The sequence below is a fragment of the Phyllobates terribilis genome, unplaced genomic scaffold, assembly GCF_046119375.1.
Source record: "Phyllobates terribilis strain yellow unplaced genomic scaffold, ASM4611937v1 Scaffold_2__4_contigs__length_985480577, whole genome shotgun sequence".
Taxonomy (NCBI): domain Eukaryota; kingdom Metazoa; phylum Chordata; class Amphibia; order Anura; family Dendrobatidae; genus Phyllobates; species Phyllobates terribilis.
In genome coordinates, this window is record NW_027362762.1 from 749369825 (window position 1) to 749441913 (window position 72089).

At 43.0% G+C, this 72089-nt stretch overlaps 1 protein-coding gene across 2 annotated transcripts; it reads right to left on the bottom strand.

Moving 5' to 3' along the window:
* Positions 1 to 18157: 18157 nt before the first annotated feature.
* DDX3X (DEAD-box helicase 3 X-linked) lies at positions 18158 to 36037 on the bottom strand. 2 transcript variants are annotated; one of them, XM_073667268.1, is made up of 19 exons: positions 35728 to 36037; positions 32761 to 32818; positions 32628 to 32678; positions 32284 to 32355; positions 29609 to 29722; positions 27875 to 28001; positions 26825 to 26983; positions 26655 to 26754; positions 26028 to 26163; positions 25060 to 25145; positions 24881 to 24979; positions 24642 to 24802; positions 23686 to 23830; positions 21790 to 21934; positions 21517 to 21698; positions 21319 to 21436; positions 21047 to 21200; positions 19981 to 20102; positions 18158 to 19686 (listed from the first exon to the last, which is right to left on the bottom strand). In XM_073667268.1, the coding sequence occupies exons 1-19, from the start codon at positions 35770 to 35772 to the stop codon at positions 19604 to 19606; spliced, it is 2157 nt and encodes a 718-aa protein (XP_073523369.1). In that variant the 5' UTR covers positions 35773 to 36037; the 3' UTR covers positions 18158 to 19603. The 2 variants fall into 2 exon arrangements, with proteins under 2 accessions (XP_073523369.1, XP_073523370.1); XM_073667269.1 differs by lacking the exon at positions 32284 to 32355 and having other exon boundaries at positions 35728 to 36036.
* Between the last annotated feature and the right edge of the window lie 36052 nt (positions 36038 to 72089).

Below are 72089 nucleotides of genomic sequence, written 5' to 3' on the forward strand. Positions count from 1 at the left end.
GTAGATAACTTTATACAGGTGTGAGGTAAACAGGTCAGCCTATTCCTTACAGATGAACACTTGCAGACAGGCAGTTTCTCAGTGTGATATTGGCTGCTTTCAGGTTCTCTCTATGGAGACCCTCACTCAGTTACACCTCAGTGTAAGAGGCCTGTAGAGGCCTGTCTCCTGTCACAGTCTCACATACCAGTCCTTGCTGCCATCACCATCCTTTTCTGACTGACTCAAATCTTACCACCTCATAACAGTTAGCTCCTCCCCATAACATGTGACTTTCCGAGAAGCCGTCATTGGCTGACTACTCCTTCTCATTAAACTCACTAAAAACTTTACTGATGTCCCTGTAAGAAAATTCACAATTAAGTACGACAAGAAAAGAAATGGGAATAGCATAGAAAAACCACATTAAAAATGTAGAAATAACGTAACAGAATCCTGCTGCCATTTTTCATGGACTTTTGGATAAGAGAAAGTTGAGAAATGTTCAGAAATTTTTTCATCCAATAAAAACTGATGAAACTCATACTAAGTTTATTCAATGCTCACGTTACCTGGTCTTTCACAAGTAATAGTGAGTAGTGCATGACATTTATTTCTTCATTTACAATACATTCAAAGCACAAGAAAGGATCTGACCAAACCAATTCTGCCAGGATGGTAAAGCAAAAGAAAGCAGCACTCCAAGGATTTTTTTTTAAATTAGAAAAGAAGAGATTTATTCACCAATATGTCGTGTACAAGTGACACTTCAGCTCTTCTATAGAGCCATTATCAAGCTGCTGTCTTCTCCTAGTTTGGCAATAAGGCTTGGCATCAATCTCTTGGAGGCATTGCATCCATCTATGGATAATTATTTTCTACGGTGCTGTGCTCTCTTCTGCGATTTTTTTTTCCTGCCAGGACAGTGGTGCCTAGGTTACCAATTGGGAAAATTATTGACATTTTAATATGGCTCTACAGGTTTATTTTGGAAAGATGCATTCCTGTCCTGAGTACTTTGTTTTATCTGAATTCTGAAAAATATATTTTAAGCAATGTCATATTTTACAAGATTATGCAGCTCAGATATTATAGACCATCTGTTACCTAAATAAAACAGTGCCACACTGTGGTGAAATTATCAAGTTATAAAATGAACTCGGAATTACTTTAAAGGGGATTTTGTCCATCACCAACCTGTGGATGTCCTTTTAATTTAAGATAGACTTGTAATTACTGATGTCTGAGTGCGGTGCGTCACCCTTTACATAACATTATTAAAGAATATGTGGGAGTGTTGAAATGTATACGGATTGTCACAAAGAACCATACTTGAATAACATTGGAATATCTATATGCTGCATTTTACAATAAAATACTTTGGTCACTTTGCAATCAACAAGCAGTGTTCAGTGATTCTCGTTTTATTTAAGAAAACAGTGGGTGACCACTTGATAATATTTCTAAATAGCACTTATTTTCAACTAAGCTGATAAGTGTCACTAATGCCACCCGAAAGGACTCTAATTTAAAAAAAAAAAAAGTCCCAAACCTCTGGGTTTCGGGAACCTCAGAATGCCCATCAGGAACCCACCAACCTCCGCGTTCACCCCTCACTGTAAAAGTGTAAATTCTCACTCTGTAAAATAAATCATCCCTTACTAAAGCAGTTACTGATTGGTAACCCATAAGTACAGACCAGAATTTTGATAGAATCTCAGGTCCTTTACTGCTGGTATTAGGGACACAGCATTTTTATATAAGTGCCATCTAGAAAAATCCTCAGCCTGTCTGCCATCTGATTTCTTAGGAGAAGCTATCAGCAGTCAGTAGTTGCCCTTTTTATTCAAAGCACCACTCCCGCATTTTGTTTTTTTCAGAGCTGGAGTGGTGCTTTAAGTGTAAGCCCCCAGTGAAATTCTCACCCTCCAGCATTTCCAGCATGACTCTGGTCCTGCGGCGCCATCTTCTAAGCACAGCTTCTGACAGCCAGAAGCCAAACTCCGCTCACAAGCTCTCAATACAAATCTATGAGAACCAGAACCAAGCGCTGATAGACTTGTATTGAAAAGTGACCTCCGACGTGCTCCAGCACACATAGGAGCGCACCGGCAGGTCACTTTCACAGGAGATGGACCAGAGCGGAGGGGAAACCAATGAATGTGGCGGAAGGTGAGTATCAGACAGGGGACTTCTATTTATTTAAAAAAAAAAAAAAAAAGAACAAAAAAAAACAAAACGCTGTAGTGGTGCTTTAAAAAAGAGTAATCATTGTTTTAACTTATTATTTTCATGTCTACTATTGATTTATGAACAGAAGCAACTTTGTAACATTTTATTAGTGAAATCTGATTCTCAGTTGACAGGTAAAATCTGTTTTAAGTGAACACAGATTTATCCATTGCTGACAAATAACAGTTGATGCTCAAAGTTCTATGGAGAACTGTAACTCATTTTAGGAGGACTTGCAGTAAAATGTCCGTGTCTGCTCTAACTCCACCCTCCTCCGTAGAATGTTAAAAACACCAACTGTCATCTCCTATCTCAATAATGTGAACATTTATCTTCACTGGATACAAATTTGACCCAAGAATTGAGAATATTGAAAATCCAAGATTAGTCCAAGAGCTGAAAGAAGCAGATTTCTCTAATAAGATATTACATTATATAACTTTCACCAGCTAAAAAAAACAAAATCTTGTGAGAATGTAAATGGATTGTCATATCTTGGCCACTTGAGACACACCAACAGGATATCCCATTAATCCCTTCCCAACAATGCACTGGGTCGCTGCTGTTTAACCATTTAGGATGCGACTGCCCATCAGCCCAGTTTCCATGTGACGGGTTCGCATGATGCCATTGGGCTACCATGGCAGTCAGGGGCCTACTAAAGGCCCCTTTTCACTGCCATGTTTGTACTTCCATGAAAATCTGGCTTAAAAAAAAAAAAAAAAAAAAAATTAAAAATCAAATTGAATTGCCACCTTGACAGATATATACATACACCTCAACTATGAAATTGCAAAAAATAAAAGGGAGAATTAGTCGTGGAATGATGGATTATGCAAATGCTGAAAAAGAAAATTAAAAATGTTCAAAACATCTATTTATTCAGTATCTAGTATGAGCGCCATGTGCAGAAATACATGCACACCTTGCAGCCGTCAATGAGGTTATTACTGATTGTCCTGCCACGCTGAGTGCACTTGGGCACGCAAGGCCACGTTCACACGTTCAGTATTTATCACCCAGGAGTGGGTGATAAATACAGAAGTGGTGACATGTTTCTATTATAGGTTTCCTCCAATTGTTCGGCCATTGGTTTTGGCTTTCAAATACTAATGGAAAATACTGACCAAATACTGAACGCAGGGCCGGCTCCAGGTTTTTCTGGGCCCCGGGCGAAAGAGTCTCAGTGGGCCCCTTTAACACATACCACGATTCATGATGCACAGATACGACAGAGAAATATATATATAGTACAATGCAAAGATTTCACTTCTTACATTACATGAGTGATATCTATTGTAAATTCCACAATAGCTCAGAAACCGGTGAATCGCTCCACACAGAATAGTGGCCCCCATATAAGGCTCCATACGGAATACTGGCCCCCATATAACGCTTCATACGGAATACTGGCCCCCATATTACACTCCATACGGAATACTGGCCCCCATATAAGGCCCCATAAGGAATACTGGCCCCCATATAAGGCCCCATAAGGAATACTGGCCCCCATATAAGGCCCCATACAAGGCTCCATATGGAATACTGGCCCCCATATAAGGCTCCATATGGAATACTGGCCCCCATATAAGGCTCCATACGGAATACTGGCCCCCATATAAGGCTCCATACGGAATACTGGCCCCCATATAAGGCTCCATACGGAATACTGGCCCCCATATAAGGCTCCATACGGAATACTGGCCCCCATACGGAATACTGGCCCCCATATAAGGCTCCATACGGAATACTGGCCCCCATATAAGGCTCCATACGGAATACTGGCCCCCATATAAGGCTCCATACGGAATACTGGCCCCCATATAAGGCTCCATACGGAATACTGGCCCCCATATAAGGCTCCATACGGAATACTGGCCCCCATACGGAATACTGGCCCCCATATAAGGCTCCATACGGAATACTGGCCCCCATATAAGGTTCCATACAGAATACTGGCCCCCATATAACGCTCCATACTGAATACTGGTCCCCTTATAAAGCTCCATACAGGATACTGGCCCCCATATAACGCTCCATACAGGATACTGGTCCCCTTATAAAACTCCATACAGGATACTGGCCCCCATATAACGCTCCATACAGGATACCGGTCCCCTTATAACGCTCCATACAGGATACCGGTCCCCTTATAACGCTCCATACAGGATACTGGCCCCCCATATAATGCTGCATGCAGGCTGTGCCCCCTTATAATGCTCCATGCAGGCTGTTACCCCCCACATAATGCCCCATACAGGCTGTCCCCCCACGTAATGCCCCATACAGGCCCCCCCTTTTAATGCTCCATGCAGGCTGTTACCCCCCACATAATGCTCCATACAGGATGTCACCCCCCCCTCTTTATAATGCCCCATGCAGGATGTACCCCCCCTTCTCTTTATACTGCCCCATGCCTCCATACATTAAAAAAAAAAAAAATCAAATACTCACCTCCCTTCTCCTCACCTGCTACCTGCTACCTGCTGCCTGCTGCCTGCTGCCTGCTGCCCGGGTCCGAACTCCAGCGTTGTCGGCGTCTTCCCGCTCAGCGCTCCCTGTGACGGCTCAGGGGAGGGTGCGGTGTTAAGGCGTCACCGCGCCCTCTGACCTGAGACGTCACAGGGAGCGCAGAGCAGGAAGACAGCTGATCTGTGGAGGCACGGGGAGAGGTAAGTATCCAGCTGCCGGGGCCCTGAGCAAGCGGCGGAGAAGGGCGGGCGCTGACACCGCTCTCCTCTGCCCATAGCCCAGCGGGGTGCGCGACCGCCAGTGGGCCCCTCTGCCTGCTCAGGGCCCCGGCATTTGCCCGGGTGCGCCGGGTGCTGACGCCGGCCCTGACTGAACGTGTGAACGTGGCCTAAATCAGCAAGATCCCCTGCTGGCAACTTACTTTGCAGTTGCGACCAATTACGTCACAGATGTGCTCGATGGGAGAAAAGTCCGGTGACTCTGCAGGCCACGACAGCATGTTTAAACCATGCAGGACGCTGACAAGAGCAACATGCGGCCCTGAGTGGTCGGTCTGAAAAACTACTCCCGAGACATTTTGAAAAAATGACTACCACATCAATGTGACATCGAGCTGTTCATGTAGCTGGAATGAAGAGGGGTCCGGCTGTACAATATGCCATCCAACGCCATAATCCCTGGAGTAAGACAGGTGAGACGTTCTCTCATGAAGACCTCTTCATGTTGTTGCCCACGTGACCTCCAGACCAATCTCTGACTATATATATATATATATATACATATATATATATACATATATATATACACATATATACATATATATACATATATATATACACATATATATATATACATATAAATGTTCCAAAAATACATTCCTAGTTTCTAGTAAACCGGGCTAGTGCCCTGCATTGAAGCTATACAACTCATATGAATATGCGAAAAAGGAGGAGAACACTGAGTTAAAGCTAAAACATATAATTTTATTAATTCATTTCATTAAAAAGATTGCATAAATATATAGGTTGCTGACATCAGCTGCATGATAGTAAAAGGAGTTTCAAATAACAATACCACACACAATACACTTAGAAATTAGTGATTACACAGGTGCTTCATGCAGCACGTACTCTGCTAGTGTCAAGAGGTAACAAACAGCTACAGATGGAGAGCCCACATAATAATCGCAAAGGTGATATGTATCACCAGGGTATAAGTATAAATGGGGACTCCATCCACAGTTAATATAAATCAAATTGATAACACAAGAGTCAAGAAGTCAAACATACCCATGTCTGCAATAGTCAGTGCCGGGTCCCCAGCCTGGCCCCAGCCCCAAACGTACGCTTTCACCGTCTGGCTTCCTCAGGGGGCATGGTTAAACACATGTCTAACTTGTGTTATATAGCTGCAAGGACCTACCGTCCACGTGTTGCAATGCAGCCAATGGCAGTGGGATAAGCGGCGCATGCGCCCTCAGTCGCCGTGTCCGCGGAATCACCCGAGCGATCACGTGGTTTGGCCGGCGCCAGGCACGAACCACGGCGCGCAGGAGAGACCTGAGACAGGGAGCAGGGCGCCACAAAACAGGGCACAGAGGGCGCATGGGCACCACGGCACGCCATCCAGCAGTCCCCAACGCAGAAAGGCAACAACCCCATATGTGTACCCATGTTACAGTGAGTTTAAAGGAGGAGGTTACCCAACTTAAAATTGCCCATAAGGAAAGTGCAGTTGTGCCTAGAAATGACTGCCACTCAAGGTGTGTGTATCCAATCCAAGTCTAAGGCGTGAGTGTACAGTACACTTCAGTGATAGGAATAAAATTCAGGTACATAATTGGTATGGATACTTCATACCTGATGTGCAGTTTAAAAGCAATAAATATAATATACATTATTCATAATCACTTTATGCTGTGTTTCAAGTTTCATTGATGCTACATTGAACAGTGTATATACTATAATAGACATTAAATGTAACTTCATATCCACTTTGTGCTTCGTTTAAAATTTCATTGATGATGAGTTGAGAGTCCTCATATGATGAAGTTCAGATATAGTCAGTCCCAGAAAAAAGGGATCCTCAAAACACGTAGCCAGAAAGTGCAACAGGACAAGAAGGAGGGAGAGGGGAGGAGGGACATGAAAGACGCTAGTCCTTGCAGACTGTAAACATTATCTTGAGAAAAAATGAAATAAATATCAGAGTTGGCAAAATGCAATAAATAATGTTAAAACCGAATAAAAACAACACAAGATACAGTGCTGGCCAAAAGTATTGGCACCCCTGCAATTCTGTCAGATAATACTCAGTTTCTTCCTGAAAATGATTGCAATCACAAATTCTTTGGTATTATTATCTTCATTTAATGTGTCTTCAACGAAAAAAACACAGAAAGAATTGTCCTAAAGCCAAATTGGATATAATTCCACAAATTGGGTGGACAAAAGTATTGGCACCCTTTGAAAAATCATGTGATGCTTCTCTAATTCGTGTAATTAACAGCACCTGTAACTTACCTGTGGCACCCAACAGGTGTTGGCAATAACTAAATCACACTTGCAGCCAGTTAACATGGATTAAAGTTGACTCAACCTCTGTCCTGTGTCCTTGTGTGTACCACATTGAGCATGGAGAAAGGAAAGAAGACCAAAGAACTGTCTGAGGACTTGAGAAACCAAATTGTGAGGAAGCATGAGCAATCTCAAGGCTACAAGTCCATCTCCAAAGACATGAATGTTTCTGTGTCTTCCGTGCGCAGTGTCATCAAGAAGTTTAAAGCCCATGGCACTGTGGCTAACCTCCCTAGATGTGGACGGAAAAGAAAAATTGACGAGAGATTTCAACGCAAGATTGTGCGGATGGTGGATAAAGAACCTCGACTAACATCCAAACAAGTTCAAGCTGCCCTGCAGTCCGAGGGTACAACAGTGTTAACCCGTACTATCCGTCGACGTCTGAATGAGAAGGGACTGTATGGTAGGATACCCAGGAAGACCCCACTTCTTACCCCGAGACATAAAAAAGCCAGGCTGGAGTTTGCCAAAACTTACCTGAGAAAGCCTAAAATGTTTTGGAAGAATGTTCTCTGGTCAGATGAGACAAAAGTAGAGCTTTTTGGGAAAAAGCATCAACATAGAGTGTACAGTGAAAAAAAAGAGCCATTCAAAGAAAAGAACACGGTCCCTACAGTCAAACATGGCGGAGGTTCCCTGATGTTTTGGAGTTGCTTTGCTGCCTCTGGCACTGGACTGCTTGACCGTGTGCATGGCATTATGAAGTCTGAAGACTACCAACAAATTTTGCAGCATAATGTAGGGCCCAGTGTGAGAAAGCTGGGTCTCCCTCAGAGGTCATGGGTCTTCCAGCAGGACAATGACCCAAAACACACTTCCAAAAGCACTATAAAATGGTTTTAGAGAAAGCACTGGAGACTTCTAAGGTGGCCAGCAATGAGTCCAGACCTGAATCCCATAGAACACCTGTGGAGAGATCTCAAAATGGCAGTTTGGAGAAGACACCCTTCAAATATCAGGGACCTGGAGCAGTTTGCCAAAGAAGAATAGTCTACAATTCCAGCAGAGCGTTGTAAGAAACTCATTGATGGCTACCGGAAGCGGTTGTTCGCAGTTATTTTGGCTAAAGGTTGTGCAACCAAGTATTAGGCTGAGGGTGCCAATACTTTTGTCCGGCCCTTTTTTGGAGTTTTGTGTGAAATGATCAATGATTTGATTTTTGCTTCATTTTCTTTTGTGTTTTTTCCTTGCAAGCAAATTATTTTATGTTACCCCCTCTAATGCCACACTGTATATGTTCAATACCGCGCACCATAAAGCATTTGGGGTTACAATTGTGGGGTTTTCTATAGTGCCGGGGTATTGTTTTTAATTGAGAAGGGTCTATAGCTGTTGCAGCTGCACAAATATCCCGCACATGTTCACGCGTGCGTATCCTCAGTTGTCTGGAGGTTAGCCCGACATAGATTTTAGGGCAGCTGCACACAGCATAATAGGTTACCTGTGAGGTGGAGCATGTAATATGCTGCTTGATCATATAGGTCTTCTTCCCACTAGCCGTAGTAAAGCTCATCGATCTCAATATATTTTTGCATGCAATGCAATCACCACATGGGAAGAATGCAACAGGGGTCCACGGGTTCCAAACAGGTTTAATTTCATGGGAACATAATGGCTTTGTGTCAATAAATCTTTCAAATTAGGGGATCTTCTAGGTGTCATAAGTGGACAATCTGGAACGAATTGAGACAAAACGGGCTCAGTTTTTAAAATATTCCAATGCCTCCCCCAAACACTCCCTCATAGTAACCCACTCCCCATTATAGGTTGAGATAAAAAGGACTGCCTCTTGTGATTCTTGATCTTTCGGGGGGGATATAATAATGTATCTCTCCCCCTCCTTTTAGCTTTAGTATAGCCGTTTTTAATGCATCTATTGCTATACCCGCGGGCTCTGAATCTTTCTCGCATGTCATCAGACTGTGTTTCAAAACGCACGTCTGAGGAGCAGATCCGTCTGATTCTCATGAATTGTCCCACCGGGATGCCCTTGAAAGTGGAGTATGGGTGTCCAGAACTGGAGTGCAATAACGAATTAACCGAGGTGGACTTTCGATGAATATCAGTCTGAAGTCGGAACGATGAATCCACACATATCTTAATGTCCAGAAAGCCCACCAGTGTCCTGCTACTGGAATGTGTTAATTTGATGTTAAATCTATTTACGTTCAATTGCAACATGAATTCCTGGAATTGGGCCTCAGTACCTTGCCAAACGATAAGCACGTCATCAATGTAGCGCATCCAGCACTGCGCATGGTCGGCAGCCCGCACACCCCCCCCACCCCGCCAAAAACCTCTCGTTCCCAGTAGCCCAGAAAGAGGAGGGCACAGGCCGCCCCCATCGCAGTGCCGCACCCCTGCAGGTAAAATACATCTTTGAATACAAAGAAGTTGTGCGTCAAGATATAGGCCAACAATTCCAGGATCAGGTCACAAATCCGGACATCCCAATTACTATTGTAAAGAAAAAACTTGCATGCCTCAAGGCCATCTTGATGTCTTATACAGGTGTAAAGTGCCTCTATGTCTGTAGCTGTTTGTTACCTCTTGACACTAGCAGAGTACGTGCTGCATGAAGCACCTGTGTAATCACTAATTTCTAAGTGTATTGTGTGTGGTATTGTTATTTGAAACTCCTTTTACTATCATGCAGCTGATGTCAGCAACCTACGTTTGCGTACTGTGACTGGGTGACTCCAGCCTTGCACTGGGCCATCACCTCTACATCTTGATTCTTTGAATGATCTTAAATATTTATGCAATCTTTTTAATGAAATGAATTAATAAAATTATATGTTTTAGCTTTAACTCAGTGTTCTCCTTTTTCGCTATCTCCGACTATAGTTGCATCCAAATGGGAAAAAAAAAAAAGAAAAGCCAAAAACATAAAACAAGGTACTCTCAATGAAAAGAATAGACTTCCATTTCAGTCTTGCTCTGCACCATAACCTAGTCCTTGCAGCTCCATCATTACATCTTAGAAAATGGTGATATATTTTATACTCAAAACAATCATAAGAATGGTATCACAGTAATCATAATGACCTGCTGTCGGGTAACATTTATTCCGCAATGAACACCATGAAGACAAAACTCAAAATACAATACCAGAATGCATTTTTCCATTTCAACCCACTTGATTATTTCCCCCTGCTTTTCACTACATTACATGATACAATGTAATGCAAAACGTATCCCTTAAAAAAACAAAGCACGGATAGCACAAGTACCCATTGTAACCTAGAGCTATGCACATGTCCCGTGTTTTTAGACAGAAATGTCCATTTTTTTTCCTAGCACCACAGATGACAAGTGCCAATATTAGTCTATGGGTCCGAGGAAAACCATGTACAGCACACGGATGGAATCTATGTTTAACAGTGCAAAGTATAGATTTGTAATGTCTTCATTTATCCATCCCAGGAAAACATAACACACAGATTGTAAAAATGGGACACACCGATCCAAAACACAAAACACTGACGACACCGGTGCCGGTTTTAAACAGATGTGCGAAGGAGGCCTTATAGAGAATTACCGCAGTATTACTGCATGGTTTTACAGGTGTAGAGCAGATATGCGTAGTGTTTATACCTGTAAAAGAGGGATTTTTGGTACTCACCGTAAAATCTTTCTTGGAGCCTTCATTGGGGGGACACAGGACCATGGGTGTATGTTGTTGTCGCTAGGAGGTTGACACTAGGCAAAAAAAAGAAAATAGCTCCTCCTCCGCAGTATACACCCGCCTACAGGCACCAAGCTCACCAGTTAGTGGCTAAAGCAGTAGGAGGAACATAAAATAATTAACTATGCAATGCCCAACGGGTCACAACCGTGAAAACTAAATTAGATGACCAACAGGGCCAACTGGACATATGCCCAATATCAGGGTGGGTGCTGTGTCCCCCAATGAAGGCTCCAAGAAAGATTTTACGGTGAGTACCAAAAATCCCTCTTTCTTTATCACTTCATTGGGGGACACAGGACCATGGGACATCCAAAAGCAGTCCCTAGGGTGGGAGAACAAAAGATAGCCACAGATTATGTCTGACTGCGGCCAACTGCCGCCTGCAGAGCCTTCCGTCCAAGACTGGCATCAGCCGAGGAATAAGTGTGGACCCTGAAAAACCTTAAAAAGGTGTGGAGTGAAGACCAGGTTGCGGCCTTACAGATCTGAGAAGCTGAAGCCTGATGGCGAACAGCCCAAGAGACCCCCACCGCCCGGGTGGAGTGAGCCCTTACCCCAGGAGGGGGAGGTTTGTCCGAGACGCGATATGCCTCCAAAGTGGTCGAACGTATCCAACGGGCGATAGTTGACTTGGAAGCAGGAAGGCCCTTGCGAAGCCCTTCAGGGATGACAAACAGGGCATCCGAACACCGAAGGGAAGCCGTTCCAGAAAGGTACACACGTAAAGCTGACCAGATCCAGTTTGTGCAGGGATTTCTCCCGTGGGTGCACTGGGGCCGGGCAGAAGGAAAGCAAAACAATGTCCTCATTGATGTGGAAAGAGGAGACTACTTTCGGCAAAAAGGAAGGCACCGGCCTGAGCACTACCTTGTCTTGATGGAAGACCAGAAAGGGTGACAGACATGAGAGGGCTGTGAGCTCTGCAACCCTCCTAATAGAGGTAACAGCCACCAGAAAAGCCACCTTCCAGGAGAGAAGAGAGGTTGAGATGTCCTGAATGGGTTCAAACGGGGGCTGTTGGAGGACGCTTAGGATCATATTAAAGCTCCCATGGATCCACCGGGGGGCGATAAGGCGGCGCCAGGTGAGCCACCCCTTGTAGAAACATCTTGACCTGAGGACGGAAAGCCAAATTACGTTGGAATAGGATGGACAAGGCCGAAACTTGGCCTTTCAGAGTACTTAGAGAGTCCCGCTTCCAGACCAGACTGAAGAAAGGCCAAAATGACCAGTAAAGAAAAGGACATGGGAGCTAGCAGATCTTTCTCGCAGTGACGAAAAAAGGCTCTCCAGGTTCTGTGGTATATGCGCGAGGTTGCGGGTTTTCTGGTACTAATTAGGGTCTGGATGATGTTGTCCGCAAAACCCGCTTTCCTCAATACTGCCCCTCAACAGCCATGCCATTAAATTCAGAGAAAGAGAACTCTGATGAAGAATAGGCCCCTGAGAGAGGAGGTCCGGACAGTCTGGTAGTCTCCAGGGGGAGTCGATGAGCAGGTTTACTAGATCTGCGTACCAGACGCGTCTGGGCCAATCCAGGGCTACTAGAATTACCGGTACTCCTTCGGTCTTGATCTTTTGACGACTCGAGGGATCAATGGTAGAGAGGGAAAAAGATAGGGCAGCTGGAACTGAGACCATGATATGACTAGCGCGTCTTGAGCGATCGCAGGACCGGGCTACAAAGGATGGAACCTTGTGGTTTAACCGAGATGCCATGAGGTCGACGTCCGGCGTGGCCCATCGTAAGCAAATCTGATGGAACACCTCGGGATGGAGAGACCATTCTCCTGAGGCAAGGCCCTGTCGACTGAGGAAGTCGGCCGCCCAATTTTCGACCCCCGGAATGTGGACTGCGGAGATTGCCGGAACTGTGTTCTCGGCCCAAACTAGCACTCTTGCCACCTCTTTCAAGACGGACTTGCTGCGCATTCCTCTTTGACGGTTTATGTACGCCACAGCCGTGGCATTGTCCGATTGTACGCGGACTGGGAACCCGGCAAGGATATCCTGCCAGTGATGCAACGCCAGGTAAATTGCCCTTATTTCCAAGATATTGATCGGTAGGGAGACTTTGTGGGGACTCCACCGGCCCTGCACCGTGTGGTGAAGGAAGACTGCCCCCCAGCCAATGAGGCTGGCATCGGTCGTGACCACCTGCCAGCGAAGCGGTAGGAATGACCTCCCGGGTCTGATGGAAGAGGGGCGAGTCCACCATGTTAATGACCTTCTCACATGAAGAGGTAACCTGATGCGTCGATCTAGGGACAGGTTCTTGTCCCATGCCGACAGAAGGGCCAGTTGAAGAGGCTGGGTATAGAACTGGGCAAACGGCACTACTTCCATAGCTGCCGTCACTTTTCCCCAAGACACTCATGCATAGGCGAAGAGAACGTGGACTTGGGTCGGAAAGAAAGTGGATCCCCTGACAGAGACAGTTTCTTTTCCCTCGGGAGAAGGACCCGGGCCTGGGTCGTGTTGAACAGCATCCCTAGAAAGGTTACGCATTGATGGGACCAGGGAGGATTTGTTCAGCCAGCCTAACCGAGAGAGCGTGCTCAAGGTGATCTGGAAACTGTGGAGACAGTCCCTGAACATGGGACCCTTGATCAATAGGTCGTCGAGGTAGGGGATAATTACAATCCCCCTGGCTCGTAGAATGGCCATGACCGTTGCCATTACCTTCGTGAAAACCCTCGAGGAGGAGGCAAGCCCGAAGGGGAGAGAAGTGAACTAGTAATGTGCATTCTGGAAAGCAAATCGAAGGAACTTCGGATGCGGTGCGCAGATTGGGATGTGAAGATATGCATCCTGAATGTCCACTGATAGATATTCCTCGGCTTCCATCGAGGCGATTACCAACCTGAGGGATTCCATTCTGAAGTGCCGGATGCGTACCTGTCGGTTTAGTTGTTTGAGGTCCAGGATTGGATGTAGTGGGCAGTCCTTTTGTGGAACAACGAAAAGATGGAGTAAAAACCAGAAAATCTGTCTTGAAGGGGGACTGGAACTATGACTTCTGAGCGCCGAAGAGAGGCAATGGCCTGAAGAAAACCAGGAAGCAGAGATGGATGCGGGTGCCAGGACCTGAGAAATCATGTTCCTGGCATGGCGCTGAATTCGATCTTGTAGCCGGAGGTCACAATCTCCTTGACCCAGGCGTATTCTATTGCAGAGACCCAAGAGTCTCAGAACAGAAGTAGACGGCCGCCCACACTGGGAGAAGTCCCAGGTGGGAGTGACCAGTCATGATGAGGAAAATCTGTTGTATCGTGATCCAGAGGGCTTGGAAGAGAGACCCTTTGGGCGCCAGTTGGGAGTGGGCCTAAAGGTAGGCTTACGTCTCTCTTGCTGTGCTGGGGTACGGTCCTGTTGAGAGGAGAGACCCGGTTGAGCGAACCGACGGGAACGTCTCCTAGGAAAGGGGCGTTTAGGTCTCGGCTGGGGTAGGGAGGTGCTCTTGCCCCCAGTGGCATCAGAAATGATCTGGTCTAACTTAGACCCAAACAGCCCAGAGCCTTGAAAAGGGAGATTTGTTCGTGATTTTTTTGGAGGCCGGGTCGGCGTTCCAAGCCTTCAGCCAAAGAATTCTACGCATAGCAATGATATTGCTAGAGAAGCGGGCTGAACAGGCAGCGGCATCAAGGGACGCCGTGAGCAGATATTTCCCTGCGTGGGCGATGTGATCCGCTAGGTCAGCCAGATCGTCCAGGGAAGCCCCCGTTAGGATGCTCTGCCTAAGCTGTTTGGCCCATGCGGAGACTGTTTCTGATAACCAAGTTGAGGCGAAGGAAGGACACAGGGAGGTGCCAGCAGCCTCGAAGGCTGACTTAGCCAAGGCCTCAACCTGTCTATCCGTAGTGTCCTTGAGGAAGGAACCGTCTGGAAGAGACAGCACCGTCTTGGCCGAGAGACAGGAGGATCCACAGATGGGGACTCCGTCCATTTGCTGACAAGATCGTGGTTAAACGGGTATAGCATGCCTGTTTCTTTCCAGTGAAGCGTTTTTCTGGATGCTCCCACTGTTTCTGAAAGACACCGTCAAATTCTGTATTCTTAGAAAAGGTGCGAGCCAGGCGCTTAATTCTCTTGAAGGAAACAGTCCTGAGAAGGGCTCTCGTCCTCAACATGCAGGGTCTGATTGACAGCTGATATAAGGCTGTCAACCATGTCCTGGATCTTAGAATATTGGTCAGTGTCGGATCCAGAGTCAGAATCTGATGCAGAGTCAGATCCCGGAGCGACCTCTGGGGGGAAGGGGGGGGGGGGGGGGGGAGAGGTGTGAGATGCAGGGAACATTTGGGAGTCTGGAGAGCTGGAAGACTAACTTGTGTGAGTCCGTTTCTGAGAACGTGCTCCGAGTCTGCCCTTGGTAAGAGGGAGCAGGGGTGCCTGCAAATCGTCCGTGGGAACGTTCGGAGCACTGGTGGCCGTGGATAACATAGGCTAGCGTTCTAGGACCTGCACCAGACATTGAGATACCTTGGTGAGGTCAGGGACAGACTGGGACATAGCAACAGCCTACTGGAGGGAGAGTTACTTTGTCCTGGGCGGCAGGGGTCTTGGGGTGCCAGCATGGTGGGAGGCTTGCAGGTCGAGCAGAAAGCCAGTCAGACCCGCAGGCTACTTAGTACTGCGAAGAGCACAGGCGTAGTATGTGACTGAGCGGGACGGATAGAAAGCTCCCTGGTTTGGGCATATGTGCCTAACCAGGAATACTGCAGAGGAGGGAGCCTGTGGGTAGGAAAGGTGCGTGTCAGAACCAGGGAAGGACCTACCCGGTCTGGAATATCCACAGTCCAGTACCCCCCGTTGGAAACTCCAGAGCTGAGGCTGAAGGGAGCTGCTGTAGGAGGTGCAGTGCTGAAACTGACAGGTAGAAAGGTGCCGCTGGAGCCAGGAACAGAACAGCGCAGAGGGGCGGGACAGGGGACACCATGAAGATGCGAGGAGAGGGGGTGTGGCCAGGGAAGCACTGCTGTAAGCGTTGTGTGTCCATATCCAGTGTTCTGGGCCTGGGGGCAGCAGTTGTAAGACAGCAGGAGTGTGAGGGATTGTACCTTTGTTTGAGGTCCTGATACCTCTTCTTCTCCCCTTCTGAGGATGGTACAGGAGGATAGGGGGGTATCCTGGCTCTTCCTCCTTCCTGCACTGACCAGTACTGGACAGTGCAGGAGACTGTCGACCCCAGAAACTGGGGGAAGGTCACCCACAGGGACTACAGTCTCCCTCCCAGGAATCTCCGAGGAGGAGGCTGGGGTGGGGAATAGGCAAGGACTGGCCACCAGCAATCACCTGAAGGTGACGGGATAGGTCCTGCCCAGCGGGTCCGAGTATGCGATGCCACACTGCTCTCTCGGTCACTTGAGAATGGGGATAACAGGGGACTCAGTGTTCCCCGTTAACCCTGAAGAGCTGTATCTGAAAAATAAAGAACAAGGATTAATAAAGCAGGGTTGGATCTGTTAGGCTCCAGGTCTACCTCCTACAGACACTAAGCTTAAACTGGTGAGCTTGGTGCCTGTAGGCGGGTGTATACTGCAGAGGAACTATTTTTTTTTTTTTTTTGCCTAGTGTCAACCTCCTAGCGACAACAGCATACACCCATTGTCCTGTGTCCCCCAATGAAGCGATATATATATATATAATTTATATATATATTCATTGTTTTCTTTATCTATTTAGTACTGAAAAGTTAACGATCATTATGATACTTGCTCACCATGCTCTTCAGGTTGAAGATATAATTCTTATTATAGTTGCTCTCTTTAGGCTGAGAATTTGGAAGTCTCCACAAAGGAAAATCACAGGATCAAAATTCTGACTGCCTGCTAGGTGAAGGTTGCGCTGTTCACCATTATAAAACTTAGCATTAAACTATTGAAAGTAATGTCAGATTTTTTTATTTATTTTTTTATAAAAAATCATAGCAGCATAATGTAGGCAAGGAGAGACATCCAATTCCAGCGATGTAGCACTGACTGGGTTGCTTGCTGTAGTTTTGACAAAATAAGTTTTCTGCTGCAGAAACACACTTCATTGACAAACCTACTTCTCAGCAAATTAACTGCTTTGCTAAACATGTTTGAGCCACTTCTTATTTAATACCAATTGCAAGATAGTAAAAAAGTAAAAAAAAAAAGAAGGTAATATATGAAGTTTGGATATTTTTTTTGTCGGAGCGACCAAAGAAAGCAATGAGACATTTATTGTTTGCCATTCAACTTTTATTTTAATAAAATCAGTAATGCACAGCACATGCAGTGCCAAGCATCTATACTAGTACAATAAGCAAAATCTAAACTAAAGCGACTTGAGGGTCAATCTTGACATTTAGCAAGTTCAAATCCATTCTTTGCATATAAATGTGTGAACCTTATTCTTGTTAAAAAGGTATTGCCAAAGTTACTTGCTAATATGTAATCATTGAGGACACAAGTCACCAATTTTCAGTATGACAAAGATAAACCACATGTTTGAGGATTGCAATGTGCCAGACATTCACTGAAATAATAAAAAAAAAATAAAATAAAAAATAAACCACACAACTAAACAAAACTCACGCAACAAACATCTGAGAATCTGGACACTTCACATCAGTGTTTCGAAGTGTTTCATTAATATCTTAAGACAAGTGTATCAAAACCTTGGCATGTTTAAATTTCAAGTTGCCAATTTTATTTTAATTACACCAGAACGTTATGGCTGCTCAGCCAATACTGGGTCTGCTTAATTTGACTTAAGAGTTTAATATGACTTAACATTAAAAGCTCACGCTACCCCGAAATATATAATTTCACGCATACGTTGACATTCAACATTCAAGTGCCAGTGTTTTTTGTACTGTCTTTTGGTCAAGTTTCTTTAAGCTTTCAAAGAATCACTTAGGCTTACAAAAATAAATATTTGTCAAAATGTTCAATAAATATTACACAAAACTAGCAGCAAAAAGTATCTAGAAATCCATTGTGTGCAAAATAGTTGCTTCCCCATCTATCACTCCCATGGTCCCAAATAAGTCTCAATCCTGCCCTAGACTCCAAGCAGTGTTTTTGCCATTGCAGAGAGACAAAAATAAGATTTGAGGTTAAGGACACGTACACAAGACTTATATAAAAAATTTTCTGAATGTGCAATAAAAGAAGTTTTGTATAAAGTTATGGGCAAAAATGTACAAGGGCCACCTATATTTTAAATAGCACCATAACAATTACCTCAATACTGTCAAGTGCACCTACAAAAAGACTTGGAGCAAGGCACAAAACACTTGTAAAATCTATTGCACGTTAGATTTTTTTTTTGCCATTCCTATGCCACCAGAGTTGTTGAAATTTAGCTAACTTTATGTAGTTAAATTCAAAGTGGCAGAGGCGTAAAAGGTGGGAATTACTCTTTGGCCAGATTTAGCATTGACATACTAAATACAATGGAAACCTATGCAACTAAAACTGACTAAACTGCACACGTTAGCAGATTTTACACCTTGTGCAGTCATGTACATTTGTTCCACCAAAGATCTCAAAGATTTCAATTTACTCATCTGGAGCCATTTTACAAAGTCTACAGTAAGCCAAGTATGTTTATAACCTCTCAACGCAGCTTGAACAGAGTAATGTGAATCTGCATTAAAATAAAGCCTGCTGCATAATTCTTCCTGTTCATTCCCTCTTGACCAAAAAACATTAACACTAGCATGCGTTTAGCCCAAAATCAGCCAGGCCTGTCACAGAACCACAAAGTGCTGTGGTCAGCCAGCCATTCTGCCAGTTAATTTTTATTTTTTTCACGACAGGCTTAAAATTTAATGATGATACCTCCTAAAAACTATTTCAAGTTTCAGATAGTTTAACGTTCCCTGTAATGTTCGGTCCATATCTGGCTAGCTCACGAGTTACTCTTCTGCCTAAACATTGTTAAAGGAATTGCTGTATCGCGCTCTCTGAAAAACAATGCCTAACGTGTACGAACATACTCATACACCTATGTGACTGGAATGGCTTATTAAAAAGACTTCAGGTTCTAAGTACCTTTCCAGGATAGAGTGAGCAAATCAGAACTTAACTTCGTACAGTTTGCCACATTAGAAGCCATTCTGATATGCCTTAAGGTTTGGTTGCCTCAAAGAGGCAAACTTAACAGAAACCCTAATGCGGGCTGACTGCACGAGTTTTTCCCTTGTAATATTAAATGCATGGATGAAACGATTCCTGTTTTGAGTTGTATCACACCTGTGTGCCAAGGTTTGATTTCGCCCAAGTTCAATAAATTTATTTTCTTATAACAATTTAGATCTTGAGCAATACTGAGCCAACAGGACATCAAAATAAAAAGTTGTCTAAAGTTAAAGGCACAGTACATTAACAAACAAATTTATCCTCAGTCAAAAATAAATGCAGTTGTTGGGAAAGGGGTGGACTTGGAATTAATCCAACACTACAGCAATGAAATCTTCCAACACCATCAGAGTAGGTCTTTGTTTCCTATTGTGTTTTCTTCATGGCCCAGAGCTCCCTTGAAAAGAAAATTCAGTGGAGAATCACAGCTGGTAATGTACAAGTTCTTGAAGCTACACAAGGTATAGTCTGGCTAAAGTTACATGTGGTTTCCATATTAGCTTGTTTGGTTGAGTCTTTTTTTTTTTGCTGTAGATTTAGTTGCCCCACCAGTCAACTTGGGAGCTGCCACCGTAGTTTCCACCATAGCCATCACTGTTATAGAAGCCACCATATCCACCTGTGGTCAGAAAGATACAATGTGTTAGAATAAAAGGTCTTACGCATTAAAGTGATGCAATCTCTTCACACACTTGTTATCAAACCTACTTACAGCCATAATAGGGACACATTCATTCATCTATTCAGCTTTATTGAATGCTAAACCCTTGACAACTTGCTTTAAATATTTGTACAAACAAATGCATTAAGGGTTTCATCATTGTGAGATTAGCAATTAAGGGAAAGAAAGCTTCCATTCAGCAGAAAATGTTGTTGCTATAGTTAAAGGTCACTAAATATTAACACAGCTTACCGCCTGAAAAACCACGGCTACCACCATGACCACTGCTTCGGCCTCCACGACTGCTGCCAAAACCGCTGCTAGCACTGCTACTCTGCCTATAATCTCTGGCACCAAATCCACCGCTAAATCGACTGGAAAGAAGAAAGAAAAAAATGTAAACACCTCCCAGCCAACAAACCCTTTAAAAAGGGGTATTCCCATCTTCCAAGAGCCTATCCCAATATGTAGTAATATTAGCAAATACCTTCGAGATGGGAACACCCCTTTAAATTAAGACGTCCATAAAAGCCACAGGTCTGCCAACCCAAATTTTAGTTAAACTCCTACTCTGGCTATCAATACTATCTAAAGTAACGAGATCTATCATAAATTAAAATCAATCTTTAGTAATAAAATCAAAGTGCCTCATGAAGGGAAAACACTACTGTAAAGTGAAGACATGCAATACCAAAAGGCAATGAGGTTTACTATACAAAAGGAGGGACTAGAATGTAAACTAGGCAGTATATAGTGAGACAATCCTATTTTAGGCCTAAAATAGGATTGTGTGTCACTGTACACTACCTAGTTTACATTCTATTCCCTACTTGTGTAGTAAACCTCATTGCCTTTTGATATTGCATATATTCACTATTAGATTAGGTATACGAGAAAGGCTATTTGTTGTATTTATGGGTGATTAATCATACGGCCGAGCCACATAACTTTCTAAATAGTACCTTATTTTTTATATAATCACCAGTTAATACAAGCAACAATATACTGTTAAATTACCGTCAGGATACAGTAGCATCCCCTTCATGAGGCACAGATTTTTATTGCTATTGATTTTATTATAATTAATAAAGATGGATTTTAATTTATGATTGATCTCTTTACTTTGTATAGTATTGATAACCTGTATGGGTCTAATTCGTTGCATGAAATGCCATTAGCCTAATTTTTTGGACACTGTGGTAATAGATTTAGTTTTAGGCATATTTTTGTTGTATTCGGGTTGGGAGACCCTTGGCCAGTCTATCCTGGCCACATTTCATGAACATCTGAATTAGGCCCAAGATAACACCCTTTTTACCTTTTTGACCGCCCTCTGCTGCTACTCTTGTGATGCTGCTCGTAGGCCATGTTCTCCAACCAAGATGGTACCTCTTGTTTTGCTTCTACCAACAGGTCCAGCAAATCCTTTGTTATATTAATGTTCTTTTCATTGAAAAAGGATGTTGCAAGACCTATATAAGGAAAAAAAAATAAAAGGGTGTCAAATTAAGCTAGAGGGATTAGGTGTGGGCAACTCAAATACTTTTCAAATAAACCTGCCTAGCTAGATTAGAGAACAGTCACACTTACCAAGATTACCCACACGTCCTGTACGACCTATTCTATGTACATACTCCTCAATGTCACTGGGCAGGTCAAAGTTTATTACATGCTTGACATTTGAAATATCAAGACCTCTCGCTGCTACCTGTAACAGAAAAAAGAAAATGTTTGCACACGGCAATGGGACAGAAAACCATTCTGCTCACAGAAATAAACAATGCTTACTGCTGTTGCTACAAGAATTGGGCTTTTTCCAGAGCGGAATTGATGAAGTGCTTCTTCTCGATCTCTTTGAGATCTGTCTCCATGGATGCTTGTACAAGCATATCCTTCATGGTAAAGAAAGTCCTCAAGGGCATCTGCACCCTTTTTAGTTTCTACAAACACCAATGTTAATGAATCCTTCCCTGAAAAACAAAGTGATGTGTGATTAGCCAATAGAACCTGACTGTAGACATGTAGAAATTCTATAGAATTTCAAGACTAGTAGTTTATTACCAGTTGCATTAAGAAGATCTAATAGAAAGGATCGTTTATCCATTTCCTCCACCCAGACCACTTTTTGTGTAATGTTTTCAGAAGTGGAGCCTACTCTGCCTACAGCCAAGAAAATATATTCATCCAGGAAGTCTCGTGCAAGAATCTGGAGGGGAAATCAAAAAGAATTTTTTTTTTTTTTTTTTAAAGAAAAAAATAAAATGTAATATATATAGCATTGTGAAAGTATTTGGCCCCCTTGAACTTTTCTACCTTTTGCCACATTTCTGGCTTCAAACAAAGATATAAAATTCTAATGTTTTTGCGAACCATCAACAAGTGGGACACAATCGTGACGTGGAACGAAATTTATTGGATATTTTAAACTTTAACAAATAAAAACTGAAAAGTGGGGCGTGCAATATTATTCGGCCCCTTTACTTTCAGTGCAGAAGTTTAGTGAGGATCTCTGAATGATCCAATGTTGTCCTAAATGACAGGTAATGAATGATATATAGAATCCACCTGTGTGTAATCAAGTCTGAGTATAAATGCACCTGCTCTGTGATAGTCTCAGGGTTCTGTTTCAGGTGCAGAGAGCATCATGAAGACCAAGGAACACACCAGGCAGGTCCGAGATACTGTTGTGGCGAAGTTTAAAGACGGATTTGGATACAAAAAGATTTCCCAAGTTTTAAACATCTCAAGGAGAACTGTGCAAGCGATCATATTGAAATGGAAGGAGTATCAGACCCCTGCAAATCTACCAAGACCCGGCCATCCCTCTAAACTTTCATATCGAACAAGGAGAAGACTGATCAGAGATGCAGCCAAAAGGCCCATGATCACTCTGGATGAACTGCAGAGATCTACAGCTGAGGTAGGAGAGTCTGTCCATAGGACAACAATCAGTCGTACACTGCACAAATCTGGCCTTTATGGAAGAGTGGCAAGAAGAAAGCAATTTCTCAAAGATATCCATAAAAAGTCTCGTTTGAAGTTTGCCACAAGCCACCTGGGAGACACACCAAACATGTGGAATAAGGTGCTCTGGTCAGATGAAACCAAAATTTAACTTTTTGGCCACAATGCAAAACGATGTTTGGCGTAAAAGCAACACAGCTCATCACCCTCAAAACACCATCCCCACTGTCAAACATAGTGGTGGCAGCATCATGGTTTGGGCCATGGTTTTTCTTCAGCAGGGACAGGGAAGATGGTTAAAATTGATGGGAAGATGGACAGAGCCAAATACAGGACCATTGTGGAAGAAAACCTGTTGGGAGTCTGCAAAAGACCCAAGACTGGGACAGAGATTTATCTTCCAACAAGACAATGATCAAACAAAGCAATATCTACAATGGAATGGTTCAAAAATAAACGTATCCAGGTATTAGAATGGCCAAGTCAAAGTCCAGACCTGAATCCAATCGAGAATCTGTGGAAAGAGCTGAAAACTGCTGTTCACAAACGCTCTCCATCCAACCTCACTGAGCTCGAGCTGTTTTGCAAGGAAGAATAGGCCAGAATTTCAGCCTCTCAATGTGCAAAACTGATAGAGACATACCCCAAGTGACTTGCAGCAGTAATCGCAGCAAAAGGTGGCACTACAAAGTATTAACTCAAGGGGGCCGAATAATATTGCACGCCACACTTTTCAGTTTTTAATTTGTTAAAAAAGTTTAAAATATTCAATAAATTTCGTTCCACTTCACGATTGTGTCCCACTTGTTGTTGATTCTTTCCCAAAAAAAAACTAGAAGAATTTTATATCTTTATGTTTGAAGCCAGAAATGTGGCAAAAGGTAGAAAAGTTCAAGGGGGCCAAATACTTTCACAATGCACTGTGTGCACGCACATATATACATACACAATTTGTAATTAGTGCTCTGCTCTTGTATGTGGTCTTGTCTGTACCTGAATTTCTTTGGGGAAGGTAGCACTGAACATCATGGTCTGCCGAACACCCTTGGGTGGCATGGTGTCTTGCTCAACAATTCGTCGAATTTGGGGCTCAAATCCCATGTCAAGCATTCGATCGGCTTCGTCCAACACAAGATATCTACATAAAGAAGTAGAACTGCGTTAAAAAACAATCGTGTTGTGATATTTTGCATTTTTTTTTATTAATCATTCTATCCCTGGTATAGTATTTTGTATTGCAGCCTGATCAGCCTCCTGTTAAATTTTAAGCAATAAAAAAAAAAAAAAAAAAAAAAAAAAAAAAAAACCATTTGTTCCTGTGCTAATCTTTTAAATGCGCACCTGCTATGTACTGTGTCTGACCATACCATAGCTCCTGGTAAGGGAGAAAGAGATTATACAGACATGACAGCATGGGATGGCAGTCGATTCTTTGAGGTAAAACACTGCTTAAAAAACAGGCAGTGAAATAGTTTACCTCACAAAAAGAATCAGCTGTGATCACATGCTGTGCCTACGGTATAGTCTTTTGCGTCCTCGCCTGCCCAGGTGATGTGGTATGATCAGACAGCCATTACACAGTACACAGCAGGGGCACATTTATAAAATATTCTCAGCACAGTGACATTTATTCTAACACATCCAATTGTGGAACGTTTTTATTCCAAGATCGATTAAAATGTACTTTGTTCGTGGGAAAACCCATTTAACACTTAAATGTCAACGTCATGGCAGCTGCGGCATAAAGGAAGGTGAATTGTCGGGATAGAAGTACTGTCACCAACAGCTGCAGTTGGGACCAGTCAGCTCTATAAACACAGCTGGGACATGTATCGAGGTCAGCATTTCAGCCTGATCCATACACATGTAGTTAAGAGGTTATCTATTGACAATAGTCAATCAGCAGAAGAGCAACAAGGATAATGCATTGCAAAGAAACACTAACATACTTGCAACAGTCCAAGCCAATCTTTCCGCGCTCCATCATATCAACTAGACGACCCGGTGTGGCTACAAGCAGGTGGCAACCTCGTTCCAAGTCCCTAATTTGCTGACCAATGTCGGCACCACCATATACAACACAAGGTCGGACTCTGGACCTATAGGCAAACTAGGAGGAAAATGAATGAATGGTTGAAAAGTGAAGACAAAAAGAAAAAGAAGAAGAAGTAGTAGTCAATGGTTGTACCTTTCTGGCTTCTTCATAGATTTGTACAGCCAGTTCCCTAGTTGGAGCCAATACAAGGGACAATGGAAACTGTTTGCGCCTTCCATATCTCCCATTATCCTATAAAAACAAATAGAATTAACAAACAATATTTAACATATATAGATGGGATTTCAATCCAATCCAGAAATTAGATTTACCTTTAAGTGTTTCATGTCTTCACCAGGACCATCTGCATATATCTGACTTAAGATGGGGAGCAAAAAAGCTGCAGTTTTGCCAGAACCTGAAAGCAGAAGATTTCCAGTATAAGGCCACGGTCACACATTCAGATTTTACATCAGTATTTGTAAGCCAAAATCAGGAGTGGAACAATCAGAGGAAACATATAATAGAAACAAGTCACCATTTTTTCACCCACTCCTGGTTTTGGCTTACTGATGTACAAAACTCAAATACTCAACACATGTATGTGGCCTAAATTGGAGTGTACACCTCATTAGCACAAAAGTACAGGAATTCTGATAATTACTATCCACAAACATTTGGCTAGATTCCCACTCCCACAAGTCATTGTGTCATTTTCTATTTACTTGGTTAAAATAGCAGCCAGATGTTACTCGGGTCCATAGTAAGGCCACAGCCCCACTATCCGTATTCGGTCAGTATTTCTCAGGAGTGGGAGCCAAAACCAGGTGAGGAACAATCAGAGAAAAGGTATAATAGAAACAAGTCACCAATTCTGCATTTATCACCCACTCCTGAGAAAAAATACTGACCGAATAATGATAGTGGGGCCGTGGCCTAAGATACAGAATATTACCTATGAAGAGTTTTGGCACAAGTAGCACTTTGGAATACATAGCTTTGAGTCTTTCCCATCGGTTTTTCAAAGACCCAAAAGAACCCATGATCAAAATGTTTCAAACATATTGAGTGCCATTTATTTTATAAGTGAAACAAAAAGTGCAAGACCTTTGATATTGAAACTTGCCAAAAAAAACAAACAAACACCCTAGTCATGGCTGGTGGTGGTCTCATTTGTATGCTTAATTTTAGAAGTACACTCTAGACTGCATCACTAATGTACAAAGTTTCACAATGTTTGCCTACACCTCAGCATATACAGCGTGCTGCGGTATTCTTTTGATGGTGTACTGAAGCTTACCAGTCTGTGCACAGGCCATCAAATCTCGTTTCTCTATGATAATTGGAATTGCATGCTTCTGAACTGGGGTGGGCCGTGTGTAACGTGTGAGTTGAATATTTCCCATAATTATTTCTCCCATGTTGACATCGTGGAACTGCATTAAAAAGAAATGAGAACGATTATTTTCCCACTGTCCTAGCAAGAGTGTAATACAATACATATATTAAACAAAAAAAAACAAAACTCTACAATACCGGTGATAACACAACTTTAGAGGGTGTAGGTGCATCTGACAGAACTTCAAACCACCCCCAGGAAAGGATTAGTGGCTACAATAATGGCTACCTGCAGTCACCACAAGGAGGTACTTACACTATGGCAATTTATACATTCCACTTAATTGAAATGCAGCAAGCTCCAGTGAGATGGTGACAATGTTATTATTCTGTTTTATGAGATACAGCACTTCAGATCACCTGCACGGACAAAGCTACGGCCATTTTAAAGAAATTAAAATCAATTTCTTGAACATTCTGTGCTGGTTAAAACTTAAGGATGGGCAGGGGGCGATGGGTTGGGGTTAGAGGAAACCCTGTGACACGATGAATTTTCCCAATGTTTGCTGCACACAGAAGTCATACATACGCTTTCTATGTGTGGAGGACAGTTCGTGCCTGTAGCTTCAACTGGAATGTCATCATACTTCTCAAAGTTTATGCCAGTATTGCTTCCAGAAAACAGCTCCCTAGGGGAAGAAATGGATGATCAATCAGTGGGAAATAAACAAAAAGAACAAAGCCATGTATATTACTCACTGTTCTATGCGATCATTTGGGGCAAGAGGCTTTGACCAGTCATCTTCATCATTTCGCTCATCTGTCCAACGGCTGCTGCCACGGTCGAATCTACCAAAGCCACCCCTGTCACTACGATTTCCCATGCCATCATAGCCATCTGTACGACGATCATCAGATCTATAGGCAAGTAAACACAATAAAAAAAAGTTTGCATCCTCTCAAGGAATTTTTTTTTCCCCCCAGCATAGGATGCAAATTATGCGGTTTAAAAAATTTATAAAAAAAAAGAAAGCAATAAAATACAAGTGTCAGGATAGAGTGAAGGTATAGTATTTAGTTATAACTAGTCAGTTATAGTTGTGGAGCAAGTGGTGGGCTCTCCTTCATACACTGCAGACTGACGTTCTGTGGTGTAGTGAAAACTTACCTGAGGCGCAATAGGTCCTCTACCAGTTAAGACTCTGGTTGCCAGGGTGTGAACAACGCACAGGACTACCCCTCAGGTTTATTGGTTGTGGAGACTGATCTCACCTTACTTGTGTGCACAAAACACAAGGCATTTAACAACCATGTCATTTAGCCCCCCATTGCCCTACCAAACATTAAAAAATATTAAACTGCAACACATGTACAAGAGGGTCACTAAACAGCAAAAAAAAGCTGCCTAGATGAGGAAAAAATGTAATGCCCCTAGAGGAAACCTATTCATAATTAATAAGGCACAAAATGGCATTTGTATCACAATGTCAACTTGCATTTTGGGTTTCCAGTACTCTCATACATTTCAGGACCAACCATACACTACTCACATACATCCCTGAAAGATGCTAATTGTACACAGGTCATTCACACAAAGCATATGGCAGCAGACTTCTTTAGGAAACGATTCAAACATGGAACACTAGTTCGATAATGTTGCAGTACTAGTAACTAAACTTCTGAATCCCAGTCACCACAATCATATACTAGGTTGTGTACTGGTTGCATAGTAGTATTTGTGGTATTCTGCATTACAGTCACTCAAACCAAGCAAGAATAATTGTATACAACACATTGCACAGAACCTACCTCCGTGCCCCACCACCCCTGTCATTAAATAAACTTGGTCTGCCACGGTCACTTCGTGACCCGAAACTGCTGTAAGCATCTTTGTCTCTACCAGAAGTCCACCCAGAGTTCTCTCGGTCATAAAATCCTAGAAAGGAAAAATACACAAGTGAGAAACAGCAAAATATAGGACAAACACGTGTGACAAGCAATAGGGGATACCTACCACCCAACGTGAAGCAGGCTTGAGGCACTCTGCTAATGAAAGCAGTGCCGGAGAGAGGGTGAGCGATGCTTGGCTGTGAAACTCGGCCCACAGCCCAGTCACTCAGGGGGTGATGCCAGGTCAGCTTCAAGTTCTGGAAGTTGACATGACTTCACCGGACAGAGGCAGCAGCAGCGGGGTTCAAGTGATGGGGATGAGCAGCCAGCGATAGCGCCACCCACAGGCACATTAGGAAACGCAAGGTATTTGAAGAAAGCCTTAATTCGATCTGCCCACTACACATTCTAGTGGACAACCTCTTTAATATGGAAATGAGTCGTTAAAAATCTATGGGCTGGGCACAGATCTCCCCAAGAGTCTACCTCCAGAGATTATTTTAAATGAAAAGGGGGCATTACCTGTGTGAGACATCTGCTTTCCTGATCTCGCTGCAGCTTCCACAATGTGTCAAGGTGACCAACTACTATGTTGTGGAGCTCCCACTTGGTAGAATATTGAATATTCATTTTACTTAACAGCGCGCACACTGTACCCGCAGCACGCTCAGAGGTAATGTGTGCCCAACTATTAAAGACCATGAATATTCACTACAACCCACTCCCATGGGTTGTAGTGAATATTCATGCTCTTTAATAGCGGGCACATGTGACCGCCGGCCGCAGCAGGAGCCACGCTGTGGGTACAGTGTGCCGGCGCTATTGAGAGTGAATGGTCACTGCTCCCCATGCCCACAGTCCCGGCGTGGGGAGCAGTGACCATTCCGGCACAGCATTTCAGTGTGAGCTGCGCATGGCAGGGACGACATGCGCAGCTCACACAGCGAGATCAGTGTCAGCAGCAGAGTGGGACGCAGCGCTGGAGCAGAAAAAGTATAATTGTTTATTTTTGCGTGTGCAGCGTGATGGGGGATCAGGGGGTGCCATGCACACCAGCATGGAAGGGGGGAGATCAGGGGTTGCCATGCACACCAGGATGGGGGGGGGGGGATATTAACAGAATTGGGGGACATTACTCCTATAACAGTGTCAGTAGCGGGCCCCTCCCCCTTAACAGTGCATCAGAACCACATTTTCTGCTTACATTTTTTTTTTCTATTTTCCTCCTCTAAACCCTAGGTGCGTCTTAGTCTGAATAATACGGTATATGAGCAACTCTGTTCACAGGACTCAGGGTGCAAAGACCACATCAGCAGGCCATGGCTGTCGGACAGGAATCCTGTGAACCTCAACCTGCCGTTTCGGATTAGTAGGCCAGAGTGATGTTCGCATGAAGAGAGTCACGCAGCAACAACTGAATTGCACTGGGCTTACAAATCAGAACCGGTGCTGGGAATTCTCTCAAGTAGAGGCAATTTGCAGTTCACAATGACAGCTTGACCAGGATAGTGCGAAGTGCTTTGCTTATCTCTATTAATCCCCATTACACAAAATGACCAATAAAGCATTTAAATGAATCCAACCCATGTTTCGTGAACATGGAAAGCAAGGTGTGGCTTACTGTTAATTGGACATAATTACAGGACTAGTTACCTCTATCAGTACGACCAGTGCCTCTATTTGCATATCCGTTCATGCGACTATCGCGGTCATCTTGAGTCCCGTTCACATAGCCATTTCCTCCACGGCTAGAGTCCCATCCTGCATCTTGTGGAGTGAAGAAAGTAATTTACATTGGTGCTGACAGAAAACCGTCCATTGGTGGCAAGTTGTTTTCAGGTAAACAGTGCTTTGTGGACAATCACCCAAACCAACAATTTAAAACTAGTGTCTAAAAGCAAGCTAAAGCAAGCTGACATACCCCGGTGTAATGCATGTTACATGCACATTAGTGAATTATTATTAGAGCTGCCAGATTCCCACAAGTGAAGTAGAGTTCATTACACCAATTATGTAATGCCAAGAACATAGCAGAGATCACAATTTAGGCAATCTAAGTCTTCTAAAATAAGCCTGCATTGGAGTCTGTTTAATGGGAAATTAAAACATCAGACTATGGGCAAGGCCAAGATATAATTTTACCAAAAACATCAAAAAACATGCTCAGGCTAACAGTAAACACCCAGAGTAAAGAAGAGAGCCTTATGCTAAAAATCAATAAATCTTTATTGGAGACAACATAAAAAAATACAGAGTGGCTTCTATAGGGGACACCACTGAATCCTGACTTCTAGATAAGTTAGCTGCTACACTAAAGGCCCCGTCACACTTCGCGACGCTGCAGCGATCCCGACAATGATACGACCTGTCAGGGATCGTTGCTGCGTCGCTATGTGGTCGCTGGTGAGCTGTCAAACAGGCAGGCTCACCAACGATCAGGGGAGCAGCGACATCGTGGAAAGAATCTTTCCACAAGGTCCTGCTCCTGGTTACCAGCCTGCTGAAGCAGGAGCAGGCTGGTAACCATGGTAAACATCGGGTTACTAGGGGCACACGCGCTCCTAGTAACCCGCTGTTTATCATGGTTACCACTCTTGATACGGTGAGCGGGAGGTTACCGCTCACTTTAGCAGGCTTGTAACCATGATAAACAGCGGGTTACTAGGAGCGCGTGTGCCCCTAGTAACCCGATGTTTACCAGCCTGATCGCTGCTCCCGCTGGTCACACACAGCGATGTGTGCTGACCAGCGGGAGGGCAACTACCAAAAAAAGGTCCAGGACATTCTGCAGCGATCTCACAGCAGGGGCCTGATCGCTGCAAAGTGTCACACATAGCGACATCGCTGGTGAGGTCGCTGTTGCGTCACCAAAGCCTTGACTCCGCAGCGATCTCGGTATGTGAGACGGGGGGCTTAAGAGGTGTGATAGTCACAATATGGGATACGTTATAGATGGTCAAGTGACTCCACATATGATATATCACCACAGACTGCATAAATGAAATCCCCAACAAAAAAAAATTGTTATAAACAGGTGTAATCACAAGAGTATATCAGAGGATTCAGTGGTGACCCCTACACAAGCCACTCTGAATCTTTATAGGAGACAACATATAAAAATATGTTGATTTTAACATAATGGTTCTCTTCTTTACTCTGGCTGTTTACCTGTAGCCCGATAATGTTTGATATATTGTGTGAAGTGCTGTTAGCCTTATTGTTTGGACATTGTGATAATTTTACCAAAAAGTTGAGATATATAAAATTAATGTATTTGCAAGTAAATTGTAGGATTTACTCACAAAATGGCAAGAGCAATTATTCAATTTTAAAGGGAACATGAAAGCTGCCCCCAGTTCCCCTAAATCACCACCATGACTGTATAGAAGTTTTTTTGCTACATTTTAATAATACCCTTGTTGCTTAGCGATTGCAAAATAAATGTAAAGCTAGCTTTAAACCCTGAAAATGTAAACGAGTGAGGGACTAGTCAGAAGGAAAGGGGAGTGGGGGTTGATGAGGATTTCCCCAGAATAATCCTCCCTCTTATTGGGTAAGCCTGCTCCTGTAGGAATGAGTGACATTACCACCGGCTCGTTGGAAATCATATGGCTGGCAGAGTCCTGCACCCCTGCAGCCTCTCTGGCCATGTGCAGTGCACTCATGAAGCTGGGGAACTTACACCCAAACTTCATTGCGCATTCCCTGGGAGGCAGAACAGTGAATGCATGGGATTTGCAAAGAGATAGCGGGGACATCGCTCTTGCAAATCATGTCAATTACACCCACAGGTACACGATTACATAATGAGATCATGGATTAGTCCAGGCAAATCAATGCCACCCAGCCCCTCCAGCCAACTAGTCACTCACTGATTTATGTAGCGCAAGGTTTAAAATAACTTTTGCATTTATTTGGCAATCGCTAAGTAAAAACAAATAAATAAAAGGGGCTTATTAGAATGAAAGAAAAGGGTGCAATATAGTCATGGTGGAGGTTTAGTGGCAGCTGTCAGGTTCCCTTTGAAAACAGATATTGGGTCACAGTGGCCCTGCGTGGGACTCGCCCCTAGGCCTCATTCACAATAGCATTTTAGGGTGACTTAAACTGCTATGGAGAATAGCCATAACAGAACATAAATGCAGGCTATAAGGTATAAACTAACCATTAATTTGGGTCACGTGGAACTGTTACAATATCTTAGGAGTGTGCAGAAGACAGAGCAATTTAATTAGGATTCCACTGCAATTCACAGGCAGCTCAATGGCTAGCTTATGCAGTCAAAGCTATTGTGCAGCCAACACACCAAGACAGGTAACCAACCGTACCATTCCTTTGGGACCACCAATCACCGTAGCCCTTATACACATCTACAGCTGGATACTGACACCTTGGGTAACCTACACGATAATAGAGCTTTCAGAACACATTTTACAACCCATTTAGAATTCATAGAAAAGCTAAATAAGGGGTAAAACTATTAGCTTTGTGCCTGAAACCCTGGGAGGTTATTTTGAGGATATTTATTGCAGATCGCTGACACTTGTGCTTACAAGGGGAGATGTGTGTGTAAAATACATAAAGGGCATCTGCAATGGCATTTTAGTTACTTTATACGTTAGATCTGAGATTTTTCTGCACTTTAACATGAACTGCAGCTGCCAACACTTACCATTTCTTGAAGCTTCTTTGTTCCTTAGGTGAGGAGGAATGTAACGACCTTCTACGGTTAAAAAGGCAGGAAAAAAAAAAGTTAAAAACGCCTTGACATGCTTTGTATATGAAGGAAAAGCAAGTATACTTACTAGTTGAGGAGCCACCACCACTTTGACCGTCAGCTGAATTCAAGTCTAGCCCAGCAAACTGATAAAAAGAAAGGATTGCTTACTTGAGTATATTATCAGAAATAAAGCCTTTAAAGGAAGCCCCTGGAAAGTTTACTTGTAGACAACCATATATGTAGTGCATCCAGATCCCCATCTGGTACATGTATTGCAGTATACACGTTACAAACAGGACATCTTCTGGCTACACATGGTACTGCAGCCAAGGAAACCAGCAAGACATTAATAAAGACAAAATGGAGAGGTGCCAACAAAAGATGCTTTAGTGAGGTTGCCACCTTGCCAAATACCATGGAAATTCAACATCACAAGTTACATTCTGTGGGTGGAGAAACTGGGTCTTGTCATAATAAAAAAAAAAAGAATATCCACCATCACCCATGATGTACTGCCCAGAATACCAGACTGCTCAATTAAAATATTATTTCTACAAGAATTCATATAGCAATCCGGATATTAGAGCACAATAACCTGAACACACATAGGCTTCATGAACAGAGCAAAATGAGTGGGGACAGGATAAATCCGAAAGTCAAACTCTCCTGATATCCAAATTAGTAATCCGCCTAAGGAAATGGAGCTGTAGACAACATCCGACATGTGTAAAACTAACAAAGAAACAAGAACTAATTTGGGTCAGACTGCTTACAGAGGATCTGTCACCAAATCTTACAATACAAGTAACATACATCGTTACATAGATCTTAAGACATGATGAAATGGGAGTACTTTGAAAGTCTTGCAAAGTAAGAACATCCATCTCATCAGGTCTAATCTACATCTGTTTAATAATATATGTAGTTTGTATTGTGTTATTAAAGAGGATGCGTCACAGGACTTCACAAGTTTCTGCTAAAAGCGCTAATTAAAGGTGTATTGGCATCTTAGAAATTTATAGCATAACCAAAAGGATATGCTAAGTGTGATTGACCTAGAAATCCATGTTTGGAGACCCAAGTTTATCTCAAAGATGGAGAGAGGGAGGGGGAAACCACCTCTCCATTTACACAAAGGATCCAAGACAAATTGTGGGGTGCCTGCATCTATTAGACATGTGCCATAAGTATCTGAAATTATGGCCTACTGCTCATTTAAAGTGAATCAGTCAGGTGCCTTAACAGACCAAACCCGCTAAGATAAGAATACATATGCCAAATCCTGTATTTGATGGATCTGTCACTAGCACTAGAAATCTAAAGGTTAAATAGATTGTAATGAGCCCTGAGCGCCCCTTGATTCTGACACGCTCTTCTATTTTGTGATGCATCACTCCACTGCAGAGATATTCACATTTGTTGCTTTTGGAGCACAGTATGTGAAATCTCTGCTCTGGGAGTTTCCTCACAGTTAACTCTGGGGGCGGTGTCCACTTCCACTCACCCCAGCTAGTCAGACACTGACAGGTTGCCATTGCCAGTGTCTGGGAGAGGAATTTATGTTCACGCCCTCAAAGAAGACTCAAAGCAAAGATTTCACATACTACGCTCCAGGGCTGTGGAGTCGGAGTCCATTTTGTTGGACTGACTCCAACTCCTAAAATATATAATAAATTGGGTACAGTAGGTCAATGCAGTTTGTGGGGAATATTTCTTCATAAGAATTTGGGAAAGTTATGAAATGTCCTATAAAAGTCTGTCCTATTCCTGATCTAAGGGTCTAGACTTTTAGCTGAGATGAACCTGTGCTACAATAAATGCATCACTTAAACATGAGCCATGTATGAGGGAGTCGGAGTTATGGAAATTGAGGAGTTGGAGGTTTGGTTTACAGAATCCACAGCCAAGTTTAGTAGTTATGGCGCAAGACAATTTCCCTTTAAAAGTGAAAGGAAACAATCGAGTTCTGACCATACCTACCCTCAAGAGTCTGGGGATCCATATATACAATGGATGATCAAGTGGCCAATGTTACCCAATGTGTATCTGCAGGGTAAGAACTTAGAATGTCAAAGACGTGCGAAATCAAAGGGGCAGAGGACATGATTCTGGACATCATGTCACTCATCCTATTTAACACCATAGGTAAGCACCATCCAGGCTAAAAGTCTGACCTCTAAAGAGGATATTAAATCGGGGTGGGGAAAATATATATATATATCCCCTCAAAGCTGACAAAACACTGCCAGCAATATCAGTGGTGATGCCCGTAGCTTAGAGTAGGGCTGCTGAGGACAGTGATTGGCAATTACATGCCACATAGATGGAACCACTGGGCAATGGAAGAAGTTAGGTTTCATCTAGTAGCATTCACCATGAGCTGGAGCGACTAGCCATTACACAGAACGCACAGGCCATCTTCGGGATTACTTTATCCCCCTTAAAGCCATCTAGCTGTGGTCCTTTACATAAGGGATGCTTGGTCTTGGCATGTGATGGTGTGAGGCACAGGAATCCACGGGGGAGCGGAGTCGCCAGGCTGGTGCCATGTAAGGGCCGGATCGCCCCCCGAGCCACGTGTTCAGGGGCTGTTTACAGGGGCCTGTAGGCCTCACTCGGCGATGGCAGCCTCCCGGCCCGTCACACAGGATCGCGTAGTACAGCTGGCCGCTGCGTGTCTTCCCCCTCCCCCTTTCCTCTCACAAAGGCCGCCATTGTAAGGATGCGACAAGCAGGCCCGACTCCACATCACAGCCCGAGACCCCGGTAACACGAAAGAAGAAACCGGATGAGCGCAGAGGGAGTGCCCGGCACACGAGCAGTAATTCCGGGTGTGCGTCATCACCCCGGTGTCCGCGGATCTCACACCCGGAGCGCAGCGCTCACCCCCGAATACACCGCCAGCCATGTCCCGGGAGGCGATTCCCCCCCAGTGTCCCCCCTCAGGAGCGGGAGGGAGCGCGCGTTATGTAAGTGCGCACTCAGGCTCCAGCACTGCACTAGGCCGCCATTGTCTGCCCGCCGCGCTCCCCTCACACGGACACCAACTTACCTGCTGGTCTAGACCGTGAACATTTTCGACGGCCACATGACTCATAACTAAACGATAAGGCCGGGATCCCTCGAGCAGGAAATGGGTCGGTGTTTGCTGACAGGAAGGTAACGGGAGTGACGAACGCAGCGGCCGCCTCACAGGTCTCTAACTTGGTGACGTGTGTGAGTAACAAAAAAAATAAACTTAAAACAAAAAATTAAGAATTTGTCGCTAGTACTTCACTCTAAGGCTGATTACTGGCGAAGCGAACAGTGTGAGTAGCTGCTCCCAACTGATCGCTCGTCCAACCCGGGCCGACTTCTTAAATAGAGACGACGTACGAATGACGTCAATACGTATGTGGCCGGCGTTCGAGGAGGCGGGGTCGGAGAGGCGCGCTCCCGAGTGAGGGCCGAGGCTCGGCTGTGCTGCGAGAAGCGCTTGTCTCCGGGCAGCCTACACGCACGTGCGCCTATCACAGGCAAGGACGAGGCCTCACCAAACATCGCGAGATTACCACTTAGCTCCATAGTGTGCGGGTGTCGCTGTTTGTGTTGCATGGGCCGGATGCGGATTCTCGGCGGGGATAGAATGTGCCGGCAAAGCGGGGAGGTCGGGTGTTCACAGCCATTTATATGGCGTCCTGATGGAATTCCGCCTTCCAGCGCATTGAGGCTGTAGCAGTACGACACCGGGCCAACTTCAGTTGCGATGAATGGGAATTTCTCAATAGACGTCGTCCCCTCAATTTACATGGTTTGGGCCAGGATATAGATACACAACACACACACAGTCATACAGCCAGTCCAAACCATATAAAGGGAGGGGACGCCGTCTACTGAGAACTCCCATTCTGTATGGCCTGTGCCCCATTTGTGCATTGAGACCACAAGATGCTGCGAAAATACAAATCCGTCTGCGTTTGTATGAGTTGCTTGTTGCAAGTCACAATATGAGCCCATTCACCACCATGTGAAGCGATCTCTGGCCACGAGACCTGTGTGTCCGAGCAAATCGTGGCCATCTAGCGCCAGCGTCACACCCTAAATTAGATGGTGTTGGACAGAAATTGCATAGATACCTGCATGTGGAAACTATGGTCATTTTGTGGCAGCAGCCATGCATCGCCGCGGTCTTTTCACTGTTTTCTTGCACAATCACTTAATCTTGCAGGTAAACAGCCATTTCACATGCAAGACTACTTGGCCATTCATAATGGCCACAAGGCTGTCAGGTGTCGCAGCTGTTTCCCTGTAAAGTGATTGTGCCAGGAAACGACCTTGGCGGTGCTGTTAACAGCTGCAACATGTGAACGCAGCCTTTGGGTACATACACACAGAGTCTTTTTGATATTTTTTTTTGAGCGAAAACTTCAAATTTTTGCACAGTTTTGAAAGTTTCCTGCTCAAACACTCCTATGTGCACAATGCCTTACACAGGAGGATGCCCTTCCCCCAACAGGTGCCAATCAACCATGTAGAAAGTTCACACGGTGCTCATTAACCTTCATAACGGCTTGGTCTGTCTGGTTAATGACCAACTTGGTTTCATTCAAAGAATCATTATTTTTTCAATGTTCTAGCTAAGGGATGTCGGACTCAAACACGCAGAGGGCCAAAGTGAAAAACGTGGACAAAGTCGAGAGCCAACCAATATAATGGGCCACACATAGTCCTCCATACAGAATAATGGCCCCACATAGTCCTCCATACAGAATAATGGCCCCACATAGTCCTCCATACAGAATAATGGGCCCCACATAGTCCTCCATACAGAATAATGGCCCCACATAGTCCTCCATTCAGAATAATGGCCCCACATAGTCCTCCATACAGAATAATGGCCCCACATAGTCCTCCATACTAGAATAATGGGCCCCACATAGTTCTCCATACAGTATAATGGGCCCCATATAGTCCTCCATACAGTATAATGGGCCCCATATAGTCCTCCATACAGTATAATGGGCCCCACATAGTCCTCCATACAGTATAATGGGCCCCACATAGTCCTCCATACAGAATAATGGCCCCACATAGTTCTCCATACAGAATAATGGGCCCCACATAGTCCTCCATACAGAATAATGGGCCCCACATAGCTTTCCATACAGTATGGATCCCACATAGTCCTCCATACAGAATAATGGCCCCACATACCTTTCCATACAGTATAGTGGGCCCCACATAGTCTTCCATAAAAAAAAAAAAAAGTTTTATTTTCTTTTTTTGGGGGGAGCGAGGGGGAGGTATTCATGAAACTTTACAGAACTTTCTTTTTTATTTGCCCCACTAAGGAATGAAAATACTCCGCATCAGAAGCTCATTGTAAGAACACAGTCTCCGGCCTCATTCACACATCTGTGTTTCATGTACGTGTTTTATCAGGTTTTTTTTTCACGGCTATGATACGTGCCCATTATAATCTATGGTGTTATTTACATCGGTGTTTTTCACGGACTGTGTGCCCTTTCAAAACACACGGCGACATGTCAGTTTTTTCCGGCAGTGTGGGTGACGAGGGCCAATATAAATCTATGTGTCCGCGAAAAACTCATGGCATCCACGTGCTGTCCATGTTAAGCATTGCAAAGTATAGGAGAAGCTTTATAATTTATTTCTTTATCCATCCGTGAAAAACACTGATGACACACTGATAGTTAAAACAGACACACGGACTGTACACTGATGGTAAAAATGGACACACTGATGACAGCGGTACCTGAGGCCACGGTCACACGTTCAGTATTTGATGAGTTTTTTACCTCAGTATTTGTAAGCCAAAACCAGGGGGGGAACAATCAGAGGAAAAGTATAATAGAAACACATCACCACTTCTGTATTTATCACCCACTCCTGGTTTTGGCTTACACATACTGAGGTAAAATACTGACCAAATACTGAACGTGTGACCATGACCTTACGTTTCAACGTAACCAAGGAGTGAGGACCTTGTTCGCCAGTTTCCAATCTATCTGGAAATGGGGGAGACACAGAAGGTAGAAAGTGCTTGTAGTGTATGGTCCAACCATCTTTGTAATAGGGGGAATTCAAGTAGAGTTGCATGAACTGGTCATAAGCCGGTATCTGTGTGCAGATACTAAGCACATGGGGGATGTGGGAAAGGACCAGATTTTGAGTACTATTTAGGAAGGGAGAGCAGACTAGTGATGTGATAGACCTGTCTAAGGAGCTGTGTTTTTAGGGCATGAAAGCACTGTCAGAGAGGAAGGGGGAGAACCGAGAGCGAGCGGAGCGGTAGCTTGAGGCTGATGGAGTGGAGCATAGTGAGGAGGAGCTGGTGATTCACAGAGTCAAATGTGGCAGAGAGATCCATGAGAATCAGAAGAGAGTAGTGACCATTAGATTTAGCTATGAAGTCTCTAGAGTGTAAAGAGTGGAAACCAGTTTGCAAAGGGTCAATAAGAAAGTTATCTGCAAAATAATGGATTGAACAGGAGTAGACCAAGCGCTCCAGGATTTTAGAAATGAAGGAAAGGTCAGAGGCAGGTCTGTAGTTAGAACAATTCTGGCCAATCAATGATTTTTTTTCTGTAATGGGGTTATGTTGACATGGTTAAAAGAGGAGGGAAAGATACCGGAAGAAAGGGGTTAAAGGGGTTGTCCACTACTAGGACAACTCCTTATTTATCAAAATGTTTGGCCCCCATAAAATAATAAAGCCTATACTCGCCTCCCGTGCTGGCGATGTATCCGCTTTGTCGGCATTCGCGGTCCCGGGGCTACCGTACTACTGTTGTGAAGCCCGCGCCACCTTTGTACGAACTGAACATGAAGAGGAAGTCCAGGCTGCAGCTGCTCTCTCACTTCTTCATGCTCAATTCGACAGGAGGCGAGGACAGTGACTCAACACTGATTGGGCGCCGGCGTCACATGTCACAACAATAGCACAGCAGCCCCGGGACCACGAGTGCCAACACTGCGGAAACGGTGCCGGCATGGGAGGTGAGTATAGGCTTTATTATTTTATGGGGGCCAAGCAAGGAGTATGAACAGGGGATGATTAAGTAGTGGACAGCGTCTTTAACACCTTTGTAGCCCAAGGCGTACTAAAACGTATCTGTGCCCTGGGACTTAAGAGCCTGATACGTATTAATAAGCCTTGGCAATTTCGCCCACACTCAGGCTGTGCGGGCGAGATCGCCTCCGGGTGTCAGCTGATTATCACAGCTGACACCCGGTGCTATGTGCAGGGAGCGGTCCTGCACCGCTCCCTGCACATTAACCCCCGAAATGGTGCGATTGAAATCGATCACAGCATTCCGGTGGCAAGGGGAGGTAAAAGCGATACTTACCTCCTCTCCGGCATCCAGCGGCGTCGGAGTCCGGTCCCAGATGTTGTCATGGTGACCCGATGTCATCATGACAACATCCGAGTCACCAGGAGGCAGGAAGTTACTTTGCTCATGCGCAGTGCATGACCAAAGCAACCTCCCTGTGCAATGCCGACATTCTTGTGCTATACAGCCGATGAGGCTGCAGAAAGTGAAAGTCCCATAGTGGGACAATGTGTAAAAGATCAAAAAGTGTCAGAAAGTGAAAAAAAAATTTCTAAAAATATAAAAAAAAATGGAAAAAAAAAACAATAAAAGTACACATATTTGGCATCGCCGCGTCCAGAACAACCTGACCTATAAAACTGTCTCACTAATTAACCCCTTTAGTGAACATGGTAAAAAAAAAACGACGCAAAAAACTATGCTTTATCATCATACCGCCAAACAAAAAATGGAATAATATGCGATCAAAAAGATGAATGTAAGAAAAAACCAAGCTGCCCTACAGCTCCAACGGCCGAAAAATAAAAAAGTTATAGCTCTCAGAATAAAGCGATGCAAAAACAATTCTTTTTTTCTATAAAATTGTTTTTATTGTGTAAAAGCGCCAAAACATAAAAAAAAAAATATATAAATGTGGTACCGCTGTAAATGTGACCCGAAGAATAAAGCTGCCTTATCAATTTTACGGCATAAAAAAAAAAAAAAAAAAAAAAAAAACCTGAATTGTTGGTTTTTGTTTATTCTGCCTCCCAAAAATGGGAATACAACCCCTGGCAAAAATTGTGGAATCACCGGACTCGGAGGATGTTCATTCAGTTGTTTTAATGTTGTTGAAAAATAAGCCATCACATGACTCTGTCGGCCGAAATATGGAAAAATTATAGCTCTCAAAATATGGCGATGCAAAAACCAGTCTTTGCAAAAAAAAAGCGTCTTAGTGTGTAACAGCTGTCAGTCATAAAAACCCGATATGAATTTGGTATCGCTGTAATTGCACCGACCTGAAGAATAATGTCTAATCACTTATACCACACGAGGAACGGCGTAAAAAATAAACTCTAGGGCTAGGGTTAGGGTAGGGTTAGGTTTGGGCTAGGGTTGGGGTTGTATTAGGGTTGAGGTTGTATTAGGGGTTGGGGTTAGGGTTATGTTGGGGTTGGGATTTTTTCAGAAGTAAAGAAAAAAAAAATGACGATATGGTGACTAGTGTTGAGCGCATGTGCTCGCTACTTGAGTTTGCATCGGGTGCTCGGGTATGCACCGAGTATAGCTTGTGCTCGAGTGACATGCTCGAGTCTCCGCTCCATATGTTTTGCAGCTGTTATACAGCCCAAAAAAACTCGCAGGGATTGCCTGCCATGCACAAGCGATCGCCGCATGTTTTTTTTTGGGGTGTCTAATAACCGTGAAACATTATAAATGTAAGAAAAAACTGGCTTCCTGGAAGCCAGTTTTTTCTTACATTTATACTGTTTCTACTACGTGAGACCACACGTTACTAGGCTTCCCTGCACCAGGAGCATGTGAGAACCAGGTGAGCTGAATTTATTTTATTTTTTATCTTGCAACCGTGAAAAATACGGGCGGGGACTCGAGCATGTCACTTGAGCACCCGCGATACTTGGTGCATACCTGATTCCCTGATGCAAACTCAACTAGCGAGCACTTGCACTCAAGGCTAATGACAACTTATTCAATATGATGACCTAATGTTATCAAATTCTGTGTTGTACCTCTGGGTTTACAATGTTCACTTTACCCCTTGATAAAATCCTTGAGGGGTGTAGTTTCCAAAATGGAGTCACTTGTGGGGGGTTTCTACTGTTTAGGCACATCAGGGTCTCCCCAAACGCAACATGGCATCAGCTAATTACCGTATTTTTCGGACTATAAGACGCACTTTTTTCCTCCAAAATTTTGGAGGAAAGTGGGGGGTGCGTCTTATAGTCCGAATACTATATTATTGTATGGCCGCATGGTGGTGGGTGTGGGGGAGCAGCTGCGGGGGATCAGCGGGGCACAGGAGGCAGCAGCTGCCTGCTGCAGCCTTTGCTGTGCCCGGTACTAAAGAAAATGAATATTCCATGCTCCCCACGCCCATGGGCGTGGAGAGCAATGAATATTCATTTCTCTTAATAGCCAGCACACTGTACCGCTGCGTGACTCCTGCTGCCGCTCTGCGGACTGTGTGCCCTCTATTAAAGCTCATGAATATTCCTTACAACCCACTCCTGTGGGTTGTAGTGAATATCCATGGTCTTTAATAGCAGGCGCACTGACCACAGAGCGGCAGCAGGAGCCGCGCTGCAGTACTGTGTGCCGGCTATTGAACAGACTGAATGGTCACTGCTCCCCACGCACAGAGTCCCGGCGTGGGGAGCAGTGACTTTTCCAGCACAGCATCTCACACTGTGTGAGGGCGCATGGCAGGGACACCATGCGCGCCCTGCCATGCACGGCTCACACAGTGAGAGTGTCGGCAGCAGAGCGGGACAGCGCTGGAGGAGAGAGGAGGTGAGTATGAGTGTTTATTTTTTTGTAGGCAGCGTGATGGGGGCTCACAGGGTGCCATACATACCAGGATGGGGGCTCAGAGGGGTGCCATGCATACCAGGATGGGGGCTCAGAAGGTGCCATACATACCAGGATGGGGGCTCAGAAGGTGCCATACATACCAGGATGGGGGCTCAGAAGGTGCCATACATACCAGGATGGGGGCTTAGAAGATATCATACATACCAGGATGGGGGCTCAGAAGGTGCCATACATACCAGGATGGGGGCTCAGAAGGTGCCATGCATACCAGGATGGGGGCTCAGAGGCTGCCATGCATACCAGGATGGGGGCTCAGAGGGTGCCATGCGTACCAGGATGGGGGCTCAAGGGGTGCCATGCATACCAGGATGGGTGCTCAGAGGGTGCGATGCATACCAGGATGGGGGCTCAGAGGGGTGCCATGCATACCAGGATGGGGGCTCAGAGGGTGCCATGCATACCAGGATGGGGGTTCAGAGGGTGTCATGCATACCAGGATGGGGGCTCAGAGGGTGCCATGCATACCAGGATGGGGGCTCAAGGGGTGCCATGCATACCAGGATGGGGGATAAAGGGGTGCCATGCATACCAGGATAGGGGATAAAGGGGTGCCATGCATACCAGGATGGGATGGGGGCCACTTATACCAGGAAGGAGGGGCCATACATACCAGGATGGAGGATATTAACAGAATTGGGGGCCATTACTCCAATACTAGTGTCAGCAGCAGACCCCCTCCCCCATAACAGGGCATAATGACCACATTTTTTGCTTACATTTTTTTTCCTATTTTCCTCCTTTAACCCCTTTACAACCTATGACGTACTAATACGCGTTTGTGCACTGGGCTTTAAAAGCCTGTGCCATATTAGTATGTCATCGCGATCGCGCCCTCACACAGGTTGTGCGGGCGCGATCGCCGCCGGGTGTCAGCTGATTGTCACAGCTCACACCCGGTGCTATGTGCAGGGAGCGGTCCCGCACCGCTCCCAGCACATTAACCCCCGCAATGCTGCGATCAAAGTCGATCGCAGCATTGCGGTGGCTAAGAGGGGAGGTGATCGGTATACTCACCTCCTCTTCCGGCCTCCAGCGCTGTCTGCCGCGGCTTCCAGGATGTTGCCATGACGACTCGATGGTGCTTCATTCCTGTGCCATGCAGGCGATCAGAGAAAAAAAAATTTAAGTCCCAGAGTGGGACAAAGTAAACAAGTTAAAAAACTGTCAGAAAGTGAAAAAAAAAATTGTAAAAATATTTAAAAAAAAATAATCCACCAAAAATAAAAATATAATGTACCCATCAATAAATATTATGAAAAAAAAAAACACAATAAAAGTACACATATTTGGTATCGCCGCGTCCAGAACGACCTGACCTATAAAACTGTCCCACTAGTTAACCCCTTCAGTGAACACGGTAAAAAAGAAAAAAAAAAAATGAAGCAAAAAACAATGCTTTATCACCATACCGCCAAACAAAAAATGGAATAACACGCGATCAAAAAGACGAATATAAATAAAAATACTACCGCTGAAAACGTCATCTGGTCCCGCAAAAAAAAAGCCGCCATACAGCTCTATCAGCCGAAAAATAAAAAAGTTATAGCTCTCAGAATAAAGCGATGCTAAAAAATAATTTTTTCTATAAAATAGCTTTTATTGTGTAAAAGCGCCAAAACATAGAAAAACTATATAAATGTGGTACCACTGTAAACGTACTGACCCGAAGAATAAAGCTCCCTTATCAATTTTACCACACACGGAACAGAATAAAAAATTTAAAAAAAAAACAGTTCCTGAATTGTTGTTTTTTGTTTATTCTGCCTCCCAAAAATCGGAATAAAAAGCGATCAAAAAATGTCACGTGCCTGAAAATGGCACCAATAAAAACATCAACTCATCCCGCAAAAAACAAGCCATCACATGACTGTCTGCCAAAATCTGGAAAAATTATAGCTCTCAAAATATGGCGATGCAAAAACTAGATTTTACAAAAAAATGCGTCTTTTAGTGTGTGACAGCTGTCCATCATAAAAACCCCATATGATTCTGGTATCACTGTAATCGCACCAACCCGAAGAATAAAGTCGTCTAATCACTTATACCGCACGAGGAACGGCGTAAAAAATAAACTCTCGGGTTAGGGTTAGGGTTAGGGTTGGGGTTAGGGTTGTCATGGGGTTGGGATTTTTTTCAAAAGTAAGAAAAAAAGATGGCGATATGGCGACTAGTGTTGAGCGCAAGTGCTCGCTACTTGAGTTTGCATCGGGTGCTCTGGTATGCATTGAGTATCGTGGGTATTTGAGTGACATGCTCGAGTCTCCGCCCCATATGCTTTGCGGCCAAAAAAACTTTGCGGGGATTGCCTGCCATGCACGAGCAATCCCCGCATGTTTTTTTTTGGGTGTCTAATAACCGTGAAACATGCGGGGCAGGGACTCGAGCATGTCACTCGAGCACACACAGTACATGGTGCATACCCAAGTACCCGATGCAAACTCAAGTGGCGAGTACTTGCGCTCAAGACTAATGACAACTTATTCAATATGATGACCTAATGTTATCAAATTCTGTGTCGTACCTCTGGGTTTAAAATGTTCACTATACCCCTTGATAAAATCCTTGAGGGGTCTAGTTTCCAAAATGGGGTCACTTGTGGGGGAACTCCAATGTTTAGGCACACAGGGGCTCTCCAAACGCAACATGGTGTCCGCTAACAATTTGAGCGGATTTTCCATTCAATTTGTTAGCCGACACCATGTTGCATTTGGAGAGCCTCTGTGTGCCTAAACATTGGAGCTCCTCCACAAGTGACCCCATTTTGGAAACTAGACCCCCCAAGGCACCTATCTAGATGCATAGTGAGCACTTGGAACCCCCAGGTGCGTCACAAATTGATTCGTAAAAATGAAAAAGTGAAAAAAAAATACTTTTTCCTTTTTATGGAATAATTTGTGAAGCACTTGGGGGTTCAAAATGCTCACCACCCATCTAGATAAGTTCCCAGGGGGGGTCTAGTTTCCAAAATGGGGTCACTTGGGCGTTTCCACTGTTTAGGCATATCAGGGGCTCTCCAAACACAACATGGCGTCCGCTAATTATTCAAGCAAATTTTACAATCAAAAAGTCAAATGGTGCTCCTTCCCTTCCGAGCCCTGCTGTGCGCCCAAACAGTGGTTTTTCCCTACATATGGGGTATCTGCGTGCCCAGGGGAAATTGCCCAACAAATTTTGGGGTCCATTTTTTCCTGTTACCCCTGCGAAAATAAAAAAAAATTGGGTCTAAAGTAACATTTTTGTGAAAAAAGTTAAATGTTCATTTTTTTCTTCCACATTCCAAAAATTCCTGTGAAGCACCTGAAGGGTTAATAAAGTTCTTGAATGTGGTTTTGAGCACCTTGAGGGGTGCAGTTTTTAGAATGGTGTCACTTTTGGGTATTTTCTGTCATAAAGACCCCTCAAAGTTTCTTCAAATGTGATGTGGTCACTAAAAAAATGGTTTTGTAAATTTTGTTGGAAAAATGAGAAATCGCTGATCAACTTTTAACCCTTATAGCTTCCAAGCAAAAAAAAATGTTGGTTCCAAAATTGTGCTGATGTAAAGTAGACATGTGGGAAATGTTATTTATTAACTTTTTTTGTGTGACATATCTCTCTGATTTAAGGGCATAAAAATTCAAATTTTGAAAATTGCAAAATTTTCAAAATTTTTGCCAAATTTCCATTTTTTTCACAAATAAACGCAAGTGATATTGAAGAAATTTTACCACTATCATGAAGTACAATATGTCACGAAAAAAACAGTCTCAGAATCAGGGGGATCCGTTGAAGCATTCCAGACTAATTACCTTATAAAGTGACAGTGGTCAGAATTGTAAAAATTGGCCTGGTCATTAACGTGCAAACCACCTTGGGTTGTAAAGGGGTTAAAACCTAGGTGCATCTTATGGTCAGGGGCGTCTTATAGTCCGAAAAATACGGTATTCAAGAAAATTTTACATACAAAAAGTCAAATGGCGCTCCTTCCCTGTCGTGCGCCCAAACAGTGGTTTTCCCCCACATATGGAGTATCGGCTTACTCAGGAGAAATTGAACAACAAATTGCATGGTGCAATTTCTCTTGTTACCCTTATGAAAATGCAAAATTGGAGGCTGAAAAACATTTTTGTTGGAAAAATGTGAAAATTTTATTTTTACGACTCCATGTTATAAACTTCTGTGAAGCACCTGGGGGTTGAGGGTGCTCACCACACATCTAGATAAGTTCCCTGAGGGGTCTAGTTTCCAAAATGGCATCACTTGTGAGGGGTTTCCACTGTTTAGGCAGGGGCTCGCCAAACGCAACATGGCGTCCGCTAATTATTTAAGCAAATTTTACATTCAAAAAGTCAAATGGCTCTCCTTCCCTTCCGAACCCTGCCGTGTGCCCAAACAGTGGTTTTCCCCCACATATGGGGTATCAGCGTGCTCAGGAGGAATTGCACAACAAATTTTGGGGTTAATTTTTTAATGATACCTTTGCAAAAATAAAAAAATTGGGGTCTAAAGTAACATTTTTGTGAAAAAAAAACTTCATTTTTTTCTTCGACGTTCCAAAAATTCCTGTGAAGCACCTGAAGGGTTAATAAACTTCTTGAATGTGGTTTTGAGCAACTTAAGGGGTGCAGTTTTTAGAATGGTGTCACTTTTTGTTATTTTCTGTCATACAGGCCCCTCAAAGTCACTTCAAATGTGATGTGGTCCCTAAAAAAATGGTTTTGTAAATTTTGTTGTAAAAATGAGAAATCGCTGGTCAACTTTTAACCCTTATAGCTCCCTAACAAAAAAAATATTTGGTTCCAAAATTGTGCTGATGTAAAGTAGAGATGTGGGAAATGTTATTTATTAACTATTTTGTGTGACATATCTCTCTGATTTAAGGTCATGGAAAATGAAAGTTTGAAAATTGCGAAATCGTGATATTTTTTCACAAATAATTGCAACTGATATCGAAGAAATTTTACCACTATCATGAAGTACAATATGTCACGAAAAAACAATCTCAGAATCAGTGGGATCCGTTGAAGCGTTCCAGAGTAATTACCTCATAAAGTGACAGTGCTCAGAATTGTAAAAATTGGCCCGGTCATTAACGTGCAAACCACCCTCGGGAGTAAAGGGGTTAAATATTTTAGGTGGATAATGACAACTGATCAGAGAGACTGGAGGAGGTGTGAGGGAATAGGTTCACTGATGCAAGTAGTAGGGCATGAAGAGATGAGAAGAGCTTTGTAACTTTTGTGAGCAGCTAAAAGGCATGATGCTGTGGAATTATATCTGGCATGGCATAACAGGCAGATACCGATGGAAGACTGTGAGGACATTGATGAAGCCTCTGGCTTCATAGTAACCCTTCTGCACCGAGCGAGCAGCTGATGGACTGACATAGGTAGCCACCTTGTTTTGCTAGGCTAACGCTTTGTTCACACTGAGTTTTTGGAGTGGATCCTCTCCAAAATCCTCTTCAAAATACTTTTTTATGGAAAACCACTTGTTGTTTTAAGCTTTTTTTTTCCCAAAAAATATGTAAAAAACCTGGTGGGGAAAAAAAAGTGTGTGTCTTCTTTAGGAAGCAGATCCTAAAGGAAATCTCTCCAAAGTAGGCAACTGTCAAATCAAAAGGCTGCAAAAAACGCTTCTGGAAAAAACTTACAAAAGAAAAACTCATCCAATAACTCCCCCAAAAAGGGGAGTTTCTTGAAGTAATTTCCCCTTTAAAAACTTGTTTTTTTAATACCTCAAAAAACTCCTTGTGAACGTAACCTAAAGCTGTATGCGCATGGAGTTTTTTTGAATTTTTTTTTTTTTAGCACAGATCAGCTCCAAACAATACCTGAAACATCGCTTAAAAATAGTTGCAAGATTTTTCTATTCATTTTTACTGTAAAACCACTTTTCTGTTAATATGTTCAGTTTTTGAAGTATTTTTTTCCTCTTCAAGATTTAAAAAATGCCTGGTGGAAAAAAATAGTGTATGTCACTTCTTTGAAGAGGCTCCTGATAGAAACTGTTCTAAATATGCATATTGTCAATTCAAAAGGCTATAAAAAACTCTTCTAAAACATTTCAAAAACTCAAAAAAAATTGCTACAGGCAACACTTGAGGAAACTAAAACTCCGCCCAAAACTCCTTAGGCTATGTTCTCACTTAGTATTTTGAGTAGAAAGTGTCCAAAATCCTCCTCAAAAACCTCTCAGAAAACTCTTTAAATTAATTTTTTGGCAAATCCATACTTTTTTTTTTAAGCACTTTTTCACTCGGATTTCAGGTGGAATTTACCTGAAAAGACGTCTTTTGCACATATTCATATGGTGTATACATAAAAAATCTTTTTAGGCAGGCTCCTGAGCGGAAAGGAACGAGCAAAAGAATAAACGCTAAAGAAATGATTAAAGGAATGAACATACGCACAGCAATGTCAAACGATGTTTAGACTTTTAAACTTCCTTTGATTGCTTCACATCTTCGGAAATCTGAAGCAGTTAAAAGAAGTGACTGGTCCAGTCTTCTGGCGGCTTAAGGTAAGTTTGGAGGCTGCTCAATAGTTTATACCAAAATGTAAAAAAAAAAAAATTTCCGCCAGAGAGAACAATGAATAAAAGAACTGAAAAGACTCCAAAGAAAACTTTTCAGGAAAAACTCTGCCATCATCTTATTTGAAGCATCTTCTTGTATCAAAACTCAGCAGGTACGCTGGCAACCATGGTATGCGCACACAACGTCTTTTAGACTCCAGCATACCGGCCAAGTTCTTCAAGCAGAAGATGCTGTAGGAAGACACCAGTGGTGTTTTTCCTGAAGCATCTTATTTGACATTTTTCTGTCTTTTTTTTCAGTTCCGCCAGCATTTTTTTAACTTGAATGTATAAAATAGTAAATGGCTTCCAAGCAGAACCCACGTGAAGAACAGACCTGTCACTTCTTTTTTAACTGCATCATGACATTCTGCTTGAAAACTCATTATTTTTAAACTCTTGATAAAACCAGTATGAACATACCCTAGAGAGTTTCTTGAAGTGGTTTCCACTTAAAAATAATTTTTTGAATGCCTAAAAAAACTGCACGTAGTCGAATGATCCACTTACACGGGTCGAACAAATGTTCATAATGTTTGTTCCAAGTCATTGCCTCATTTAAACATGCCTAGTGATTGATCCACAAACAAGCAAATGTCCGTTTGTTCACGTCTTTTATGTGGGCATAAACGTCATCATTGTTGGAAGCATATTATCTTTGTAAATAGGGTATGGGATTTCGATAAAATGCAAACTACAAATGCTTCTCACTAAATTAGAATATCATCAAAAAGTTAATTTATTTCAGTTCTTCAATACAAAAAGTGAAACTCATTATATAGAGTCATTACAAACAGAGTGATCTATTTCAAGTGTTTATTTCTGTTAATGTTGATGATTATGGCTTACTGCCAATGAAGACACAAAAGTCATTATCTCAGTAAATTAGAATAATAAACAAAAAACACCTGCAAAGGCTTCCGATGCATTTTAAAAAAGTCCCTTAGTCTGTTTCAGTAGGCTCCACCATCATGGGGAAGACTGCTGACTTGACAGATGTCCAGAAGGCAGTCATTGACACACTCCACAAGGAGGGTAAGCCACAAAAGGTCATTGGTAAAGAAGCTGGCTGTTCACAGAGTGCTGTATCCAAGCATATTAATGGAAAGTTGAGTGGAAGGAAAAAGTGTGGTAGAAAAAGGTGCACAAGCAACCGGGATAACTGCAGTCTTGTAAGGATTGTTAAGGCCATTAAAAAATTTGGGGGAGATTCACAAAGAGAGGACTGCTACTGAAGTCATTGCTTCAAGAGCCACCACACACAGATGTATCCAGGACATGGGCTACAAGTGTCGCATTCCTTGTTTCAAGCCACTCATGACCAATAGACAACGCCAGAAGCGTCTTACCTGGACTGTTGCTCAGTGGTCCAAGGTGTTGTTTTCAGATGAAAGTAAATTTTGCATTTCATTTGGAAATAAAGGTCCAAGAGTCTGGAGGAAGAGTGGAGAGCCACACAATCCAAGCTGCTTGAGGTTTAGTGTGACGTTTCCACAATCAGTGATGGTTTGGGGAGCCATGTCATCTGCTGGTGTAGGTCCACTGTGTTTATCAAGACCAAAGTCAGCACAGCCATCTACCAGGAAATTTTAGAGCACTTCATGCTTCCCTCTGCCGACAAGCTTTTTTTAGATGGAAATTGTATTCTCCAGAAAGACTTGGCACCTGTCCACACTGCCAAAAGTACCAATACCTGGTTTAAAAACAACAGTATCACTGTGCTTGATTGGCCAGCGAACTCGCCTGACCTTAACCCCATAGAGTATCTATGAGTTATTGTCAAGAGGAAGATGAGAGACACCAGACCCAACAATGCAGACAAGCTAAAGGCTGCTATCAAAGCAACCTGGGCTTCCATAACACCTCAGCAGTGCCACAGGCTGATCGCCTCCATGCCACGCCGCATTGATGCACTAATTGATGCAAAACGAGCCCCGACCAAGTATTGAGTGCATTTACTGAACATATATTTCAGTAGGCCAACATTTTGGATTTTAACATTTTTCAAGCAGTTGTTATAAAGTATTCTAATTTACTGAGATAATGACTTTTGTGTTTTCATTGGCTGTAGTGTTAAGCGAGTATGTTCTATTAACCCTTTCGCCTAGTATGCTCGGGCCGAGCTCCGAGTATTTACAGCTGCTCGGTGATAAGGTTAAATAGCTCCCGTGTGCATGATTTGCAACTGTTTGACAGCTTTATTACATGGGAGGAATGTCTATTTCTTACACATTCCTCCCATGTAATAAAGCTGTCAAACAGTTGCAAATCATGCACACGGGAGCTATTTAACCTTATCACCGAGCAGCTGTAAATACTCGGAGCTCGGCCCGAGCATACTCGCTCAACCCTAATTGGCTGTAATCCATAATCAGCAACATTAACAGAAATAAACACTTGAAATAGATCACTCTGTTTGTAATGACTCTATATAATGAGTTTCCCTTTTTGTATTGAAGAACTGAAATAAATTAACTTTTTGATGATATTTTAATTTAGTGAGAAGCACTTGTATATGGACTAATAATCATTCTAACTATGATCCCTCACCATTCAGATTGCACAGTCACAATGATTCCAACATGTACATGGAAATTTGAGCACTATTTGTCGTACAACAGCTTTGATTATTCTCGTTACAGTCAAATTATCTACCTGTGTAAATGGGCATTAATTAAATGTGCCATTCTGAATGGCTTCTACCAAGTGTTTTAACCATTCTGACCTTGAGGAAATTACATAGTTACATATAGTTACATAGTTTATAAGGCCGAAAAAAGGCAAGCGTCCATCCAGTTCAGCCTATTTCTTGTGCACTGCAGCTATTCCGCAGCGTTGATCCAGGGGAAGGCAAAAAAAAAACATGCGGTATAGGCCAATTTACATCATTGAGGAAAAATTCACTTCCCGACACCAACCTGGCAGTCAGATTAAATCCCTGGATTAATTAACTAAGCATAAGATGTAATTTTATTGTTCTCAAGAAAGGCGTCCAGGCCTCTCTTGAACTCATTAAGTGAGTTTGACATCACTACTTCCTCTCCCAGAGAGTTCCAGAGTCTCACGGCTCTGACCGTAAAGAATCCCCTTCTATGCTGGTGCAGGAACCTCCTTTCCTCCAGACGCATAGTGTGCCCCCTCGTCTTTGTCACCATCCTTGGTATAAACAGGTCATGGGAGAGATCTCTGTACTGCCCCCTGATGTATTTATACATGTTTATGAGGTCTCCCCTAAGCCTTCTCTTTTCCAACGTAAATAGGCCTAATTTTGACAACCTCTCTGGGTATTCTAGTCCCTCCATTCCCTTTATTACCTTAATCGCCCTGCTTTGTACCCTCTCTAGCTCCAATATGTCTTTCCTGAGCACCGGAGCCCAGAACTGTGCACAATATTCTAAGTGCGGCCTTACCAGCGCTTTATACAGAGGAAGAACAATGTTCTCATCATATGCCCCTATTCCCCTTCTGATGCATGCCATGACTCTATTTGCCTTCGCAGCTGCTGCCTGACACTGGGCACTCCAATTTAATTTGCTATTAACCAAGACGCCCAGGTCCTTCTCCATGTCAGATTTCCCCAACGGTTTCCCATTTAATATGTATGGGTGACTGCTGTTTTTCTTTCCCATGTGCATGACCTTACATTTATCGGCATTGAACCCCATTTGCCATTTTTTGGCCCAACTCCCCAATTTATCTAAATCCTCCTGTAGCTGTGCCCTATCCTCATCTGTATTAACTACTTTACAAAGTTTAGTATCATCTGCAAATATTGCTATTTTACTATGCAACCCTTCCACTAGATCATTAATAAATATATTAAATAATATAGGGCCCAAGACAGACCCTTGAGGCACCCCGCTAGTAACCCTGACACACCCTGAGCTTACTCCATTGATAACCACCCTCTGCTTTCTATCACTCAGCCAGCTATTTACCCATTTGCACACATTATCCCCCAGACCAAGCATTCTCATTTTATATACCAACCTTTTGTGTGGCACGGTATCAAACGCTTTGGAGAAGTCAAGGTATACAACATCCACTGACTCTCCCCGGTCCAGCTGTGAGCTCACCTCCTCGTAGAAGGCGATCAGGTTTGTTTGGCAGGAGCGATCCCTCATGAATCCATGTTGATATGGAGTTAGACAGTTATTATCATTAAGATATTCTACAATAGCATCTCTAAGAAATCCTTCAAACAATTTACCCACAACAGACGTTAAGCTGACTGGTCTATAGTTACCAGGGTCACTTTTAGACCCCTTTTTGAATATTGGTACCACATTTGCTTGGCGCCAGTCTAGTGGGACAGTCCCTGTCCATAAAGAGTGCTTGAATATAAGATACAGCGGTCTGTCTATCACATTACTTAATTCTTTTAGTACCCGGGGGTGTATGCCATCTAGGCCTGGTGACTTGTCTATTTTGATATTATTTAGGCGTTTCTGAACTTCCTCCTGGGTTAGGTGGGTGATATTTAGCGGAGGGTTTACTTTATCACTCTGCATTTCCTCCGACAAATTGTTTTCTTTTGTGAAAACAGTGAAGAAGAAGCTATTGAGTAGGTTTGCTTTACCCTCATCGCCCTCTATGATTATACCCAGGTTATTTTTCAATGGGCCAACTCCATCAGTTTTAATCCTTTTACTGTTTATATAGTTAAAGAACAGTTTGGGATTCGTTTTACTTTCCTTGGCAATTAGTCTCTCTGTCTCCTCTTTTGCTATTCTTATTTGTTTCTTACAGATTTTGTTTTTTTCCCTATAAGATATTAGCGCTTCCTCGCTGCCTTCTTGTTTAAGTTTACCGAAAGCCCTTTTTTTGTTTTTCATTGCCCTCTTGACTTCCTTATTTAGCCACATTGGCTTCCGCCTATTCCTAGCCCTTTTATTCCCATAAGGTATGTACCTTCTACAGTGACTATGTAGGACTGTTTTGAAAATTTCCCATTTTCTATCCGTGCTCCTATTACTGAAGATACTATCCCAGTCTATAAGGTGAAGGGCATCTCTTAGCTGATCAAACTTTGCCCTCCTGAAGTTCAGTGTTTTTGTGACTCCCTTGCTGGGCACCCTACTGAAGCACATGTGGAATTGTATAATGTTGTGGTCACTATTTCCCAGGTGCCCCCCAACCTGCACCTCAGTTATTCTGTCTGGCCTGTTAGATAATATTAAGTCTAAAAGGGCCGTCCCTCTAGTTGGTTCCTGCACAAGTTGTGACAAATAATTGTCTTTGATAATTGACAGAAACCTGTTTCCTTTCTGAGATCTACAGCTTTCGGTTTCCCAGTCTATATCGGGGTAGTTGAAGTCCCCCATAATAATCACCTCGTTATTTTTTGCTACTTCGTCTATTTGTCTCATTAATAGACTTTCCGTGGCTTCTGCTATATTTGGTGGTTTATAACAGACTCCTATGATAATTTTATTATTGTTTTTTGCCCCATGTATCTCCACCCATAAGGACTCGACCTCCTCATTTCCCTCCCATACATCCTCCCGTATTGTAGGCTTTAGACACGTCTTTACATATAGACAGACTCCACCCCCTTTCCGATTTCTTCGATCCCTTCTAAACAGACTGTAACCCTGTAAGTTAACTGCCCAGTCATAGCTTTCATCTAACCATGTCTCGGTTATTCCCACTATGTCATAGTTACCTGTAGATATTTCTGCTTCCAGTTCATCCATCTTGTTTGTCAGGCTCCTGGCATTTGCTAGCACGCAGTTTACACGATTTTGTTTTGTTCCAATCTTCTCCCTGTGGATTATATTAGAAATTTTCTTACCTCCCTTCCAAGTATCTTGTCTTGGACCTTCTTTGTCGCACTTCATATCTTTCATTAGTATGTTCTCTGGTTGCATGTTCGTGTCCGGCGTTTTTCTTCCCATCCCCTCTTCTTCTAGTTTAAATCTAAATTCAATTTTTCTTCCCATCCCCTCTTCTTCTAGTTTAAATCGAAATTAAATTAAATCTTTGCCTGCTAAGAAGAGGTGTTGCACAATAATTGTGGCCTAAAAGATGTCTTTAGAGACTTGGTCCACTTTTATCTTTAAAATGTCATATGTCCACAGATGCATAATGTTTCTGACATGGTTTACCCCAAAACCTAAACTGAGTCTGTCAGTAGGATCAAGACTCTTAGGCCACAGCCCCACTATCAGTATTTGGTCAGTATTTTTTCTCAGGAGTGGGAAACAAAACCAGGAGTAGGTGATAAATGCAGAATTGGTGACTTGTTTCTTTTCTCTTATGGTTCCTCACCTGGTTTTGGCTCCCACTCCTGAGAAAAAATACTGACCAAATACTGATAGTGGGGCCGTGGCCTTAAAACGTCTATATGGGCATGTAAGTCATAGTAAGCTGAATAAAATGATACTTTCATATCAGTGGTCTGATGTCTTATTCCAGAGAAATCCACATTTTTCTTAGTAAGGTAAATGAGCTGTTAAGATATATGGGCCGGACATAGATCTCCCTGAGAATCTGCATCCAGAGCTCATTTTAAATGACAGGGGCATTACAAGTGTGTGACATGTAGATCGGGAAAGCAGGCTGTAAGTCATTACATGTCTCTCACTGGTAGTGCCCTGTAATACAACATTGGATTGATTGGATTCAACTTTCTATGACCTACTGTACATTCCTTATAGACGGCTTAGGAGGGTTGATCTTACTGACAGATTCCCTTTAATATGAGCAATTGATTGTATTTTCTAGTGTTATGTCATGAATGTTTGATTACCACTCCTGTGACTGCCACAGATTGGTAGAATGGCTGCAATGTTAGGGGTGCTGTTCCACTTCTGCTTCATTTGCTTTTTCCATAGGCCATATAATAGGCCTGTATTTGGCTGGGATACATGGCAACTTTGGCTGCGATAGATGTCTACTAGCTGTCCCTGCTACATCGCAGGGCAATACCAGTGAAAAGGCTCACATTGGGACCCCCAGGGGGTACTGCGACCACAACAACAAAGTCGCAAGAAGTCCACCCATGTTGGATTTGTTTTTACATGTTTGTCGCATTTCGCTCAGAGTTGCAATGCAATCCAATTCACTTGTATTGCACTGGTTACGTGATAGGTGTCGTGGCCAAAGTCGCAGTGAAGACTTAGCCTAAGTCATCAGCCAATCTTATTGCTATTACAAAAACAAATGGCCTTCAGTGGGGAAATATTTTTCTGTGTCACACTTCCATTTTGCTCCAGTTTAGTAGCCTGTCTCCAACGAGTTGAGGGTTGTAGTTGTGCAATAACTAGTGCCACAGGGTGGAGACCGCTGCAGCCCAGCTAATAGGAGCTCACAGTGGTTGGACCAAAACTGGACAAATCAGTGTCTGTCTTCAGGTAAGTAAGAAAAAAAAAAGTAAGTAAAGTCCACTCCCCATTGGGGTGTGGTGCAGTCTCAGCCTCGCTCGGATCCAGCCAGAGCAGCCTGGTTCATGAATCAGAAAATAGGAGGAATGATCCAGTGTATCAGGCTATAAACTTGAATAAAACATAGCTTTTATTGAGGCGTTAAAAAATGCTACTACCACCATAATAAGTCTTCGTGCACACAAGGATCACAGCTGTCTCGACGTGCAGTCTTAACAGGCCATGATTAAGACTGCACGTCGAAACGCGTAGGTCTAGACAGCTGTGATCATTGTGTGCACTAAGACTTATTATGGTGGTAGCAGCATTTTTTAATGGCTCAAAAAAAGCTATGTTTAAGGCTGTGTGCCCACGATGCGTTTTTTAAGCTTTTCCGCAGCAGCAAAAACGCATGGTAGAAGGTCTGCCATGTTCCCCAATGATAATCCGCATGTGCTGTGCACATGCTGCGGAAATTTTCGCTGCGGGTTATCATTGCGGAAAAAAACGCAGCACTACCAATTATTTTGCGGAAGCGCTGCTTTTTCTCAGCCATTGACTTGCATTGGAACGCATGGATTACGCATCACTGCATCTGTAGATGTGCATTCCATGCCTTTCATTGTGCGGATGGTACCCGGGTGTGGAGGACAGGAGACTCTCCTCTGGACCCGGATACCATAGAACCTGTATAAAAAAGAATAAAATAAAAAATAAATATATTTACCTTCTGACGGCCCCCGCTACGCTTGTCTTCCCTTGCTGGCAGCTCGCGATGGACTGAAGGACCTGCACTGACTTCATAGTCATGCTGCCGGCAGCCAGGACGGAGCGAAGCAAGACTCCGGGGGCCATCAGAAGGTAAGTATAGATTTATTTTTTAATTTTTTAACATTCTTTCGGTCACACTATATAAATCCATGCCGTTTGCATGGATTTATATAGTGTGACCAAGTTGTCAAGTACTTTTCCAAGTGATGCTAAAATCGCTTGGAAAGCGCTTGTCAACCCACATGTGGAAATGCTTGTGAAGAACGCTTCACATCCGCATGTCCCTGGCAGGAAAAACGCATGTACAATCCGCATGTACAATCCGCATGTACAATCCGCATGTACAATCTGCATGCGTTTTTTCTGCCAGGGAGATGCAGAAACGCTCAGGAAAAAATCCGGAGCATTTCTGCATCGTGGGCACATAGCCTTATTCAAGTTTATAGTCTGATACGCTGGATACTCTCATTTTCATATGATGGAAATATCAAATGTTGAAAGATATTGCACATTATGTCCAAAATTCAATATGATTGTACTAGTTAGAACCCATTGCTGGGCCTGCTTGTACAATTCAAGCAAAGTAAATAAAAGCTTTCCTTTGGGTAAAGGCCTGTGCACTGTGACTTCCTGTTGTCTACCTTTTTTAAAAAATTGTTACTGTAACAGTATTCAACACCAATCACCAATGTGAAAAAGGAAACCAGTCCCTTTAGATACTTGTGTCCAGCCTAGTCCAGTTGGGCGTTCACAATATTGAATCTAAACGCTTTAACATCAGAAGAGTGGTTACTACAAGTTTCTACAAGACGTCTGCTGTGATAAAATGGCAATCATTAAAACTTCCATCTGGGAAGGTCTTCGTCATGGACTCCAAACTACAGTCAAAGCAGCTGTCTCCAATTATAGAAGATCTAAAACATATGAATATACCCAGAAGAGGTCAGACTGGCAGTGACGCCCAAACTTGGAAGATCTACCAGACGTAAAGCTAAAAAAATGCTGACCTCTGGCCAGATCGATTAGGCGTTAAAACCGCTGGGCAAAAATGCAATTTACAGGATAGTAAAAGAGCATGGTTGACATCATTTTAGGTGTGTACGCCTGAGGTATGTGCAAGTAAGATCTGAATATATACTGCACACATGTTAAACGAGATTCCCTTTGCCATTCCCTTTTTAGGCTAAGTTTCTATGATGAGTATTTGGTCCGTTTTTGACGCCGCACATTTTCGCTGTGAAAACCACAGTTCCAGTTCCAAATTTACAGTTACAGTAAAGTTTATGGGATTTTTAGAAGTCTCATGCCCACTGCACTTTTTTTATGACCCGCAAGGCGTTTTTGAAAACTGCAACATGTCAATTTCTTTTCCAGTAAATATGCGTTTTATTTGCAGATTTTCCTTGTAGACTTGAATGAGATGAGAAAAATGCGCAGATAAAAAATGAATATGCATAATTAGTGCCTTTCTGCAGTGGAAACGCAGTAAAATCGCATGAAATCTGCACATGACTTTATCATTAACGTTTTACCAATGCTACAAGAGGTATCCAAAACAAAGTAGTTTTATTTACACACGTGGTCAAAATTGTTGGTACCCCTCGTTTAATGAAAGAAAAACCCACAGTGGTCACAGAAATGACTTGAATCTGACAAAAGTAATAATAAATTAAAAATCTATGAAAATGAACAAATGAAAGTCAGACATTGCTTTTGAACCCTGCTTCCACAGAATTTTTTCAAAAAATTAAACTCATGAAATATGCCTGGACAGAAATGATGGTACCCCTGAAAATAATATGACAAAAGGGACATGTTAAATCAAGTTGTGTCCTCTAATTAGCATCACAGGTGTCTACAATCTTGTAATAAGTCAGTGGGCCTGTATATAGGGCTACAGATACTGTGCTGTTTGGTAACATTGTGTGTACCACACTCAACATGGGCCAGAGGAAGCAAAGGAAAGAGTTGTCTCAGGAGATTAGAAAGAAAATTATAGACAAGCATGTTAAAGGTAAAGGTTATAAGTCCATCTCCAAGCAGCTTGATGTTCCTGTGACTACAGTTGCACATATTATTCAGAAATTTAAGATCCATGGGACTGTAGCCAACCTCCCTGGACGTGGCCGTAGGAGGAAAATTGATGACAAATCAAAGAGACGGATAATGCGAATGGTAACAAAAGAGCCCAGGAAAACTTCTAAAGAGATTAAAGGTAAACTTCAAGCTCAAGGAACATCAGTGTCAGATCGCACCATCCGACGTTGTTTGATCCAAAGTGGACTTTATAGGAGACGACCAAGGAGAACACCATTATTGAAAAAAAATCATAAAAAAGCCAGACTGGAATTTGCCAAACTACATGTTGACAAGCCACAAAGCTTCTGGGAGAATGTCCTATGGACAGATGATACAAAGTGGAAGTTTTTGGCAAGGCACATCTGCTCAATGTTCACAAACGGAAAAATGAAGCATATCAAGAAAAGAACACTGTCCCTACTCTGAAACATGGAGGAGGCTCTGTTATGTTCTGGGGCTGCTTTGCTGCATCTGGCACAGGGTGTCTTGAATCTGTGCAGGGTACAATGAAATCTAAAGACTATCAAGGGATTCTAGAGAGAAATGTGCTGCCCAGTGTCAGAAAGCTTGGTCTCAGTCGCAGGTCATGGGTCTTGCAACAGGATAATGACCCAAAACACACAGCTAAAAACACTCAAGAATGGTTAAGAGGAAAACATTGGACTATTCTGAAGTGGCCTTCTATGAGCCCTGACCTAAATCCTATTGAGCATCTTTGGAAAGAGCTGAAACATGCCATCTGGAAAAGGTAACCTTCAAACACGAGACAACTGGAGCAGTTTGCTCATGAGGAGTGGGCCAAAATACCTGTCGAGAGGTGCAGAAGTCTCATTGACAGTTACAGGAATCGTTTGATTGCAGTGATTGCCTCAAAAGTTTGTTCAACAAAATATTAAGTTAAGAGTACCATCATTTCTGTCCAGGCCTATTTCATGAGTTTCATTTTTTTTTCAATTCTGTGGAAGCAGGGTTGAAAAGCAATGTCTGACTTTCATTTGTTCATTTTCATAGATTTTTAATTTATTATTACTTTTGTCAGATTCAAGTTATTTCTGTGACCATTGTGGGTTTTTCTTTCATTAAATGAAGGGTAACAACAATTTTGACCACGTGTGTATATTATATACTGTAAAACAAAATAAATCTTGTAAGTTATGATACCTTTTAATGGCTAACAAAAATAAAATGTGAAGCTTTCGAGACTACTTGGGTCTCTTCATCAGGCATGGTATTACAAAGTATCTGAAGAAACACAAATATATACACAAAAAGAGCAAAGACATGACATAAATGGATATTTAAAAAAGATTGAGCTTGGAGAGTAAACCCTTCATTAGCTTAGATAAGTGGTGTGAAAGTTTTATAGTTCCAATATCCATGTAAGATCAGAGGCCTTGTGCCCTCACTGTCTCTGGAATAGATTCCTTAGATTTTGTAGTAAGTCATAAATCCTTGTGACAGATTTAGTCCTGTGTGGAGGGTATCAAAGACTTGTGAATTTATATTCCCAAACCCTTCAGTGTTTCTGTTTCTGTGATTTGAAGTTGCTTTTTAATATGACAACTTTCATATTGTTTATGTTGTGTCCTGAACCACAGAAATGTTTCGCCACAGGTTGATGGGATTTTTTTTGTCTGTAATCCTGTGGTGATGAGACCCCCAGTAGGAAATATACAGTGCTTTGAAAAAGTATTCGTACACTCTGAACTTTTCCACATTTTTTCACGTTACACCAACAAACTTAAATGTATTTTATCAGGATTTTATGTGATATACCAAGACTAGCTAGCAAGTATTTGTGAAGTGTAAAGGAAATGATACATGGTTTTCTAAATATTTTAAAAAGATGAATCTGAAAATTGTGACGTGCATTTGTATTCAGCCCCCCTGAGTCAATACTTTGTAGCACCACCTTTTGATGTAGGTCTTTTGGAGTATGTCTCGACCAGCTTTCCACATCTAGAGACTGAAATTTTTCTCAGTGAAAACATAAGCATATTTCTCCCGGCGAAGGGTGTCGCTATCAGCTCCTTACGGCTACCGCCTATGCTTAAGGCCACGTGCACACGTTGAGTATTTGGGTTTTGTTCATCAGTATTTGTAAGCCAAAACCAGGAGAAAAATGCAGAAGTGGTGACATGTTTCTATTATACTCTTCCTCTAATTGTTCCACTCCTGATTTTGGTTTACAAATACTGAGGTAAAAAATTCACCAAATACTCAATGTGTTCACGTGGCCTTAGACTGTTCCTGCATTTGCATACTTGGTGAGGTTTTATTCCATCTTATTCGCTGTGGAACCTTTAATCTGCTATGTTCTTCACTCTGGTGTGTATTTCAGTATATGTAGTTACTAGCATCATCATTACTTGCATGCTGAAGTCAGCTGCCAGCTCCAGCACCGACTATAGAAGAGGATGCTGCTCGTCGGAGAGGAGGAAGGTGAGTAGAATTGTTTGTTTTATTTATGCGCTACAGAACTGCAGCAGAACATACTGTTGAAACCAGAAGTTTACATACACTATATAAAAAGACACATATGCATCTTTTTCTCAATATCTGACATGAAATCAGAATAAACCTTTCCCGTTTTAGGTCAATTAGGATTACCATAATTTTTAATATTTGCCAAATGCCAGAATAATGAGAGAGAATTTTTTAAGGCCTTTTTATTACTACTGCAAAGTCAAAAGTTTACATACACTAAGATTACTATGCCTTTAAACAATTCTGGACTGCCCATATAATGATGCCATGTGTTTAGAAGCTTCTGATTTTTTTGGCAACATCTGAGTTAATTAGAGACACACCTGTGGATGTATTTAATGCACATCTGAAATACACTGCTTCTTTGTGTAGCATCATGGAAAAGTCTAAAGAAATCAGCCAAGATATCAGGAAGAGAATTGTGGACGTTCACAAGTCTGGCTCATCCTTGGGTACAATTTCAAGATACCTGAAGGTGCTTCATTCATCAACAATTATACACAAGTACAAACAAGATGGGAGTGTCCAGCCATCATACCGCTCAGGAAGGAGACGGGTTCTGTGTCCCAGAGATAAATGTGCTTTGGTCCGACATGTGCATATCAACCCAAGGACAAAAGCAAAAGACCTTGTGAAGGTGATGGCTGAAGCTGGTAAGATTGTGTCAATATCCACAGTGAAACGAGTACTGTATCAACATGGGCTGAAAGGCCACTCTGCCAGGAAAAAGCCATTACTCCAAAAGAAACATAAAAAAGCCAGATTAATGTTTGCAAATGCAGACAGGAACAAAGACCTTAATTTTTGGAGACATGTCCTGTGGTCTGATGAAACTAAAATTGAACTTTTTGGGCATAAAGACCATCATTATGTTTGGAGGAAAAAGAGAGAAGCTTGGAAGACTAAGAACACTATCCCAACTGTGAAACAAGGGGGTGGCAGCATCATGTTATGGGGTTGTTTTGCTGCAGGAGGGACTGGTGCATTTCACAAAATAGATGGCATCATTAGAAAAGAAGATTATGTGGCAATACTGAAGTAGCATCTCAAGACATCCGACAGGAAGTTAAAGCTTGGGCGGAAATGGGTCTTCCAAATGGACAATGAGCTGAAGCATACTGCCAAAATGGTAACAAAGTGGCTTAAGGATAACAAAGTCAATGTTTTGGAGTGCGAGCAAGGCAACCTACAAACCTGGATCAGTTACACCAGTTTTGTCAGGAGGAATGGTCCCAAATTCTGGCCAACTATTGTGAGAAGCTTGTGGAAGGATATCCCAAAAGTTTGACCCAAGTCATTCAGTTTAAGGGCAATGGTACCAAATACTAATGAAATGTATGTAAACTTTTGACTTTGCAGTAAGTAATAAAGATGTCTTAAAACATTCTCTCTCTCATTATTCTGGCAAATATTAAAAATTATGGTAATCCTAATTAACCTAAAACGGGAAAGGTTTATTCTGATTTCATGTGAAATATTGAGAAAAACACGCATATGTGTCTTTTTCTATAGTGTATGTAAACTTTTGGTTTCAACTGTATATTATTATTTGCTTATATAACGCCATCATATTCCACAGCATTTTACAGACCTCATCATCACTGTCCACATTGGAGCTCACAATCTAATTTCCTTATCTGTATGTCTTTGGAGTTTGGGAGGAAACTGGAGTACCCGAAAGAAACCCACACAAACACGGGGAGAACATACAAACTCCTTGCAGATGTTGTCCTTGGTGGAATTTGAACCCAGGACCCCATCGCTGCAAAACAACAGAGCTAACCACTGAGCGACCGTGCTGCCCATACCAGAATGGGGTCATATATACCAGGATGGAGGACATATATACCAGGAAGGGGTCCAGGACGGGGGACATCTACAGTCATGGCCAAAAGTGTTGGCACCCTTGAAATTGTTCCAGAAAATGAAGTATTTGTCCCATAAAATTATTGCAATTACACATGTTTTGTTATACACATGTTTATTTCCTTTGTGTGTATTGGAATAACACAAAAAAATGAGAAAAAAAGGCAAATTGCACATATTTTCACACAAAACCCTAAAAATGAGCTGGACAAAATTTTTGGCACCTTTCCAAAATTGTGGGTAAACAACTTTGTTTCAAGCGTGATGCTCATTCAGACTCAGCTGTGGCAAGTGACAGGTGTGGGCAATAAAAAAAATCACACCTGAAACCAGATAAAAAGGAGAGAAGATGACTAAATCTTTGCATTGTGTGTCTGTGTGCGCCACACTAAGCATGGAGAACAGAAAGAGGAGAAGAGAACTGTTGAGGACTTGAGAACCAAAATTGTTAAACAATATCAACACTCTCAAGGTTACAAGTTCATCTCCAGAGATCTTGATGTTCCTTTGTCCAGGGTGCACAACATAATCAAGAAGTTTACAACCCATGGTACTGTAGCTAATCTCTGGACGTGGACAGCAGAGAAAAAATGATGAAAGGTTGCAACGCAGGGTAGCCTAGATGGTGGATAAGCAGCCTCAATCAAGTTCCCAAGAATGTCAGTCTATTCTGCGGCTCAGGGTGCATCAGTGTCAGCGCGAACTATCAGTCCACATTTGAATGAAATGAAACACTATGGCAGGAGACCCAGGAGTACCCCACTGCTGACACAGAGACATAAAAAAGCTAGACTGCAGTTTGCCAAAATGTAAGTGAGTAAGTCAAAATCCTTCTGGGAAAGCATCATGAGGACAGATGAGACCAAGATAGAGCTTTTTTGGTGAAGCACATTGTCAGGACGACACCGGCGGGATCATACAATATCCCACCGCTGCCACCAATTTGTCAGGGAATACCCAACACACACAGTCAGGACGACACCGGGGAGATCACACAATATCTCACCGTGCCATCACGCTGTCCGTATTTCGTCCGGAGTCGCGAGCACGCGATCCAGACTACTCTCTACGTAGGTATCGGTAAGTGACCAGTGAGCGTATGGCACAACACCCTGGGTTCCACAGCCTGGAAACCGTGTTTAACGCCCTCCGTACGGTCACTGTCAGCTTCACGATAGCCCAGTTATTAATACTCTCTGCCACCACCGGCCGAGTTTGAAATATAATACAGGCCTGGCCGGACGCCTGCGTTTTGGTAACGTATATGGCTTCGGGGGAGGGAACGATTACAGAACAAAAGAAACAGAACTATTAAATTTTATATTTAATCCAAAAGGGAGGCAGTGTTTAGGAAAAATATATACAAGGATGTTACAAAGGGGACATTAAAATACATAGGCAGTTACATAAAATAAACAGGAGGAAAGAGAAGATAACTTACTTACACTATACGATCGCGGAGACGATTCGATATAGGTGGAGGGGGGGCTCTCCAGATTATGCTATTATTGAACATGACCCGTTGCTTATAATTCTTATTCCCCCCTGGCAATGAGTGCTCCTGTACTGTCCATGAGTTCTCTTATACCTAAGGGGAGATCTGCCCACACGCCCCTTGCGGTGACATCATGTGGGCCGGTCTCCAGCCTGTACATTTTTATTAGAAGCGCTAACTTCTGCGATGACTCATCGCTCGTTGATCGCAGAAGCTTGCAAACTACGCCATTTTTTCCCTTATGATTTTATCTTTATTTTGATATCCCACATCACATAACGGCAGTCTGCCATTCTGGTGTTTTTGCGCTACAGCTCCCTGATTTTGGTTACAGCCCTGGAAAACTACCTATACATTCCTGGGCTGATTGGGTCATTACACATATGGGTCCCGTTACTGTCAGACCTATGGAACTCACAAGATTTCATATTTCATATCGGAGTCAGTGCGTCTAGAAATTTCCCTTTGAGGCTCGGGAAGCCGCTTCAACAGTTACACGCAAATTAGTGCCAGCCTGCGTTTTAATTACCTCCTGCGTCTTTCAGAGACAAAATGCTTACTTCCTAACGAAGTTATAACACTCCTTGGCTGGCCGTGTGTGTAAACTATTTACCAGGCGTGTGTTAATTGGGGCTTTTGTGCTGAGCAGAAGGGGAATAAGGGAGGGGGGTGAACATCTAGGTCAGGCAGATATGGAAGAAAATTTTCCTGACATTTATATTTTCCTTACACACATCATTCTACTGTTTAACGAAAACGGAATGAGGCCTACAAAGAAAAGAACACAGTACCTACAGTCAAATATGGTGGAGGTATATAATGTTTTGGGGTTGTTTTGCTGCCTCCGGCTTTGGGTCCCTTGACTGTGTGCAAGGCATCATGAAGTCTGAAGATTACCAAAGGATTTTGGGTCGCAGTGTGTTAGTAGTTGTAGTTTGTCCTATTCTTGCACTGGTGCCCATTCGACTCTAATTTCGCCACTGAAGTGAGAATCTTTGAATATTATTTTTAGCTGGTCATCCTTGTCTAGGATATGGTGTACTTTTCTACCAGTTTTTCTCAGCACTTGAAGCTGTGGGTTGTAGGTTACCACCAGAGGTACGTGATTATTTTCTTCTTTTTCTCAATATTGAAGTAGTTGATTTCTAGAGATCCTTGTGGCTCTAATGATCTGATCATCAACGGAGTTGGGATGGTAGCCTTGATTTAAAAATGTCTATTTAAGATGGGTCAGGTGTTCATCCCTGTCTGTTGGGCTGGAACACATACAATTACATCTCATGGGTTGGCTGTAGACAATGGACTTTTTAATGTTTTTTTCGTATGGAAGCGGACCCATCTGAGGTATGTAGGCTGGTCAATTAGTATACACTACATGGATGTCTGTATTGAGCCACTTTGAATTTTTATGGTGGCATTTAGAAAGTTAATTTCTGTATTTGAGTAGTCCACTGTCAAGTTTAAAGTATGATTAAATGTATTGAATATTTTATGGAATTGTATAAGTCCTTGTTCAGATTCAGGTCAGATCATTAAGATATCATCAATGTGATAGAAATAGGCCAAGGGTTTGATGGAGCAGGATGCTAAAAAGTAATTTTCCAGTTCAGCCATGAAAAGATTGGCATACTGGGGCCATTTTGCTGCCCATAGCAGTTCCGGTGCATTGTAGATATAGCTCCTCACAGAAGCAGAAAAAGTTATGTGTGATGATAAATCTGGTGAGTTTAAATAAAGACTCAGAAGGTATCACATTGGCTTCAGCAACATCTGGCAGGCGGCTAGTTCATCTTCATGTGGAATGTTAGATTATGCGTATTCCAAATTCATGGTGGCTAAGATGGCAACCTTGGGAAGGGGACCTATGTTAAACTGTTGAAAAGGTCCATTGTGTCCTGTAAATGGCTGGCTGTTTTACTTATCAGTAGTTTAAGGGCATTCTCTACTGCACTATATGTCATACTGGGGGTCTCTAAATTGGAGAAACAGGACAGAAACTAAGAGCTAGGATGAGGTCTCAATGCCACAAGATTACGAACCAAAAAAAACCCATCAACCTGTGGCTAAACATTTCTGTGGTCCAGGACACAACATTAACAATATGAAAGTTGGTATATTAAAAGGCAACTTCAAATCACAAAAACACTAGGGGGTCCGGGAATATAAATGTATGACCCGCCTTTGTACCCTCCACGCAGGATTAAATCTGTCACAAGGATTTATGACTTACTACAAAATCTGAGGAATTTGCTCCTCAGACAGTGAGGGCATCAGGTCTTTGATCTTACATAAATTTTGGGACAACAAATCTTTCACACCACTTATCTAAGCTAATAAAGGATGTACTCGCCAAGCTCAGCTTGATTGTTTCTTTGATTGTTTTAAATGTCCATTTATTAAGCCATGTCTCTGCTCTTTTTGTGTATATATGTGTGTTTCTTCAGATACTTTGTTAGGGTGCTTTGACATTGCATTCAGGCACTTGTTCATAGGCCCCATCGGGGCTTGCGTAGTAGTAGACGTAGCAGACTGCGTCTGGGTGTTCACCTCCAGTAGGCGTATACACCCGAAAATGTTGCACGGCAGAGAGCACGTTTGCTCTGTCGGCACCATTATAGTCTATGGCCTCGTCGGCGCATACGTCCGAATCCCATTTTGCTGGGGGTTTGGCTGTAAGTCCTGATGGGAGCCACTGAATGGGTGCTTAAATGTAATGTGAAAGCACCCTTATACCATGCTTGATTAAGAGACCTAAGTAGTCTCGAAAGTGATTTGTAACATAACTTATTTTAGTTTTGTTAGCCATTAAAAGGTATCATAACTACAAGATTATTATTTTGTTTCTCTTACTGAGAGCAATCTTATTTAAAATGACATACTAAAAAGAGACAAAAACAGCAAAAAAAAAAAACCAAACGATAAAAACGCCATGAAAAAATAAAAATAACCTAAGTTAGCTAATAGGTGCAGAAATTCTGCAACATCAAAAACTCACCAAACATCATCAATCATCATGAGAACATAGTCTTAGAGTAGTGAACTTTCCAGTACACTGGAGGAGTCAATGGCATATCTATGTACAGTAGCGACCAAAAGTTTAGCATTTTTTTAAAAGTGTGATTACTTCTGTCTGGTTGCTGTGATGCCATTTTCCCAGTGACCGGAAGCAAATGGTTGTCAGCTATAAGGAAGAAAATTGTGTTTGACATTGTTTTATCCCTTTATGTGTTAGTTTTCAACATTTATTGGGCCAAATGTTTTGCATATTTTGTCATAGGTAGTCGAATTTTGCCTAAAATTTATTTATTTTTTGGGGGTCTGTTTTTAAGGTAAAACATGGCAAAGGCAAAGCCAAATTTATCATCAGATGTCAGGAAGCTTATTATTCTGGTAGTGAAGTCAGGGAAAACTTTCTCCAAAGTTGATCACATTATTAAGAAAAAGTCAGTATCTGATGTCCATAAAAGTGCTGTACAGATTTTGCACGAAATGAACGAAGAATATGGGGCCAAAGTGAGTCGTCAAACTGCGGTGCGACAGCTAAGAGCAGCAGGTTTGAATGCACGAGTTCAAGTCAAGAAGCCTTTCATCTCTGCAAAGAACCGGAAGGTCTGACTTCAGTTTGCCAAAGAACACAGCCAGTGGAAAGAGACAGATTGGTCTAAGGTGTTCTGGTCAGATGAATCCAAGTTCAATCTGTTTGGTACTGAGGCAAGCACTATATATACCGCCCAATTGGAAAACGTAATAATGTAAGGTACCAAACACCTACCGGGAAACGTGGTGGCAATGTCATGGTTTGGGCTGCATTTCTGCATCTCCCGTTGGCCCTCTGCATAGAATTGATGGAAATATGAATGCTACCATGTACAAGGATATACTGGAGAATGTAATGCTGCCACATGGTAAAACCAAAGTAGGCAAGGGAAGGAAATTCCAGCAAGACAATGATCCTAAGCACACATCCAATTTAGTCAAAAATTGGTTAGCAAAGATAAATGTTCGCCTGTTGCAATGGCCAAGCCAATCACCTGATTTAAGCCCTATATAGCCCAAATATATTGTGGGCCAGGAGTCTGTGTCAGACTTTAGTCTGTGTCTATTACCCTAAGTGTGGCCATTAGCTGAAGTGTACGTGACCCAACTTTCCCATCCTGATTTCCATGCAGACTTCTCTATACCTCTCTGCTCCTATTTACTAATGGTACGTGACCCAACTTTCCCATCCTGATTTCCATGCAGACTTCTCTATACCTCTCTGCTCCTATTTACTAATGGTACGTGACCCAACTTTCCCATCCTGATTTCCATGCAGACTTCTCTATACCTCCTCTGCTCCTATTTACTAATGGTACGTGACCCAACTTTCCCATCCTGATTTCCATGCAGACTTCTCTATACCTCTCTGCTCCTATTTACTAATGGTATGTTCTTCAAGTTACACCAGCTACCCCCCACTTTCATTTATGACCTTGTTTACTTAGCCTTTGAGTATCCAGCATCTGGTTCAGCCTTAATCAGCTGATCAAGATGAGCACAGACCACTCCCCTCGTTCACAGCTGAATGCATTCTGTTACAAATATATTGTGGGCCAGGAGTCTGTGTCAGACTTTAGTCTGTGTCCATTACCTTAAGTGTGGTCATTAGCTGAAGTGTGAGAAACATGAATTAATCCTGAATTGAAGCTGAAGGGAACTGAAGGTAACTAGATACAAAGACACAGTAAACAATGTTTGTGTTTGTTTTCACCCTCACCCCCTTAATCCTTCACCTTTTCCAACCACCCCTAATCCCTACACCTGGTAATGAATTCTTCATCTCTCCCTCCATTCTCCCCACCCATCTCACCTCCTCCTCAGAGCTATTCCTCAACATACAATCCTTTGTCTCCAAACACAGACAGCCACCTCATGCCCTCTCCTGCTCCCACCTACTAACACTTTCTCTGCTCCTCCTCACTGCCGGCGATATCTTTCCACATCCCGACCCTCCTCACCACATCCCTACAATCACTTCCACCTCCTACCCACGATCTATCCCAAACTCTCGTAACCCTTCTAACCTTATACCCATCTGCCCAGCCCCCGCTTCCCCTGTCCCCCTAACAGGAGCTCTATGGAACGCTCACTCTGTCTGCAACAAACTTTCCTACATTCACAATCTCTTCATCACTAACAAGCTTTCCTTCCTCGGCATCACTGAAACCTGGCTCACCCCCTCCGACACGGCCTCTCCTGCTGCACTTTCGTACGGCGGATTCCACCTCTCCCATACCCCCCGCCCCACCAGCAAGCACGGTGGAGGAATAGGTTTCCTCCTCTCAGATAACTGCTCCTTCACCCATATCCCACTGCCACCCTCAATTACTCTCCCCTCTTTTGAAGTGCACTGCGTACGCATCTACTCCCCCTCCAACCTCCAACTGGCTGTCATCTACCGCCCCCCAGGATCAGCCACCACTTTGTTTGACCACTTCACCACTTGGCTACTTCATTTCCTCTCCGTTGACATCCCCACTATCCTCATGGGCGACTTCAACATCCCCATTGACACTTCCCTCTCAGCTGCCTCTAAGTTTCTATCCCTCACTTCCTCCTTCGGTCTTACCCAGTGGTCTTCCACACCCACCCACAAAGACGGCCACACGCTGGACCTCATCGTCACCCGCCTCTGTTCCCTATGTAACCTCTAACTCACCTTTCCCTCTCTCTGACCACAACCTACTTACATTCTCTACCCTCGCCTCTCCAGGGCAACAATCCCCACTCCACAAACTTGCATACCCTCGCAGAAATCTCAAACACCTTGACCTACACTCACTCTCTGAATCCCTTCTCCCTCTTACAGACATTAGTTCCTTACATGATGCAGATGTTGCTGCCACTTTATACAACACCAAAACAGCTGCAGCTCTCGATTCGGTCGCCCCCTTCACACATACCAAAGCTCGCACAATCAACAGACAACCCTGGCACACCAGCCTAACTAAAGAACTGCAACAGGCCCCCAGGGTTGCTGAGCGTAGATGGAAAAGGTCCCACTCCAATGAGCACTTCATCGAATTCAAACAGTCCCTCACTACCTTCAAGTCCACACTCACTGCAGCAAAACAAACATACTTCTCATCTCTCATATCCTCCCTGTCTCACAACCCCAAACAACTATTCAACACCGTCAATTCTCTCCTCCGTCCCCCAGTGCCTCCTCCCTCTCCTCTTATTTCAGCCGAAGACTTTGCCTCATTCTTCAAGCAGAAGATTGACACCATCAGACAAAGCTTTTGCCTAAAGCCCCCATAGCCTACTCAACCCTCCTCCTCCAAAACCACATTCTCCACCATTACGGAAGATCAACTTTCCTCTTTACTCTCCAAATCACACCTCACCACCTGTAAACTTGACCCAATCCCGTCCCACCTCATCCCAAACCTTACCACTATCTTCATCCCACCCCTAGCCCACCTCTTCAACCTGTCACTAACAACTGGTGTCTTCCCCTCATGCTTCAAACATGCCTCAATCACACCAATCCTCAAAAAGCCCTCCCTTGACCCATCCTCTCTGTCCTACTATCGCCCCATATCACTTCTCCCCTATGCCTCAAAACTACTGGAACAACACGTCCATTCTGAGCTGTCCTCCCACCTCTCCTCCTGCTCCTTCTTTGACCGCCTACAATCTGGTTTCCGACCGCACCATTCTACTGAAACTGCACTGACTAAAGTCACCAACGACCTAGTAACCGCCAAATCTAAGCGACACTACTCTGTCCTCCTCCTCCTAGACCTGTCATCTGCCTTCGACACAGTGGACCATTGCCTCTTACTACAAACTCTCTCATCTCTCGGCATCACAGACTTGGCCCTAT

Coding starts and splice junctions, on each gene's coding strand:
- DDX3X (XM_073667268.1), bottom strand. CDS start 35,772: ATGAGTCATGTGGCCGTCGAAAATGTTCACGGTCTAGACCAGCAG. Junction 29,723..32,283: donor TTGGTGGTCCCAAAGGAATG/GTACGGTTGGTT, acceptor TCACTCCACAAG/ATGCAGGATGGGACTCTAGC. Junction 24,980..25,059: donor AAGACATGAAACACTTAAAG/GTAAATCTAATT, acceptor TTGTTTTTATAG/GATAATGGGAGATATGGAAG.